Raw genomic sequence first — 72,089 nt, forward strand, 5'->3', positions numbered from 1 at the left:
TGGCTAGTTTCCCTGTGTAACTTGACTTGATTCAATTGATCCATTTGATCAGTTAATTGTCAGTGATGGCTTACTGATTAATACTGTGGCTAAGTGATTCAATTTCCTTGTGATGCTGATGCTCAAGCATCACTATGCTGTCGCTTACTCAAGCTACTGGACTTGCTCCAGTGGCTATGGTACAGTGATTAAACTGTGTTGCTTAATAGTATGCTACTATCAGTGCTAAGCATGGATCTGTGATAAATTCATGCTTGTATTAATTAAGTTATGATGAACTGCTTATGTAGTAATGATTTAAATGACTTGCTTGCAAATGATTTGGCTATTCATGAGTGTCTAGCAAGCAATTGGATCTGAATCCATTCCTGGATAATGATGTGCTATATTTGGCTTCCTTTTAATTGATGCTAAGTGTGATGTGACCTCAGTAGCTTTGCTACTGATTGGTTGCTCACCTATTTAGTTGGATCTTGTGGCTACTCAACCTTTGCTTGCATATTTGGGAATCATACTTGATATGAATGCCAATATGCTTGCCTGATGAAATTCTAGGGTTTACTGATGGTTCATAGCTTAGGATTTACTGTGTAGTCTTATTAGCTACTAATCCTTGCAACTCATCTACTGGTGCTATCTGTGCATGTGATCTGGCTAGTGTGTGCATCTGTGCATGTGTGCTAGTTTCTGTGTACAAGATCTGTACCTAGATGCTTTCTATTTTTAGTAGCTTTTTGACTGGCAGTAATCCTTGGTGAAAACCAAGTGATGATCTACCCACTTGAGCATCTGCTCATTCCCATGCTTATATCATGCATATATGATGGATCAGATCCATTGGATATGTCCAGGAACTTGGTATACCTTGTTCCAGCTCCTACTGTGAAATATTTGGTTGATGCAGACTTGAGGTTTTTGTGCACAGCCCTTCACCTCCAGTTTCTGGTTGATCTTCTCAGGTCACCATGATTCCTGGTGGCTAAGTGGTTGTGTTGGTTTCTGTTCTTGAGTATGAACTGGATGAACTGGTGCTTGTTCTTGCTTCACTCTTACCTGGTGATTTGCAAATATGGTCGACTGTCATGGTTCTAGGGTTTGTGTGCTATTTATATGGCCTCTACTTCTTCCCTGGCCATGACACACAAGCTTGGTTGCTTTATGACTCACCCCTTGCATTGCCTTGCTGTTGCTTGCCTAGCAACAACCTTCATATGGTGAAACTTGAGCCCACTGTGGCTTGCTCAGTGTTGGTCTGCCTATGTCTATCTTGTGTTGTCCAGGAATTTGGACAAGCACAAGTGTGCTGTGACAGTTTGCACTGTCCAAACTGATTTTCCTGTGATTTTTGCTAACTATCCAAACTGAACTTTGCTAATACTTACATTCTGTCTAGTATATGTTCTTTGTTTTGTTTTGCAGGTTTGAATTATGCTATGGCCAGAAGATCATCCTCAAGCCACTTAGTTTAGGTTTAGTTTAGAATTAAACTTGTAATTTTCCTTTTCTTTTTATTCTGATCATTATGTCTCAATTCTTGTATCAAGAATATTGTAAAGACTTTGTATTTGTGTTGTATATCAATAAAGCTCAAGTTTTGGTTTATGAGCTTTGTATTATGTAATGTTTATATTCTTGATTAAATATTGTATTTGATATTCACTTTGAAATTCAAAGTGAATTGAATTATATCTTGTGTTTGAATTTTAAATTCATTGTTTATATTGTGTGATGTTTAGATTTAAATGTTTAACACTTATCAAATGCAATCATTCCCCAAAGTAACAAGTTACAAAAGAGATCATGTTGAAATTTCCCTAACTCACATTGCCTAACCCTAAGTGCAAAATGAGAGAGAACCTCGATCCCTCTTAGGTTTAGTTGCAATAAGGCGCGAAAATTTCCCTCGTTTTGCGATGAAATGCACATCCCATTTCTAAATCTACCCTTCGTTGTTCCTATGTTCTGGGTTATTACATTCAGCGAAGAGATAGTAAGATGCAAGTGATATGGATAAAATAATTAGTAATTGCAATCTGAAATAAAAATGGCAGCAAGCAAACATGTAACAGAACTTATTGGAAACGGTGTTTCAATGCTTAAAAATAAGGCCTAGGGATCATACTTTCACTAGTGGACTCTCTCAACATTGATCACATAACTGAATAAATAAATGCTATTTTCTACACTCTCTTGTTGTATAACAAACACCATTTATTGTGTAGGGCTATAAAAGCACACATCAAGCCGGAGTAAACAAGCTCCACAACATCCGGAGTTCATATTAAAGTAACCTCTAGAGTGCATAATAGACCGTTGCAATTTAGACCGAGTACTAACATAACATACACACTGTCAACAATAGCTATGAAACGGGGAATAGATCGCATCAATACTATCATAGTAATAGTTAACTTCATAATCTACAAGAGATTACAATCATAACCTACGCCAAGTACTACATGATGCACACACTGTCAATATTACATCATGGAGGAGGAATAGACAACTTTAATAACATCACTAGAGTAGCACATAGATTAATAGTGATACAAAGCTCATGATCACATAAAGATCACACCATGGGAGAGAGAGATGAACCACATAGCTACCGGTAGAGCCCTCAGCCTCGGGGGAGAACTACTCCCTCCTCATCATGGGAGACAGCAACGACGATGAAGATGGCGGTGGTGTTGATGGAGATGACTCCGGGGCAATTCCCCGTCCCGGTGGCGTGCCGGAACAGAGACTTCTGTCCCCCGAAACTTGTCTTCGCGATGGCGGCGGCGTCCCTGGAGTCTTTCTGGAGTTTCGTCAATTGGTCTCGGGTTTTTAGGTCGCGAGGGATCTTATAGGCGAAGAGGCGGCGCAAGGGGGTGCCTGGGGGCCCACCCCATAGGGCGGCGCGCCCCCTCCAGGCCGCGCCAGCCTATGGTCTCGGAGCCCTGGGCCTCTCCTCCGGCTCTCTTTCGGTGTTCTGGTCCGTCTCGATGAAATATGATGTTTGGCCTTTGTTTCGTCGAATTCCGAGAATATTGCCCGAACAACCTTTCTGGAACCAAAAACAGCAGAAAACAGGAACTGACACTTCGGCATCTGGTTAATAGGTTAGTTCCGGAAAATGCATAAAATCATTATAAAGTGTATATAAAACATATGAGTATTGTCATAAACTAGTGGAACATCAGAAATTATAGATACGTTTGAGACGTATCAAGGAGGAGCTGCAACTGTAGGGAATGGCGGTAGCTATTCCGAAATTCGGCGGAGAGAATGGGGATATGCGGCACATTTTGGAGGGAGAACGAAAAAATGGAGGAAACTAGCCTTTCTTTGGCCGCCCCCATGGGCTTGCTCGACGTTTCGCGCGTATTTGTTTCGTCCGGACTCTCGAGTGCGTTTCGGGGAGGCCGGGAATGGCCTGGGCTCTCCGGATGGATTAAGGGACTTTTCCAAGAGAAAACACGCAACCAGGAGCGCCACTGGGCCGAATATCACCGTCCGGATGAAAAGAAGGGTGCTCGGGGCCTCGTCGGGGGGAGACGGCTGGAGGTGCTCTAACGTAGTACTACTGTTTTGGCGAAGCGACGACCTCCTTTGTATTACACCTGGGCAAAGTTCGGGCCAGGCTGGGATTCGGGCTGGGTTTAAAAAAGCCCGATGGTAAAAAGTCAGGCCCGAACCCGACCCAACTGTCAGGCCTATAATTTGAGCCCGAACCCAGCCCGAACGAGCAAAAAAGCCCGGCCCGGCCCGACCAGGCTAAAACACACAAAAATGAAGGCCCGAGCCTGGCCCGGGATTTTCGGGCGGTCCGGGCCAGGGTGCCCATGCCCAGCTGTACTCGCACCACCACGTCACTCGACCTACGTGTCACCGACACGTGGCCGCCCCCTCCCCTGCACGGCTCCACCTCCACCTCGAGGATCCACCGCCAAGGCGCCAACGAAGCGAGCGCCCAACGGACGCGCCGTCTCGCTCCATCAGATCTCCCATTTCCCCCACCCCTCGGAGCCCGGAGGACGACGACGACGAAGAAGAAGACGAAGCGGAGCAGCCGCCCCGGACCGAACCCTAGCAGCCACCTGCCTCGACCCAGCCACGCGCGGCGCCGGTGCGGGAGATCCCGGCGAGATCCAGGGCCATGGCGAGCCCCGGCAGCATCGCCTACCCGGACCGCTTCTACGCCGCCGCGGCCTACGCCGGCTTCGGCGCCGCCTCCCCCTCCGCGGCCGTCTCCCGCTTCCAGAACGACGTCGCCCTCCTCCTCTACGGCCTCCACCAGCAGGTCACCCACGCGCGCGCCCCGATCCAGGCCCTCCCTCCCCGTGGAGTCTCCCTTTGCGTGCGTTGTTGGCTACCGGAATCCTTGTTTAGTGATGCCGGGTTTTTTCATTTTCAGGCCACGGCGGGGCCCTGCAACGTGCCCAAGCCCAGGGCGTGGAGCCCCGTGGAGCAGAGCAAATGGACCAGGTTCGTAATTCCCCGCCTCCACCCGATCCCTATCGTTCCAACCTTCTAATCCCGCCCCGAGTTCTCCAGATTGTCAGTATTTTATCCTGTGTGCGAGCCTCGGTTTGATCAACATAGATAATATAGTGCTTCCTCCGAACATGAAATCTGAGTAGACAGACATAGGCAAAACACCGCAGCGTGGCTCTACTCTCCTCCGCAGTGTCAGTCCCTTGCTCGTGCCAGTACTAGAACGTAATGTCGCTGCAGAGTCACATTTTAGAAAGTGAACGAGTTAGAATGTGAATTTGCTGTCACAGATACCTTAACTCCTTGTTAGTGGGGATGTTTGGATCCGTTAGTCCTAGATACGTGCTGGAAGTCTGGAACGGGAAAAATACACAACAAACACCAGTTTAGCAATTACCGTGCATGTCATTTGAATCGGCGCCGTTCGCTTACACTGCTTGTGTTTTCAGCTGGCATGGGCTCGGAAACATGCCGTCCACGGAGGCAATGCGTCTCTTTGTCAAAATATTGGAGGTATAACTAATTATTACAGGTTGTTCTTTCAGTGTGTGTGGGTCTGCAGTAATGTTGTATTGACACATTGGTGTGGTGGCAGGAGGAAGATCCTGGATGGTACTCGAGGGTCCCTGAGTTCAACCCTCAGCCTGTTGTAGACATTGAAATGCATGTGAGTCACATTACAGTATTACACTATACCTGCCAAATTATATTGCTTCTCTGTTGTTTACCTGAGCATTCAGAATTCACTTTCCTTGAATAAATTGATTTATCAATTGATTTATCTCTATTTCATTGTAAAGAAACCGAAGGAAGAGACAAACACTGTACCAGCTTCGGCAAATGGAACATCATCAATTCCAGAGCCAAAAACCATTTCTGAAAACGGAAGTTCGATGGAGACACAGGACAAAGTTGTTATTCTGGAAGGTCTTAGTACCGTCAGTGCTCACGAAGAATGGACAGCATTATCTGTTAGCGGCCAGCGTCCGAAACCCCGTTATGAGGTGTGCCATATGTTTCCTTGCCTTTCCTGTTTCGTAACTTGTAGGTCTATAACCCGATTTTCCTTTCTGTTTACCTTATTTACCTTTGAAGCATTGATGTGAATTTTGATGCTGCAGCATGGAGCAACTATACTGCAAGACAAAATGTATATATTTGGTGGAAACCACAATGGGCGTTATCTTAGTGACCTTCAGGTTTGTGAAGCTAAATGTGATTGTGCAGCATGCTATATTTATGAGTCCTACTTTATTGTTGGCTTGAACATGGAGGCATATGAGGCCGCAAATGTTGTTCCACTATTTGTCACTAAATCATCCTTAACGAATTGTTTTTATCTGTACACACTACCCAGATTAAAAATTCATTTTTAAATTAATAATACCTAAGCCTGATTTTTTTTTTGTAATATTAGTGTGATGTTGAAGCATGTCCTGTAACAATTTCAGTCATGTATGTGCTTCTTAATGCAAAGATTGCAGCTAGGCTCTTAGATTGTTATTATGGCCGAATTGAGTATGTTGTCAAAATGCATAGGGATAAAGGCAATTTTTGCCTGAAATAGACTGCAAACTAAACATACCAAGTTCTTTGGTCATTCATGATGTTGGTAGTTCCTGCATTGGGACTTGCCAGTGTTGAATCAACTAGGTGACTTTGAGAGGTCCAAGTTATTTATGTAATAGTTGGAGTAGTTTAAGAGTGGTATGGAGGAGGAGCCAATTGCATCAATTCAAATAGTTCCCATTTGAGCCAACCACTGCATTAAGTAACACTGATGTAGTGCTTGTTTTTCTCTACCACAACTTGTTCCCACCGCAGGTTTTGGATCTGAAGAGTTTGACTTGGTCCAAGATTGATGCCAAATTGCAAGAAGGAATGTCCGATTCAGCTAAAACAGCACAAGTCTCTCCATGTGCTGGCCATTCTTTGGTAAATTTTACACAATTAGTTAAAAACTGTTGCTAATCATTATCTTTCATCAGATGGTAATCCTGCACTACCACTTTGTAGATATCATGCGGTAACAAATTCTTCTCTGTTGCTGGGCATACAAAAGATCCATCTGACAGCATTACAGGTTTGCTAAAACCCACTTTTCAGTCAGATTAGCGCTGTCTCTAATATCCGTGATTTTTTGTTGATGTTGTTATTGTGCTTCTGATGTTTTTATGCTAGTGAAGGAATTTGATCCACATACTTGTACCTGGTCAATTGTTAGGACTTACGGAAAACCACCGGTAATAATTTTCTTCAACACATAGCTCTCTTGTAGTATATGTGATCAATTGTTATGATAATGACCTCTTCGTTTATTTTTTTGCTCTTCTTTGATAAGTATCTGTCTTAATTGTTTCCTCTGTTAGCATGTACTACCTCTGGTCTGAATTAATCGACGCGCAGTGTGCCTAGCCATTGTTTACTTCTGGCGTGACCCCGCGTCAATTAATTAAGAACGGAGGGAGTACAACCTCTGTTCCCTAATATAAGACGTTTTGGCAAGCTAAATTAGCTTTGCGAAAGTGTCTTATATTAGGGAACGGAGGTAGCACTTTATATTATCTGAGAGTTTAATTTTAGTTTAGCACAGTATGCTATGCCTAAAATAAGGCCTTAAACTTATGCGCATGGAGTAGTTATCAGGAAAAAATTAAGGGTGACTAAGGCTGCGTTTGGTTCTGAAGCTAGCGCTCTCGTAACCATGCTAGTTGCTAGGCAAGGGCGGCTATTTGGTAACATCAGAGAAGCTTGCTTTGCTTGGCTAGATTGCTAGTAACCCCCAAAAAAAACTTGCCCTCAAAGGCAAGGCGAATTGGCTCTTTAGCATGGGCAGCTAGGGATTCAAACACACCCCATCAATAGCTTATGCAAAAGTTTTTTGTCAGTGTTATCTGTACTACGATCACACTTGAGGGCATCTTATCTCTTGCACCAAAATTCTAAGTGTAATACAAGTTCATGTCCATGTCTAACTTTATTCTTGAGATAATTCACTGGTGCATGCTGAGATGACACAGACACCATTTTTGAGTCACAAACACCCTTAAATGAACTAATGATGCAAAATCTTGCCAAATACTGAACTGAGTAATTATTAAAATGTAAGGTATATTTATTATGTAAATTCTATCCGCTGCAGGTTTCTCGTGGAGGTCAGTCAGTGACTCTTGTTGGAAGGACTCTAGTCGTGTTTGGTGGCGAAGATGCAAAACGAGGTCTTCTGAATGATTTGCACATTCTTGATCTTGAAACCATGACATGGGATGATGTTGATGCAATGTGAGTACTGGAATCTTTATATAGATCTCATGTGCAATTATTCTGATATGTACTGTTCATCTTGTGAAAAAACACTGTTAGCTTCGTTGCATCTGAATTACTGCTAAGAGCTACTAAATTTAATCGGCATGTGTATGTCCAAACATAGCTCGTGTGTGTGTGTGTTGCCTTTCACCAGTTATTATTGTGTTGGAAGCTCCTTTTCCTAGTGAGCTGCTCCACGAACTTAGCTTAAAAGCTTTTCAAGTACATAACTCTTCAGATTATATAGTTCTGAACTGATGTGCTTAGCTTATTTAGATTATTACTACTCCCTCTGTTCCATAATAAGTGTCGTTGCTTTAATACAACTTTGTACTAAATCAGCGACACGTATTATGGATCGGAGGGAGTACTTTGTTAAGTTTTTCTTAATTAGATGTGATCAGTGGAACTAAATTTATTGAAAGAGTGAAATGAAATGAGAAGTGAGAACAGGGATGAGATATTGAGTGCAATTTAAATCTTGTTTTTGATGCCGAACTTGACATTACCGTATTAATGGATTCAATCCATTCTGATATTTGCCTTTTGTTTTAGAGGCACCCCTCCTGCTCCTAGATCAGATCATGCTGCTGCTTGCCATGCTGGCCGCTATCTTTTAATTTTTGGTGGGGGATCTCATGCGACATGTTTTAATGACTTACATGTCCTTGATTTGGAAACAGTAAGAACAAATTTCTTGATGGAACTAAGTTTAATTAATTACCTGTGATTTTAAGTTCTAATGTTGGAATTATAGATGGAATGGTCAAGACCCAAGCAGCAGGGTCTGATTCCAAGCCCACGAGCAGGCCATGCAGGGGCAACTGTTGGGGAGAATTGGTACATTGTTGGTGGTGGCAATAACAAAAGCGGTAGGTTTTTAGGCGCCTGGTCTTAAGTACATTCTGACTCTTCTGACCTATGATATCAAGATGTATCTGTTTATGGCTTTCATTATATATTTGTATGTTCATATTACTTGTTGATTTCTACTCCCCGAGATAAATTGTCCAATTTAATTTGGTGAGTGCTAACTGGATGTGCTGTGAAGAGTTTGGAAAGGTGCAATTTCCTTAAACCTTCCCTGAATAACAGAATCAGGGAAATTTCTTATGCACCTGAACACTAACCCAGCAGCTGAATTTAGAATCTGGCTTGCATTTTGGTCCATGTGGAGTGATCACAATGCCACAATCTCAGAAAGTATCAATTTTATTGAAATCCACAAAAACAGTGGTTCAAGTACTTGTAATCTTCAAATGAGAATTGTATTATTTTACTCCCTCTGTTCACTAATGTAAGAATGTTTGAACATTTCAAAGTGGACTAGGTACGGACCAAAATGAGTGAATCTACACACTAAAAATACACTAGATACGGACCAAAATGAGTGAATCTACAAAAAGCTAAAAGGTCTTACATTAGTGAATGGAGGGAGTATTATTTTCTTTAAGAGAATTAAGATAAAACACACCTTTGCTAATACAAGTGACTTGTGATAAGTAGCTAATGTATCACTCATCTTTGTTTACATGAGGTTCTTGTTAAGTCAGTACTTCTGTTGCAGTTAGACAACATCTTACAGGCCATCAACTGAAAGTACACCTGCAGTTTATTTTGAGCTGTGTTAGCATTTAGTGAGCTCATATGCATTTTCTTTACAGGTGTCTCTGAAACACTTGTGCTTAACATGTCAACTCTGGCATGGTCAGTTGTTAGCACCGTAGAAGGACGTGTTCCTCTTGCCAGTGAGGTATTACTGTTGAGCAATATGTTAATGTTGAAATGATTTTCTTTTGGTTGGTAATGTTTCACACCCTATTATTTTTTAGGGCATGACATTATTGTACAGCAATTATAGTGGAGAAGATTATCTCATTTCTTTTGGAGGATACAACGGACGGTACAGCAATGAGGTAACTGGCTTTTTTTTGTGTCATCTCTTTACCTGCAAATTGCTTCCAAATTTTCAATTTTTTTCCTCTGCTGGACAGGTGTATGCTTTTAAACTTAGCGTAAAGTTAGATTTGCAGTCAAGCACTAAAGACCAGCCCATCTCAGATAGTACATCTAGGGTTCTGGAACCTGAGGTTGAAATTTCTCAAGATGGGAAGATCCGGGAGATTGCCGTGGATAATGCTGATTCGGTAATGTCTTGCTTTCAAATATAGAACTAACTGGAGCTGTTCTATGTTGACCTAATAACTTGAATGCAACAGAAAGTGTTCTTTGAATCTGGATTTATGTAGAAATGTGGTTTGTGCAATTTTTTTTTTAACTAGACGTACTCATACAACATTATTTGATACGAAGTTCCTTATGGCAGTGACATGTTGATAATGATGCATTCAATTAATTGGAATATATACTCAAAACTGACTTTCTATATTATTGCGTTGTGCCTGAGTTTCAGAAAAACAGAAGCGATGAAGCAAACGAACAACTTCTGGCAGCTCTTAAAGCTGAGAAAGAGGAACTAGAAGCAACACTTAACAGGGAAGGACTGCAAACTGTACAGCTTAAAGAAGAGATAACTGAAGCAGAGGCCAGAAATACCGAGCTGACAAAGGTGAGTCTTCTTTTCTATCTTCCAGTTGCTCTATTTCTCGTGTCCTTTTGTCCTGGGTAGTCTTTCAACCATCTAACAGACATTCTCTTGCAAATTAACGAGGTTATTGTATAATATTTATATTTTCAGTCGATTTATAAATGGCTTTACCACCCAGCGCCTGACTCCTGAGTGCTGTACTTATGAATAACATCGTATAATATGCTAAGCTTTTCATGTATAATAATGTGTCTGTGTGGTACCACATCACTATTTCGCAAGTAGGCACACGAAGAGACATTGTACTAGTTCACCAACCGAGAACTAAGATGGCGTCACAAATAGTGATGTGGCACTACATACTGAGTACAAACGTGCAATGAAAAGAAACCTAAATCACTTCTGTAGAAATTGTATTTTTTGTCAGACATATGGATCCTTATTTTTCTGAGTTAAACTGTGTAGGAACTTCAAGCAGTCCGTGGCCAACTTGCTGCTGAGCAGTCAAGATGCTTCAAACTTGAGGTACACTTTTATCTTACATCGTGCGACTTTACAGAATGGCTACCTTTATGCGACTACCAGCACTACCTACTGGAATTAGGATCCCAGACAAAAACAGATACTCTGTAAGTCTAAGCACTTGTTCAAGTAGAGGGCATGGGATATGATGACTTTACTCTCTCCGGACATGAGGTTTTGGGGTGTGCTTGTGTCCTAAATAAATATGCCATATATTATTTTGTGAACCATAGTGCTAGAACATGGGTATATTTCATGTGAACCAGAGTGCTAGAACATGTCTGCAGTACCCTTTGGTATATTTCCTGTTAAATAATACATTCTGATGCTACTTCGTATTATAAATGGCCCCCTAGGTGGATGTTGCGGAGCTACGACAAAAGCTCCAGAGCCTGGATGCATTGGAAAGGGAGGTGGAGCTGCTTCGAAGGCAGAAAGCCGCCTCTGAGCAGGCAGCATTGGACGCGAAGCAGAAGCAGGGCTCCGGAGGCGTGTGGGGCTGGCTTGTCGGAACCCCACCTGATGATTCCGACTCGTGATAGAGCCCCGGCTTCTTCCTCCCAATACCACATACAGGCAGCGATCTCATATACTTGTACCATTTACAAACGATGTGCTTTTTGATGATGTCCCATAGAGTTTTCTTTCTTCTTTATACCATTCCATTGGCTTCCCATGTTCATTTGACAACGAGACAATAAGGTGTTTCCTGGCTAGCGATATTTATTAATTTATCCAACCATCAGAGACCTTCTGTGGCAGGGTGTAATGTTAGGTCCTGCGACCATCCTCCATGCATGTTGCAAGTATTGATTATTTGAACTTTTGTTATGGATATCGGCCAGTTTTCGCCGCCATTTGTACTGTTTTTTTAGTTCTTCCTGCACTGCTTACACCTGCCAAGTGTTTCCATTGTGACTCTTGACTTGAGGAAGCTGGAATTAATTCACTTGCACAACTAGAATAAACTAGTTAGCATCATGTGAACCACTTGGCTGTAGTTGGCAGAAGAGGTACGTGGCTTGGGCCCTCTCGGCTGTGTTTCGCCGCCCTGTCCTGCCTATTTCTGAAATCCCATTGAACTCAGCCAACCTCTCTGCCCGTCTCCACTCAGGTCTGGTTTGGTATTAAACTTTTTTTTTGTGCGGTTTAAGAGTGGCGTGGTGGTGCTGTGTGTGCCATTGCTCGCCGGCCTGTGGCGGCATGGTCTTGTAGGCCCTGAGCTGTTGTGGCTCCTGCTCTACCTCAGAGCCTCCCCTGTACTCATCTTTGTTTCCTCTTAAACGTTTTATTGTATTTTTTTTTTTTTGGTACTGAGGTTTTGTGGGGATAATTTTTCTAGGGGGCTCGTGCAAGTCCGATGAAGCCATGGATAGTTCATGAGACCTTCACACGATGCCGAGCTTATTCTGAGGGGGTGGAGTTTCTTTTTCCGTGACGCCGTGTTTGGATGCACAAAACTGAGTCTAGAATTGAATTTGACTGGAAGTACCAAATCCAAGATGGAATGAAATGCCTTACAATTTGAATGCTATTGTTTGGGTGTGTTTGGAATTTTCTGTTGAAATCAAATTCCAATTACTGTTTGGATGTACAAGCCATAGAATTGAATGATTTGCTGAGTTTACACAAAATCAATATTTTTTTTGTGAAAACTCACACCCATTTATTCATATAATGTTTTGTATACAAACACCCTTAGGTGGAGTTTGAAACCACACATGCTTGCCGACCTCTAGATAGATTGAGGATCTAGCTAGGGAGTGTGCGTCGATGTTCGACGATCTTCCCTCATGGATGAACTGAACCATCTGGAAATCCGTCTTCCTTGCCTTGAGTTCTCGGACTATGTGGCCGTCCGGCCCCCTTCCTTCTCCTTCAATGCTCTGAATCACATTAATACAACCCGACACAACTCTAAAGCGATATAGCAGTAGGTCGGATGCCAAAGCCATCCCTTCCCTACATGCCATTGCCTCCATAGTTTCTGGATCATTCATACCCTTGATCACAACCTCCCTACATGCCATTGCCTCCATAGTTTCTGGATCATTCATACCCTTGATCACAACCGATGAGGCGCCCATGAAATCACCAGCTGAGCTTCTCACCACTGCTGTGATCGATGCTCTTGAAGAATTCTTTGATAACACTGCATTTATATTGACCTTAACCATCCCCTCCGGCGGTGGAATCCAACTCAGCCTTGGGATCAAATTCGTCGCCGCACTCTCCTTGGCAGGGATCAAGCAGCTGCAAATCTGATAAGAATCTCTCAATTAAACAATTTGTTGAAAGCGGGCTCTGATACAAATCTTCATGTATAATTTTCCTTCCAGCATGCCACGAAGCCCACAATGTCACAACGACCCTAGTCGCCTCTCCATGTGATAACTCCTTGATAATCGTTGCTAGCCAGGCACGCGCATGCGGATACTGGAGATTGAAGACGAAATCATTAACCTCCTCCGGTGCAAGGGCCCAAACACTTATGACATGATGGCACTCAACAAGCGAATGCCGCCATGAGTCTTGGCTACCACAGATCGCACAAACACTCCGTGTCGCCATATTCCGATGATGAAGCGCGTCACCCGTTGGTAGAGACTGTCGTGCAAGTCTCCGTAGAAAAACTCTCAACTTTGTCGGAACCTGAACTTCCAAGAGACATGTCCAACTGTTTTCGTGCTCTTTAACATTTGAAGCTGAACTCTCCTCTAACCATGCAGTCTGTCTCTCCTTTGTTTGAACTAACATGCGATAAGCTGAACGTACTGTGGAAATATCTTTATTGTCATAATGCCACGCCCAGAAGTCATTTTGTCTCCTCGTGCTCAATGGTATATTTCTAATGATATCAACATCCATTGGCAGAAAAGCCCCTTGGATCTTCTCCATATCCCATGTAGCCGTGCACGGATCGATAAGTTCACAGACCAACTGTGGTTGATCATCATTTGACAAACAAGCAATCAGTCGAAGAAGACCATCCCTCGGAAGCCAAATTGTGTTCCATATATCTGTCTCCTCTCCCGTCCCTATTCTTTTAATCAACCCTTGCTTGACCACATCCCTCCCATCAATTATAGCTCGCCATATCCGTGATGGTGAAGCACCCACATCCGCCTCCAGAAACTCACCATTCAGGAAGTACACAGCCTTGAGGATTCGTGCACTTAATGAAGATGGTTCATGTATGATCCTCCATGCTTACCTGGCTAGGGGTGCAAGGTTAAAGAGTTCGATGTCTCGAAACCCTAGACCTCCCATGTACTTTGGTTTTGTCATATCCTCCCAAGCCACCCAACACGTTTTCCGTTTCCCCTCTTTGCTCCCCCACTAAAAGCTCCTCAGCATGCCGTTTATATGTTGACACATCCCCATTGGTAATCTAAAGCAGGACATAGAGAAAGTAGGTATTGCTTGGACAACGGATTTAATAAGCACCTCCTTGCCTGCTGCTGATAACAAGAGTTCCAACCAGCCCTGTACTCTCTTCCAAACTCGGTCTCTTAGGTACTTAATCGCACCATTCACCGAGGACTCCACGTGTGACGGTATCCTCAAATATTTCTCACTCAAAGATAAATTATGCACATCAAGTACATCCATGGTGTCTTGCCGTACCCTCTCCTGGCAACCTTTAGCAAAATGGATTGATGACTTCTCCATATTGACTTGCTAACCAGACGCACTGCAGTAAAGTTGCAATACTTCATTCACCTCCTGTGCACTCTCCCTTTGGCTCTGAAAAACAGCAGGCTATCATCTACGAAGAGTAAATGGCTAACCATCAGAGAAGATGGTGCCACCTTAATTCCACTTAAGATTGATGACTGAATTCTTGAATTTAAAAAGCACGAAAGGCCCACTGCTGCCAACAGAAGCAAATAGGGGGAGATAGGATCACCTTGGCGAATACCTGTCGAAGGCGTGAAACTCTCGAGATGTCCACCATTAAACAAAACTGAGGAGGAGATAGTCGAAACCAACCGCATAACCATCTCCAACCATAAAAGATGAACGCCTAGCCGAATCACGATAGCGCGTAGGTAGTCCCACTCTACTCGGTCATAGGCTTTTTTCATGTCCAGTTTCAATGCACCACACCTCAGACTTTTTGCTCTCCTGCGCCTCATGAAGTGCAAACATTCAAAAGCTGAAATAATATTGTCTGCGATCAATCGTCCCGGTACAAAAGCCGAATGCTCGATCTTCTGAGATAATCTCTGGTAAGTAAACCTTAAGTCTGTTCGCTGCCACCTTAGATGCAATCTTGTATAAAACGTCACGTAGGCTTATAGGTCGGAACAGTCCCAATTCCTCTGGATTTGCAACTTTGGGGATTATAACACAATAAACGTGTTGTTAATATCTGTAGGGTCATCCTCCCCTCTCAACATCCGTAGTACCACCGATGTCACTTCACCCCCACAGTCCCACACACATCCCAATGCCGCTGAAAGAAATGTACAGGGTACCCATCTCGTCATGGAGCCTTACTTGGAAACATTTGAAGAAGAGCCTCTCTCACTTCTCTTTTTTGTTTGTTTAGGTTGCTCACCGCATATTCCATGTGGTCTCTCTCACTTCTCTTTCTTCAAAAGGCTTTAGGAGGCCATCATTCTTCTTAAATCAAATGGTGTTTCGTAGTGGAGTTGGGGTCGATCGGGCCGGCGGGTAGGTACGAGCCCAGCCCGCTTAACGCCACCGCCTCTCCCGCACGCGGGACTGCGGTATGTATGGGCTCATGGGCCTGCTTGGCCCTCCACGAAAACGTTAAACCCCTTGTCTCTCTCTCTCGCCGAAAAAGAAGCAAAAACCCTAGCCGCCGCTGGCCTCCCGCGAATCCTCCCCCTCCTGCTCTCCGACGTCGTACCGTCGGGGGCCGCCCCTCCCTCCATAGCCTCTCCCCGCACGCCGTCCTCTCGGCCGCCGGCGAGCCATGGCGAGTTCCCCCCTCATCCCCGTACCAGCACCGTCAATTTTTCGTGCAGAGCTCCGGGCAATCATCTAACTCGATCTCCCTCACCAGGACCTGGAGGCGACGTCGGTGGAGCTGGACTCCATCCTCTTCGGCTTCTACACCGAGGACGAGGTCAAGCGGCTCAGCGTCAGGAAGCTCACCAAGCCCGAACGCCTCGACGCCAAGGGCTGCCCCGTGCCCGGCGGCCTGCTCGACCCCGCCATGGGCCCCCTCAACGCCAACGACACGTACGTGCCCGCCGCCCCCGCCGCTGTTCACTACCTTCTTGCTGCTGCTGCTGCTGCTGCTGCTGCTAGGACATAGAGAGAACCAACCGTAGTAGCAGTAGATGTATGTGTTCCCCGTCCCCGAGCCTCCTCTGAAAACCTCGTGCGCCCGTGCAGCTGCAAGACCTGCGCCCAGCCCCCCGGCAACTGCCCGGGCCATTTCGGCCACATCGAGCTCGCCAAGCCGCTCTTCAACCCGCTGCTCTTCGACACGCTCCGGGACCTCCTCCGCTCGACCTGCTTCACCTGCCGCAGGTTCCGCCTCAGCAGCCAGCTGGTCGGTATCCCCTGCCACTGATTTTTTTCCTTCCATGGATGTACGCATCAATTTCAAATTTTCAATTCACCGTGCGATTCGGCCGCTTCGTATCAGGTTTTCAGGTACGCGCGGGAGCTCGAGCTGCTGGCCAAGGGCGACGTCGCCCAGGCCAAAAACTTGCAAGATTCAGCCGTTTTGAAGGAGGAGGAGGAAGACGATGAAACGGCCGAGGTCACTTCTCCCTCTGACCAAGAGGGTAGAACCTGGACATCCCTCCAACTGACAGAGGCCCTCGCTGTTTTCTCCAAGCTGATGAAGAAGCGAGTCAACAAGTGCGCAAACTGCGGCGCAAAGTCTCCACCCATCAAATGCCAGATATATGGCTGGCTTAAGATTCAGGTACCGTGTTCATCTGAAAAAGCGGACCCTACTTCGGTTCTCTTCTGATTAGAACACGTTGGGTTTCTTTTGTTTCTGAGCAGATTAGGGGGTATTTATCTACACTTTTTAGAACTCATAAATTTAGGAGATGGGAGGGGGATCATTGATGAATTCAGTCGCATTAGGATAGGATAAACAACAGAGCCAAAGTTTTGTATAAACTGCATTGTTCATGTTCACTGGATGAAACCCAACAAGAATCACTCCAACCAAAAGGATTAACAAATAAACTAGAAAATGATAGAAAAGTTAAATTTTGTCAATGAAAGGTAGACATAATTGCTGGCTGGCCTTTTCTCTTACTCCGGTGCTTCAGTTTAATTACTGGTTATTATGTATATCCTTGCTGGGGTTCTGTATATCCTTTCACGCGTTTTATCATCCTGTGCCTGTGCCTGACATTGTGGTCTTTAGATTTCACGGTGCCTTGATCAGCACTGTTACCAGGCTACGTTTATCTCATTTTTTTGCATGGTTGATTATCCTTGATGTCAGTATCTTACACCTTTTACGCGAATAGCATTTTCTTCCATCATAGTTCCTCAATCCTCGTATGTGATTTGCAGGATAAAAATGGTTCTTCTGTAAGAAGAAAAGCGATTACTGATTATAAACTCGAAGGAGATGGTCATAGTCACAACACAAGTGAAAATGCTGTTTCTGGTCTTTCGGATGATACTGTTAAGGGATCAAGGAATCAAACAAGACACATTTCTCATGATAGAATTAACGAAGTTCCTCTCTTGACTACAGAGGTTAGATATCCCTCTTCTCTTTGACTTCCAAAAAACGTTATACCTTCACCATTGAGATGCATTGTGCATGTTTTAAAGCACACACCTGAGTACTTTCTTTGTGAACTGTGTCAGGTTGAATCTATTCTGAGAGACTTGTGGGAGAAGGAACCCAGGTTCTGCATGTTACTATGCGACTTTCAGCAGAATTTAAGTGTATCAGAAAAGAGGAGGGGCTATGAGATGTTTTTCTTAAAGAGTCTGCTTGTTCCGCCAAACAGATTCCGTCCCTCGACTGTTTCTAGCCTTGGAGTAAGTAGATCCTAGTTATTCTAATTCATTGAAATCTTCTCCTAAACTAATCGTGTTAAGTATTTTTTGGTATAGATTATGGAACACCCACAAAATGTAATGCTAGGTAAAGTGCAAGAGGCTAATCTCGCGCTACAGCATGCCAATGCCCAGCCGAATCACCTGGACATTCTTACAAGATGGAGGGATCTGCAAACAAGTGTAAATTTATTTTACGATAGTAGTAAAGGCCTTGGTTAGTATACATTCTTTTCTTTGATGAATTAGATCACCCCATTTTCTTCTGATACTAGCTAATATTAAAGAACACGTAAAAATGTTATATCTCTGGGTTCTACTTAGATAACTCGTTGAATTTTTAGGACTATTATACATTGTTAGGTGTTACCTGTTCGTTCTCAGTTTAGACGCAATCATATATGGCAAAACATAATTGTATTGAGTGGATTGCTTTTTTTGCTTCAAACAGTTTCGACCCTAATCAGATTCTGCATTTATAAATGGTTGAGCTCTTTCTGCCCTGGAGTTGCTTGATTCTATTCTCAACTGGATCACCTCAGTTTCAGGGCTATATGTATTTGCTTAGAACGGGAAGTGGATAGCACATAGCACTAATACAATTGAATGATGTGCCCTTTATGTGGAGACTAATAGGAATGTATCTAGCTGTATTGATATAAGCTATCAACTTGGGAAATGCTTGAAGTTAGTCCGCCCTTGCAATGTAGAATGATTATGCATGTGCACATTTATTTCTTTTCATTGATGATGTCTATGATTGTTAGTAATAGAAGGCATATGTTACTGTAGCATTTTACCTTCACTTTTTTTTCTGAAATGTTTATGCTGACGACAGTAAAAAGCGGGAATGATGGTCAGGGCATACGACAGTTGCTGGATAAGAAAACCGGGATTCTTCGACAGAAGATGATGGGGAAGAGAGTTAATCATTCCTGCCGGACTGTTATATCTCCTGATCCATTTTTGGCTGTTAACGAAATTGGTATTCCTCCTGCTGCTGCGTTAAAGATGACTTATCCTGAGGTACCCTCGTAATGCATTTCTTTTGAATTGGCCATTTAATTGAAATTGACATGTTTATGTTTGTGGTCAGACTATACTAGAAATATCCACCAAGCTTTCTATTTTATTCTTGTATGCTATCTTAGTACACTACCACTATACAATAAAGCACTTGACTTCTTGGCAATGGAAATTTAGCACTGAATTATATTTGCCGGTGATGAATCCTTGAAACTTGAACTACATTGATTCATTGAAGGTGGATTGGTTGCTAGTTATCAAATAAGAGGACCATTTTATTGCTGAGTTAGCAGTTGTGTGATGCAGGAAAGAGAGACTGCGCCATTACACAGAACATGTTTCCTTTATGGAATCAGGAGCTAACTTTTGATTGTACATACGAGGTTGTCCTGAAGTTTTTGGCGATGCATGAAAGAGAGAAAACGTACCATTATACGGAACATGTTTCCCTTAAGGAATCAAAGGGTTAACTTTTGATTGGCTGTACCTACTTTGGATTTGTGATTTTGTGATTTTCCTGCCTTTCTCCAATTAGAGTTTTTCTAAGATGTTATGAGGTATGCATCTAGTGGCACAGTGAGGAAGTGCACTTCTGTACTACTCCCTCCGGTCGGAATTAATTGACGCTGGCTGTACCTACTTTGCATGCTAGCATTCGCGTGATCTTAACCGACCAGAGGTAGTACTAAGGTAGTTCCTATATATAGGTTAAGTTATAGACTTCATTTGTCTCTGGTTTCTTGAACTAATGGTTTCACCCCTTATAGTTCCGCTTCATGTCTTTTTTCACAGTCCGTAGCCTAGATGTCTATTTTATTTCCGATTTTACTAATACGCATGTTTTCATTGCAAATTTGCTGGTCATTGCAACTGAACTGCAACTGTATCCAAGTTGTTATTTATTTATTTATTTTGTATGCAGTTTATAGGATTCACCATGTTTTTTTTCCTGCACAGAAAGTGACGCACTGGAACACCAAAAAGCTACAAGAAGCTATAAATAATGGTGGTGAAATTCATCCTGGTGCGACGCATGTCAAGGTTAACAATCACATGTATAAACTATCGGTTGATCCCCCAAAACGTAGGGCCGTTGCTAAGCAGTTGCCTGCTTCTAGAGGATCAGTTTCTCATCCAGGGAAGGACCCTAAACGTGAATTTGAAAGCAAAGTTGTATATCGACATATTCAAGATGGTGACATTGTACTGGTCAACAGACAGGTATAAATATTTTGCTAGCAAGTATTCCGTTTCCTTTTCTTGAGCAATAATAATTGAAAACAATGGAAATATCTTCCTTCATTTTCATTTAGATGTTTTTTTAGCAAAGTGGGTTTCCAAATATTCTTATTACTTTTTATAGGCAACTTTTCTGTACAAATACGCATATTTGTTACTTACTTGCAGCAGGATGTATATGTAATTAATAGGGCGAGCCGGCATCGCACAGAACTTATTTTAGTCCTCAATTCCTTCATTTCTCTATGTACATAGAGCTTACAAACACAACTGTATTGGGTCTATGGAAGTAGGTGCAAAACAAGGCTTTTGCCTCATTGTTCTATTTTAATTTAAAATGACATCAAGTAGACCAGACCATGGTTTTTAAGGCGGTAAGGCGATCTAAAGCGCTCGGGGACCTTTTCACTTTTTAAGCGCTTAAACGTAAGGCGAGGCAACGCCTTAGAGTAGCATCCACTATTTTAATCGGTCTTATGTAGGTCTTCGGTGAAGTCATTGTCTACATCTCTAATCCCTCTCTTGTGGTTTGAAGCCTACTCTTCACAAGCCCAGCATGATGGCCCATGTTGTCCGTGTCTTGCCTGGAGAGAAGACAATTCGAATGCACTATGCCAATTGCAGGTATTTTGACTTGTTCCTGTTAATTTCTTTTGCTTGCATAAAATTATCATTTTTTATCTTTTTAGCACATACTACCTCCGTTTCAATGAATAAGGTGCACACGCATTTCAAGATTAACTTCGACTGAAAAAGTTGAGCAACAAAATTTTGATTGTATTGTACATAATTAGTATCGTTGGATTCGTATTGAAAAGAACTTACCAATGATACTAATTGTATACCAACAATCTTCATATATTTAGATTAATTTTGAGTCAAAGAAAAACACGCAAAATGAGGGCGCCTTATTCATTGAAATGGAGGGAGTACAATGCCTACCCGAACTAGCTTGGGACAAAGGCTCTGATGTTTTTTTTGTTGTTTAGCACATACAATGCTGATTTTGATGGAGATGAAATGAATGTGCACTTCCCACAAGATGAAATATCTCGCGCTGAGGCCATCAACATTGTTGATGCAAATAAGCAGTACATTGGTCCAAGGAGTGGGGAGGCTGTCAGAGGTCTCATTCAGGTATGTATATGTGGTTGTGATATTTTGTTTTTCTGTATACTTATAGCATGGAGCACTTAGTATTCACATGTCAATAGCCATAGTAACTTTTGTGTAATTAGTTGCCACATGCATCTATTAACTAGCGAACTTGTCGTGCCTGTGATATTGACAAGCAATAACAGTTATTTATTTATTTATTTTTGTAGGACCACATTGTTGGTGCTGTTCTTCTGACAAAGCCAGACACGTTCTTAAGCCGTGAGGAATATAGTCAGCTTGTCTATGGGTCTTGTGTGTCCTCATCTTGTAGCCCTTGTCAATCTGGTAAAAGGGTATCTGTTATGAATGATGATGACACATTGGAACTTCTCCCTCCAGCTATTTTTAAGCCAAAGCATCTGTGGACGGGAAAACAGGTTAGGTTTTAATAGAAAGAAACTTGTGTCACTGTTGGTCTCAATCCTGACATTGCTTGGAATTCAGTCATGTAATTTTTTTTTGTTTACAGGTCATAACAACCATCTTGAACCATTTAACAAATGGTCACCCACCATTCACTGTGAAGAAGGAAGGGAAAATTCCAGTAAAATATTTATTACCTAAAAAACGCCATGATGAAGAACGAGAAACTAGGGATCCTGAACTTGTTAAAAAAGAAAAAGAAGAACAAGAAGTACTTGTTAGAAAACAAGAAGATGAACAAGAACTATATGTTCTTGATAATGAGCTTATAAAGGGCATGATAGATAAGAAGCAGTTCGGAAATTACGGGATAGTTCATACAGTTCAGGAGCTCTATGGCGCAGATACAGCTGGAAGATTGCTCTCAATATTCAGCCGCTTGTTTACATTGTTCTTGCAGGTGACATCTAAAACATAATTCTTTTCCATCTTTTCATCATAGGTGGGGTGTCTAACTGGTAGGCTAGTTGCACTAGACAGTCTATTCTTTCTGCAATTTGGTGCTACTAAAACGGCTGTACCAATTAACATCATTAGTAGCAACAAATTGTATTCCTAGACCTATACATGCGGCTTAAATGTTTTTGCAGATAAAGCATGTTTGACATTAGATGAGGTGATTAGTCTTTAGTTACTCTTTTTTAGTTGAAGACCGTTCCTTAAATACTCGTGACCAGCATGCAGCACATATTGGCGATGTACCTAGATAACCTGCCTTGGAAATTCATTTAGATGGGATATGTGGAGCAAATAAAGAAATGAAAAGGAAATCTGATCTGGATCTGTACATCAGACTACTTTGAATGGGCCAATCCACTGTTGAGTTGTCTCTTTGAGCCATATAGTGCTGTCAAGAGGCAGACTGAACACTTTCAGCCCTGCGGTGGATCATATCATTATCCTGCAATGGATCATAAAATTGCCCAGCTGCCACAACAGCTCAGTGCAACCTACTTTTTGTTGTTGCAGAAGCAATAGAGAATAGTTACTTTATTGAAATATAGTTGCCTAATTCAACTTAATTCTTTCTTTTTGCATATTTAAGCTTGTACACTATACTGTCGAAGTACCCCCTATTTGTAATATTACCAAACTCTGCTGTATTTCCTTAAAAAACATAATATTAAATCACTTAATGCTCAATTCATCTTCAGTGTTTTTACGACAGAAGATCGGTCTCCCTTGAAGCAACCTTGATCGATCCAGTATATCTTTGAGTAACTGTCGATCATCAGATTTCTTTTGCTCGCTATTCAGGCCGATGTTATAATGCTAGTGTTTGGATTTGTTTCCAATGCTTTGCTGGCTTGCTGCTCACTCATTACTTTGTTTTAGAAAATATGTTGACATCATCCTCTGACCTTTGGCCTCTGGATTACTTAACCCCCCAAATGTTATAATGCTAGTCTTCGGATTTGTTTCAAATGATTTGCTGGATCACTTAACACCGCAAATGTTATAATGCTAGTCTTCGGATTTGTTTCAAATGATTTTGCTCGCTTGCTGCTCACCAATCACTGTGGTTTAGAAAATATGTTGACATCACCCCCTGATCTTTGGCCTCTGGATTACTTAACCCCTCAAACCTTTGAAACTGGCTATTGCACCACCTGAACTTTGCGAAACCCTTCGGATAACCCCCAAGCAGTTTTGGGTAGCTATATTGCACATGTGAGCTGTGGCATGTGGCATGGCGCAACAAATGGCCGCGACCCAACTTTATAAGATAAACCAAACAGGCCCACATGCCTCACTGTATTTGTGCACCCCCCATCCCGCTTCCCAGTTCAGGACCATATGCATTCTCTCGTGTGTGCGCAACCCTGTTCCCTGCCTTCTCTCTTCCATGGAGCTCCAAATCTTGCTGTCATTGGGCAGTTCCCCAGTCTTGCTTGATTCGACATACCTTTAGGCACATTCCTGTTCTTGCTTGATTAAATTCGATTTATCTGGAGCCTCAGTTTATGTATGAAATAATTTTTGTGCTTTCAATGGTGAGATGCTGTCCTTGAACTGTGAAATATTGGTGAGTTACTTGTTGTCACCTTTGTTGTAAGCTGTTCTATGGTTATGAATTTAGCTTCCCAATTCCTTCTTTACACTGTCATTAGGTTTTGTCATGTTTCTTCAGTGTATTTGTTCAGTTGTGATTATGTAACTGTTGGTCTAAGGTAAATTAATTCTTGTAGTTTCATGGATTTACATGTGGAGTAGATGATCTGTTACTATCCCAAGACGAAGATCAGCTGAGGGAGAAAATTCTCTTGGAAAGCGAGCAACGCAGTGATGATGTCCACTGGGAATTTGCAGGTTTGTTCAACATTATCCTCACAGCAAATACTTTTATCTTGAGTCGGAAGTTCATAACAATTTCTTGAGGACAGTTAGTATATCTCATTGAGGAAAATTAGACCCTCAATCCAATTTTTCATTGAGGAAAATTATATTTGGTATTTTTTGAGATCTGATAACATGATTTTACTTTGCAGGGCATGGCTATCCGGTTCGTGTTAAAAGTTTGGATTCCGGTTTAACTGTTGAAATGGTTGAGGAAGAGTTTACGAAAATTGGTGCAATCAAACCAGGTGGCGTCCAAGTTAGGAACAAGAAGGTTGGTAACAGTTGGTTTTGGTACCAGCTGTGCTATTTTTTTCTGACATTCTTATTTTTTTTGCTGCAGTTTGTTGTTGAATTTGAATCCCGGCAATCATTCGAAGCAATTAAGGTTCACTTTTCTTAAGGTTATCTTCCTTTGTTATCGATAGAAAAGATGTAATCATATGTCTGATTGTGATGTAGGCAAAACCTCCAAGTGTTATTGCTGGGAAAAAGATAACCATTAAGCAGAAACTAAAACGAGGTAACCATCCTGATTTTTCTAATTTGTTGCTGTGCTATTATTCTGCTATGGTACTATTCTACTAGGCATCTTCGATTTCCTAACAGTCTACTCACCTAGTCGTCCTATGTTCCGTTGATGTAGAAGAAAACTTATTTAACTAACAAATGAGTAATTCCTCTGAAAATTATTGTTCTTTTCTTGAGATGTTCCTACTACTGAAACAGAAACCTTGTCCACCTGTTAACGGTGTTTCAGACTGCTGTGATACCTCGCTGGGTTGCACAATACTGTAAGGAAGGCCAGTCTGAGGCTGCGCCTGCCAAGTAGAAGCAGTGGCCCAATCATAATTTTCATGGATTTACCTGCAAATCGAAGCAGAGTACCTGGCCAGGGCCGCTCACCCGAAACAAGGACTTGAGAACATCTTTGAATTGTATCAGCCACCTTATTTATTGGTAAATGGCGGAGCCGTAGATCGTCTATACTCTTTCACTGTCACTGGATAGCTTAAGTTAAATAATGGCCCTTGGTGCTGCCGCCCGATTGACGACCTACTCCACATGTTGTTGGCCGTCGCCTCTGGCCCATGTTGCATGCCAGCTACCGCTCTGCTGGCTCTGCTCGAAGCTCCGGGTTTCCGCCACACGCCCACACCACCTTCCAACTCAGTCGCCACTCAGCACGCCGACGCTCACCACCGCCCGGGAGGGGAAGTTGATCAAGGGCTATACTTCGTAAATGTTAGCTGGTGTGCTTTACAGTAAAAATTCTTTAGAACATTATTATGTTTAGGCGCATCTCCCTTCATAGTCCTCATACTACATCCATCAAGTAGAGGCACAAGCCAGTTTATATATAAAACTTCTTTGATCTGTGCAAACCACATCTAATCTGTGCAGGCCATTTTTGCGAGTAGTAACTGGTTTAGACCGCGCTAATAACATTTATATGATTTTCCTCAAAAGAAAAATATTTATTCAATGTTTCCATAATCCTAATAAGCCTGCTTTGCATCTATATTATTCATGGGCTCGGCTACCTCTTTAGTCGATAATATCGTCCTTTATGTTTGTACGATATAATTGGAGTACATTCTGTATTTTTGTGTAGATCCAGCGGACTTGCAAATGGATGTCGAAAAGGTTGTACGCAGGATGGGAGAATCTGGGAATGTCACATTGGATAAAATGATGCTAAGTGCTCTAAATAAGTTAACATCTGAGGTCAATCAAAGCATGTTTCCCTATGGTCTACAGAAGCCTTTCCCTAAAAATTGTCTCACTCTTATGACTGCAACTGGTGCGAAAGGTTCAGATGTAAGTTTGTTTTTTCAGCAAGGGCAGAACAATGTAATATTCTGTGTTGAACTAGAATTATCATCAGATGACCTGGGGAAGTGAACTGTTCCATGCAAATACAATTGCAAACTCGAAGCGCAACTTACTTTACCTACTGGGACTAACATCCTGCCACTTCATTTGTCTTGCTAGGTTAACATGACACAAATCTCGTCATTATTAGGCTCGCAAGATTTAGAAGGTGCGCGCGTTCCACGAATGGTATCTGGGAAGGCATTACCTTGCTTTCGACCATGGGATACTTCTTCTAGAGCTGGTGGTTACGTGAGTGACAGATTTTTAACTGGTCTCCGCCCTCAAGAGTACTATTTCCATTGTATGGCTGGCAGAAATGGGTAAAGCTTTCTTTACTCTTTCTTAATACATAAGAAACTACCTTTTATTCTGAAGTGCATCTTTGATTCTGTACTAACCCTCTTAGGAGGCTTGTACTCTTCTTCTATGCAATGAAAAGAAACACAATGTCATTGCGTTTTCTCGAAAAATTCTGAAGTGCATAAATTTTACCAGCCATGTTTGTCTTTTATATCTTGTTTCTAAGCAGGTGTTTAGTATTAAATGTACATAGATTTATAACAGGCATACTTGGCTGTTGGTATTTGTTACAAATGGAGATAAATGAGTTGCACAAATGTCTAATTTGTTCCCACTAAGAACATTCTCTTGTATTCGTTTATTTGAGAATTGAGATAGTTGCATCCACACAACATTTCATACTCTCTCGTGCACGGTGCACCAGTAACTTCACAAACAGTTATGCTTATATCGCAAGATCATACTGAAGTTCTTGTCCACATCTGTGGGTTGAGCTTTTGAACTTGTTGCGTGGGCAATAATCTTCTTGATGGACCAAGGCAGTTTGGATTTGGACAGGTTGATAAACTTGATAATATGCTGATGTGAAGTTTGTTGGAACTTAGATTTAATCTACATCCATCAGTATCCCTGTTTGTTTACAAACAGGAATAGTGATAGTTTCATACCCTTAATTGCCCATATCACCATTATAATTATGTATATTTATATTTATATTCTTGTTAGAGTCATTCATTGTTACAACTACGTTGGCTTTTATTTTGATATATAGTTTTTGCATGTTCATCGCAGGTTGATTGACACAGCAGTCAAAACATCTCGTAGTGGATATCTTCAACGTTGTCTTGTCAAAAGTCTTGAATCATTGTTTGTTTCATACGATCATACTGTCCGTAATGTTGATGGATCAATCATACAATTCTGCTATGGAGAAGATGGAGTTGATGTCCATAAAAGTAACTTCCTCAATAAGTTTGAAGAACTTGCTGCTGTAAGACATTGAAGTTCATAACTATACCAAGTCAGATTTGTAGTATGCCTTGCCCTATGCATTTGTTTGATCTGACTGATAATTGTTTGCAATTTATTCCATATTACAGAATAGAAAAGCTGTCCTTGACAGGTTTGGCAGCTACAGTGGCGATAGCCTGTTATTACAGTCCAATTACATCACTAACCTGCCCAAAACACTCACGGACAATGCAAAGAAGTTTGTCAGTTCACAAAAGAAGGAGAAGTTACGAAAGGAAGAGGAGAGAAAGTTACAAAAGGAGGAGGAGGGGAAGTTATCTAAGAAGGAGAAGTTACAAAGAGAGAAGTTTCTCAGGTTAATGAGGAAGCCGGGCCGTTATGACATCGAAATTGAGGAACTAACGAAATTACTGAATGTAAAGTACCGGGCTAGTCTTATAGAACCTGGTGAAGCTGTTGGTGTGATCCTTGCCCAGTCCTTAGGAGAACCTTCAACACAGATGACGTAAGAGCATTTTTTATTTGATAAACTATGTTTTGTCTATAACTTCTGGCTGTCGACTCCATATAATATTAGTTTCGGGGTATATTGTATTTCTTATCTGGGGACTTGTTAAAATTCATGCGTACATTTTTCTCATGCCTTGCAGGCTCAACACTTTTCATCTTGCTGGAAGAGGTGACATGAATGTCACACTTGGGATGCCTCGTATACAAGAAATTCTAATGAAAGCATCCGCTAACATTTCTACGCCCTATATGGAGTGCCCTCTGCATGAGAATATCACTAAGTGAGATTTATTTGCTTTATTTTGAAGATTCTTAATACTTTTTAGTTTAATTTCTGCAGTCTACATGATATATCAAACTTTCTTGTATAAGATGTAAATGAAAAATCCTAACCACACTGTACTCATTTTTTTCACCGTACTGGCAAGGTACATGCATTAATTCTACTTTTCTGTATAATAAGTAAATATAAATCTTTGTCAAAATCTATACTCAATTTTTCAAGTACACTAGCTAGATACTTGCACTAACTCTTTCTTCATGGACATTTAGGGGTGATGCTGAGCGGCTGGCTGCAAAGTTGAGGGGTGTTAGGTTGGCTGATGTTGTGGCTGGAACTGAAGTATGCACAGTTCATTTTCACAACAGTAACGGGCATGTTTCGAATCTCTATAAGTTACAGCTAAAACTACACTCACCAGAGGATTACCCTGATCAGTCAGAACTTACAGCAGACGAGTGTCAAACTGCCTTGAGAACAGTGTTTATTGATGCAATGGAATATGCAATCGAAAAACACCTAAATTTGCTACACAAAGTTAGTGGAATCCAGGAAACTAGGGTACAGGACACTGACAGCTCACTACCAGAGGGTCCTGAAGAACCTGAAAGCAGATCTATTGACAGGGAAGAGCTTGTTGCAAGTGATGGCGATGATGAAAATGAGGATGACATGGGAGCCGATGCAGAAAAGTGGAAACAACAACAGAATGATGAGTTGGAGTATGATGATTCTGGAAACACAGATGTTATGGACAGTGACCCTGAAGAAGAGACAAAATACAAACCTGATAATGAGGATGATCCAGCTGAGTCAGGCGGAGAATCAGAAGTGGAAGACGAAGGACATATGTCAGATTCGGGTAACAAGTCAGGGAAATTAGAAGATGGTCCTGCAGCTGGTAAACTCAAGAAGGAAAAAAGTGAAACCGTGGAAAATTTGGAGCAGAAGCAGGAACAAACAACCCAGAAACGCAGCAAGAAGGTGAAGCGAGCTGTTCATGTTGAAAGCACAGATTTGAAGTTTGAGGTTCACTATCTATTGCACAAGGAACCAACTATTTTACTAGCCCAGGTACCACAGCATAAACAGAACAATATGATATTTTACTGTTCTTCCAGAGGCGTAACTGAACATGTCATAACTAAAAACTGTTGCACTTTATTATTGAAATGCTAGGGCTTGTTTAATTTTCTGTCATCGTATTATACTATTTTGAACAAAAATCTGATAGAAATGTTTTGATTTGCTTTTCCAGATAGCCCAGAAGACATTGAAGTCCCTATTTGTCAGTGGATCCCATAACAGAAACATTGGTGGATGCAAAGCTGTTTGGGTAGAAAAGGAAGGCGATCCATCTCCAAAAATGCTAGCACTGCGAACTGCAGGAGTGGACTTTGAGGTATTCTGGGCTCTGCAGGACATCCTGAAAATCCAAGATGTTAAATCTAACGACATACATGCTATCCTGAAGACATATGGGGTGGAGGCCGCAAGGGCGACTATCATCCATGAAGTGAATGCTGTGTTTCAACCCTTCGGTATAGATGTGAACAAGAGGCACCTGAGCCTGGTTGCTGACTTCATGACCTCAGGAGGCTCCTACCGGCCGATGAGCATCCTAGGGATGGCCCAGTTCTGCACGTCGCCATTCGGCAAGATGAGCTTCGAGCAGGCCACGAGGTTCATCTCGGAAGCTGCCTTCTACGGAGAGGTGGACACCCTCGATGGCCCCTCAGCGAGCGTGTCCCTGGGGAAGCCGGCCAAGATGGGAACCGGCTGCTTTGGCTTGCTGCAGAACATGTGCTTTGTTGAGCCCCCTAAGATGTGACACAAGCACCTGCGTTCCTTCACCGTGGCTGGTGTTCTTACTCAGATGTAACTAAAGTTTTGTTTTTGTCCGAGTACTAGTTAAGTGCGTGAGAAATGTGCAAGGACCTTACAGTATGGCGGTTACTTGCCCTTGGTGTCGTGCGTGTTTTGACGCGAACAGTTGCGTGGGCAACATTTTTTGTGTATCTTAGCTAGTGAAATGGGATGAATCTGTATGCGCGCATTTGTATTGACTTTGAACTGCAAAGGTTTTTGGTACGCTAGATGAGTCTTATGTTAGTGTTATCTTGTCAGCTGGCTGGATCGCATTGCAATTTGCTGCTAGAATGAATCTGTAGCTTCGCTGAATATGCTGGTGCATGCTCATGTTATTTACTCCCACAATTCTGGCAAAACTCCTGGATTCCTGTCTGTGTGCTCACTGTCTAGTTATTTACCCCCCATATAACCTGGAAACAGGGTTAAGCTAAGACAACTAAGCACCAGGCAGCTAGGGCCTCCATATGTAGGAAGCATTGCAAGTCACCGAAAGGATAACTCCAGAAGAGAAGGGTCTATAGGTACCTATTTCTTGCTCTGTCTTCTTTGGCAAAATCGAAACATTGTAGTACGAGTACAACAGTACTCCGTACAAGAAATCGAGCCGTCTGGTGATGGTGATGGGCAGCGAACCGTTTTTTACCTAGCGCTCTCGCGATCGCGGGCGACTAGGGTTTTGCTCCTTCGCTGGTCCTCCGGCCCGAAGTCCTCCTGCCCCGGCCACGGGTGATTTTGAGTCGGCTTCCGGACGGAGTGCGCATCTGTCCCCTGCTGTTAGGTACGTCCGTCAGATCCCGTTCAGGTTAGGGTTCTCGGCGGCCTGGCGATCTATTGCTCTCAATGGCGTCGCCGACGAATAGTTCTACAAACAATGCTAGTGGATCGGGATCAAAGGAGAAAGAGACAATTGATGATATGCTAAATCGCTTGGGAATAGAGGAGGAAGAATTCGATGATCTAGTTTTCGAGGAAGAAGAGGCTCCAAAAGAGGGGCTGAAGTGGATGGCTCTAGCAAAAGTTCACACATCAAATCCTTTTAGTCCACAAACCTTTGAACAACATATGAGGGTTGCATGGAGTCCAACGAAGCTGGTTTCGTTTCACCATCTGGAGGATAACCTTTTCACCGTGCAATGCAACTGCATGGGGGATTGGCTCAACGTGTCTGAAGGAGGACCGTGGCTTTTCAGGCAAAGCGTGGTGTCTATAGGACCATACGATGGATTGGTACTTCCTGAAACTATTGATCTGAACTTCTTCTTTACTACTTGGATTCAACTACATAAAATACAGTGGGCTATAGGAAGGAATCTCTGATTAAAAACTTGACCGAGAAGAAGGATGCTAAAGTGGTGAAAGTTGAATTGAATGTGTTGGGTGATGGTAACTTTGTCAGAGCTAAAGTCCGTTTGGATGTTAGGAAACCACTTGCGAGGTTTGTCTCTATGTCTCGAGGTGGAGCTTGTGAAGTCTACCCAATTAAATTTGAGAAAATGCCAAGGTTTTGTGGTGCTTTCGGCTACATAGGACACTCATATCTGGAATGTGGTACTGGTGAGCATGATGAAGAAAAGCTAAAGTGGGGAGAGTTCTTGAAGGCGGACTGGGGGACTTGGCATGGCCGTAGTTTCAACGGTGGCAGAGGCGGTGCTCGAACCGGCCGTGGAGCTTGGGAACCGAGGGGAGAGCGTGACCGTGCGCCTGGGAGAGGTGGAGAAGGTACAATGGAGGGACGTTTTGGGCCTCATGCATGGCGTCACAACGCCCTGGCGTTTATTGATGGGATAGCCCAACCTCCAGCGAAAGGAAATAACACGGATATGCGCACGGAGGAGATAGATGATGATGATCTAAAGGATACTGGAACCAGCCCGATTAAAACTAACAAGATGGAAGTTGATAATCCTTCTAGGAGTGGTGACTCGGGAGCAAAAAGAAACCTTACACTAGCGCTACAAGGTCAAGAGAATGCTAATGATACATTGGAGGAGGGAGACGTTTTGCAGCAGACAGGGACTGTCAGTTTGGCTGACCAGGAAGTGTTGGACGCAAAATTATTAGCTGAAAATGACCGTAAACGGTCGAAGAAGGATGGAGCTATCTCCCCTTCAACAGGATCGGCGGGCTCGCGAGACGGGCCTGTCCGGACGTAATGAGAATTCTGTCTTTGAACTGTCAGGGGGCAGGGAACGACCCGACAGTTCGATCGCTTTTGGATGTCCAAAGGCGCTATGTTCCCGATGTGATGTTTTTGTCGGAGACTCACTTAGACAACTATCCGGCAGATTGCTTGAGAAGGAGATTGAAGATGGATTTTCATATTTTCAACCCTAGTACTAATAGAAGTGGAGGGGTTTTGCTGCTATGGAGGAGAGAAATTTCGATCCAACAGATTTTCTCACATCCAAAATATATTGACATCAAGGTTATTGAGGGTCCAAATAAAATTTTGCGTTTGACAGGAATTTATGGAGAACCTCGGTGGGAGGATAGACATTTGACTTGGGATAGAATCAAAACCATGCATACCCAACATAATATTCCATGGGCTATAATTGGTGATTTTAATGAGATTCTTTATTCTCATGAAAAAGAGGGCGGTAACCAGCGACCGCAAAATATTATGCAAGCTTTTCGAGATGTCCTATCAGATTGTGATCTTGAGGATTTGGGATTCTGTGGAGATGAGTTTACCTGGCGGAGAGGGAGGATACACGAGCGCCTTGATCTGGCAGTTGTTAACAGCTCATGGCGGGCAATTCTCCAAAATCTTGATTATGCACGATCCGATCACCGTCCAATCTTGTTAGATACCGAGGCTCAGCAAAATCAGATTCCAAATTCGCCAGTTCCAAAAGATTCAAAGCAAAATGGTTACAGAACCTGGGTTCCGTGAGGTGGTCCAGACTGCTTGGGATAGAGTGAAGAGCTTTGATCCAGGGGATGGCGTGCTGACCAAGCTTCGTGCCATGCACGTCGATCTGCATGCATGGGATAGCTCTTACCTAAATAAATCGAAGAAACGTTTACGTCAGGCTCAACGCGATTTTGAGAAGGCAATATCTGGTCGTATGAATGATGAGAATGAGACTATAGCTAAGGAGAAGGCCGTTGATCGAACTCATCTTGGAGCAAGAGGAGACGCACTGGCACAACGCTCGAGAGCCAATTGGCTAATGCAAGGAGATAGAAATTCAGCATTCTTCCATCAATTTGCGACGGCTAGAAGGAAAAAGAACCATATCTGTAAATTAAAGGATGATAAAAATAATTGGCTAGAAGGGACGGACGCACTCAAACATTTTGTTCTCCAATATTTTTCTAATCTGTTTTCATCGGAAGTGCAGGCTACTAATCCGGAGCTGTTGGAGAAAATTATTCCAGAAGTTGATCAAGCTATGAATGATAGTCTCTTGGCTCCCTTTTGTCACATTGATATCAAGAAGGCGGTCTTCAGCATTGGGGACCTAAAAGCTCCTGATGGATGCATGCAATATTTTATAAGAGATTTTGGGATCTTTTTGGTGATGATATATCTCAAGAAATTCTCCAGGCTTTGAAGACATGGATTATACCGGAAGGTTGGAACGATACAACTATTGTGTTAATTCCAAAGGTTGATGTGTTGGGATTCGTAGCATAGAAAACAAAATATTTCCTACCGCAAGAACGAATAACAAGCCAAGATCCAAACTAGAAGATGGTAGCAACGAGAAGATCATGAGACTAACCCTCGAAGATTTCCAAAGCCTGTGAGATTAGATCTCGTTGTTGCTGAAGATGATCACTTGCCGCTTTCAAAAGCGCGTAGAAGATCTTGATGGTGACACAGTCGGGCAACACCTCCGTACTCGGTCACACGTTCGGTGTTGATGACGACGTCCTTCTCCCCGTTCCAGCGGGCAGCGGAAGTAGTAGATCCTCCTCGGAATCCCGACAGCACGACAGCGTGGTGTTAGTGGTGGTGGAGATCTCCGGCAGGGCTTCACCTAAGCGCTACGAGAGAAGTATGAGGAGGGGGCGGCTAGGGTTTGGGGAGAGGGGGCAGCTAGGGCGCCAGCCTTGGTGCCTCTTGGTGGTGCGGCCAATGTGGTGGACGCCCCCTCCCTCTCTCCCTCATTATATAGGTGGAACCCCAAGGGTTAGCCCTTGAATCCGAATAAGAGTCCAACTCCTAAACCTTCCAAAGGGCCAAACCAAGGGGGAGTGGGACTCCCCCCTTTCCTTCTCACTTGGCCGGCCAAGGAGGTGGAGTCCACCATGGACTCCACCCTCCCACTTGGTTGGCAAGTTAGGGTTGGTGGAGTACAACCGGGACTCCACCTTCCATGGTGATTTCTTTCGGAAGGTTCTAGAACATTCTAGCGCCTTCCATAAATGCACCGGATCATTTCCAAACTTGGAAAGTGACTTCCTATATATGAATCTTATTATCCGGACCATTCCGGACCTCCTCGTGATATCCTGGATCCCATCCAAGATTCTGAACAAAATTCGAACTCCATTGCATATTCCATATCTACTTAAAACGACATCAAACCGTAAGTGTGTCACCCTACGGTTCGTGAACTATGTAGACATGGTCGAGACTCCTCTCCGACCAATAACCAATAGCGGGATCTGGAGACCCATAATGGCTCCCACATATTCAACGATAACTTAGTGATCGATTGAACCATTTACATACAATACTGATTCCCTTTGTCACACGATATTTTACTTGTCCGAGGTTTGATCATCGATATCTTCATACCTTGTTCAACCTCGTCACCGACAAGTACTCTTTACTCGTACCGTGGTATATCATCTCTTGTGAACTATTCACATGCTTGCAAGCTAATCAGATGACATTCCACCGAGAGGGCCCAGAGTATATCTATCTGTCATCGGGATGGACAAATCCCACTCTTGATCCATATGCCTCAACTCATACTTTCCGAATACTTAATCCCATCTTTATAACCACCCATTTACGCAGTGGCGTTTGACATAATCAAAGTACCCTTCCGGTATAAGTGATTTACATGATCTCATGGTCGAAGGACTAGGTAACTATGTATCAGAAGCTAATAGCAAATTGAACTTAATGACGTGATCTTATGCTACGCTTATTTGGGTGTGTGTCCATTATATCATTCATCCAATGACATAACCTTGTTATTAATAACATCCAATGTTCATGATCACGAAACCATGATCATCTATTAATCAACAAGCTAGTTATACAAGAGGCTTACTAGGGACTCCTTGTTGTTTACATAACACACATGTATCAATGTTTCGGTTAATACAATTATAGCATGGTATGCAAAAATTTATCATAAACACAAAGATATATAATAACCACTTTATTATTGCCTCTTGGGCATATCTCCAACAGTTTCCCACTTGCAATAGAGTCAAATAATCTAGATTACATTGTAAGGTACCTAACACCCATGGCATTCTGTTGTTGGTCATGCTTTGTACTAGGGAGAGCTTTAGTCAACGGATCTGCCACATTCAGATCTGTGTGTACTTTGCAAATCCTTACTTCACCATCTTCGATATACTCGCGAATTGAATGAAAACGCAGCTTGATATGCTTCAGCTTCTTGTGTGATCTTGGTTCTTGTGCATTGGCGATGGCACCCATGTTGTCACAATAGATGACTAATGGGTCCAATGCACTAGGAACCACACCAAGCTCAACAATGAACCTCTTCATCCATACCGCTTCCGATGAAGCCTCCGAAGCCACTATGTATTCCGATTCAGTTGAAGACTTCGCCACCATGCACTGATTGGAACTCATCCAGCTAACTGCAGCACCATTCAATATAAACACGTACCCACACTGAGACTTAGAGTCATCAGGATCAGTGTTCCAACTTGCATCAGTGTAACTGGTTACCGCGAGCTCTTGGTCACCACCATAACAAAGAAACATATCCTTAGTCCTTTTCAAGTACTTCAGGATATTCTTGACCGTTGTCCAGTGTTCCATTCCTGGATCACTTTGATATCTGCTGGTCAAACTAACAACATGTGCGATATCCGGTCTAGTACACAACATGGCATACATGATAGAGCCTACTGCCGAGGCGTAGGGGATCTTGTTCATCCTCTCTCTTTCTTCAGCCGTAGCCGGACCTTGAGTTTTACTCAAGACCTTACCTGGCAATATAGGCAAGAACCCTTTCTTGCTTTCATCCATTCTGAACTTCTTTAGAATCTTGTCCAGGTATGTACTCTGTGAAAGCCCTATTAGGCGTCTTGATCTATCTCTATAAATCTTGATGCCTAAAATGTACGCTGCTTCACCAAGGTCTTTCATTGAAAAACACTTATTCAAATAACCTTTTACACTGCTTAATAGTTCTATATCATTCCCAATCAATAATATGTCATCTATATATAATATAAGGAATGCTACAGAGCTCCCACTCACTTTCTTGTAAATACAGGCCTCACCATGAGTCTGTATAAACCCGAAGTCTTTGATCACCTTATCAAAGCGTCGGTTCCAACTCCGGGATGCTTGCTTCAGTCCATAAATGGAACGCTGAAGTTTGCATACCTTGTCGGCATTTTTAGGATCGAAAAAACCTTTGGGTTGTACCATATACAACTCTTCCTCAATGTCACCATTAAGGAACGCCGTTTTGACACCCATCTGCCAAATCTCATAATCTAAAAATGCAGCTATTGCTAACAAAATCTTCACAGACTTTAGCTTCGCTACAGGTGAGAAAGTCTCATTGTAGTCAACTCCTTGAATTTGTCGAAACCCCTTTGCGACAAGTCGAGCTTTATAGACAGTAATATTACCATCAACATATGTTTTTCTCTTGAAGATCCATTTATTCTCGACAGCCTTGTGACTATCAGGTAAGTCTACCAAAGTCCATACTTGGTTATCATACATGGATCCCATTTCGGATTTCATGACTTTTGCCATTTGTTGGAATCTGGGCTCATCATTGCTTCCTCATACGTTGCAGGGTCTTCATCATTGTTATCCACAATCATGACATTTAGATAGGGATCATACCAATCAGGAGTGGTACGCTCCCTCGTCGATCTGCGAGGTTCAGTAGCTTCCTAGTTCGAAGTTTCATGATCATTATCATTTGCTTCCTCTCCTATCGGTGCAGGCTGCACAGGAACATTTTCCGTTACTGCGCTACTCTGATCTACAAGAGAAGGTTCATTAACCTCGTTGAGTTCTACTTTCCTTCCAGTCACTTCTTTAGTGAGAAACTCCTTCTCAAGAAAGGATCCGTTCTTGGCAACAAAGATTTTGCCTTCGGATCTGTGATAGAAAGTGTACCCAATTGTTTCTTTAGGGTATCCTATGAAGATGCATTTCTCCGCTTTGGGTTCTAGCTTGTTAGGTTGTAACTTCTTTACATAAGCTTCGCAACCCCAAACTTTAAGGAACGACAACTTAGGTTTCTTCCCAAACCATAATTCATACGGTGTCGTTTCAACAGATTTAGATGGTGCCCTATTTAAAGTGTATGCAGCTTTCTCTAATTCATAACCCCAAAACGATAATGGCAAATCAGTAAGAGACATCATAGACCGAACCATATCCAAGAGAGTTCGATTACGACGTTCGGACACACCATTGCGCTGTGGTGTTCCCGGTGGTATCAACTGTGAAAGTATTCCGCATTTCTTTAAATGCATGCCAAACTCATAACTCAACGCAGAAACTTAATCTTCTTGTTACGTTGATTTTCTACTTCACTTTGGAATTCCTTAAACTTCTCGAAAGTTTCAGACTTATGTTTCATGAAGTAAATATACCCATATCTACTCAGATCATCCGTGAAGGTTAGAACATAACGATAACCACCGCGCGATGCTACACTCATTGGTCCGCACACATCGGTATGTATGATTTCCAATAAGTCTATAGCTCGCTCCATTGTACCAGAGAATGGAGTCCTAGTCATTTTTCCCATTAGACATGCTTCGCATCTATCAAGTGACTCAAAGTCAAGTGACTCAAGAAGTCCATCGGAATGGAGTTTCTTCATGCGCTTCACTCGAATATGACCAAGACGACAATGCCACATATAAGTAGAATTATCATTCAATTTAATTCGCTTAGCATCAATGTTATGAAGATGTGTATCACTACTATCGAGATTTAACAAGAATAAACCATTCATCTCAGGCGCATGACCATAAAAAATATTATTCATATAAATAGAACAACCATTATTCTCTGACTTAAATGAATAACCTTATTGCATTAAACAAGATCCAGATATAATGTTCATGCTCAACGCAGGAACCAAATAACGATTATTAAGGTTTAAAACTGATCCCGAAGGTAGATGTAGAGGGAGCGTGCCGACGGCGATCACATCTACCTTGGATCCATTTTCAACGCGCATCGTCACCTCGTCCCTCGCTAGGCTTCATTTATTCCGTAGTTCCTGTTTCGAGTTACAAATGTGAGCAACCGAACCAGTATCAAATACCCATGCACTACTATGAGAACCAGTAAGATATACATCTATAACATGTATATCAAATAGGGATTTCTATTTTCGTCCCCTTGCTTCCTTAGTTGTGCTCAGTTTTCCCCAGCTCCTTAGTTTTTCCTCAGTTTTTCCCAAGTCCTTGTTTGAAACCCGCAGAAGCAGCTCTGACGGCAGGAATCCGTTAAGTTGACCATTCCGTGCTGACGAGTGGGGTCGTGTTGTTTGTGGGGTCGCGTCGTGTGGGGCTAGTAGGAAGGAACCGCGTGGGACAGGACGAGACCATGTTTGTGTGGCCGTAGCGTGTGGGGCCGTAGCGTGTGGAGCCGTGTGGGTCCGGGACGTGGGCACGAGTGGTTTCTGTCTCTTTCGCCCAGATTAGCACTTTTCAATGTACCTTTTTCCTCTCTCTCGCTCGATCTCATTCCTATTTGATAGCCCAAATTGGTAGCAAATCTAGAGCAGCTTCTCCTTCTGTTTTTTAACGCCATTCATTTCTTTATGCCTTCGTTTTTACCCAATCAGGTAGGAAATCTAGGGCACAAATCCAGAGAAAATATAGGAAAAGCTTGCATAGAGCAGCCAACATAGCATAGATATATTCACGACAGATCCAACAGTAGTACCGATAGAACCCTACAACATAAGCTACATTTTACATGAATTTAAGCTGCTCTACAGATAGAGCAGTCACATACAGAGAGTGCAGTAGGCATGTTCAACGCCTCCAGGTTGCGCCTGTGACTTGCCTGGAGGTTGCGCAGTGAATCCCAAGTGCTTTGTGTTTGGCCATGAACGCATGCACGTTCACCGTCGTTCCAACTCTAGCGCCGCATCTCGCCAATGGATTCAGCATGGTTCACCAGCAGCTTGAAGTCGGTGGCGCGGAGCTTCTCTGTTGCGAAGGGGCACTTGTAAATGCCTCGAGCAAAGGGGCCATCGTAATGGCCGGCGCAGCCTCCCGAGGACGTGACGAGTCTTGGTGTGGAAGGACTCGTCGTCGCCGTCGACGCCGCTGCTCGCACCCGTCACGTAGCACCAAAGATCGTGCAAAAAACATGGAGTCGCTTGCAACGATGATGGAGCACAAGAGAGTGAACAAAGATCATGCATGATAATATGGGCTCGAAAAAAGAGGTAGCCTCAGTTACATTGGACACACTTATATCCAGGATTTGAGTCAGTAAACCAAAGATCATGCACAACAAATTTGAACACACCAATTGTTTACTGACCAAACCCTGAATCAATTTGTGCCCAAATATTCATCATCATCGGCACAAATCTTAAACAAAAGCAAATCACGAGCCCTAATAACGCAAGATCTAACACAAAAGGATTGAACTAGGAACAGACGCACCCTAATAACGCTAGATCTAACACAAATGGATTGAACTAGGAACAGACGAACCCTAATAACGCTAGATCTAACACAAAAGGATTGAAATGGGATAAGAACAAGGGAGCAAAGGGTTACCTCTGGCTCGTCGTCGACGATGCTGGTGTCGTATGGGTTCTCCGGCGCGACGTACGGCACTGGTTCGTACGGGTCCCAAGCGACGGGGGCCTGGACGGGGGCCTGGACGGTGGCGGCGGCCGATGCGCCGGCGGCTGATGCGCCGACTGCTACGTTGGAAGCAGCGACAGGGGCCTGGACGGGGGCAGCGGCCGATGCGCCGGCGGCTAATGCACCGACAATGGGCATCTCATTCTTCTCCATCGCCGGCGGTTTTCTTCGGGGTTTTTTCTTCGGTTGTGGAGAAGATGATGGGACAGGAGAGGCGGTTGCAGTGAGAACGTGCGTCGAGGGAGAGGAAAAGGGCTCTATAAAGACGAAGGTGGCGTGTACCGCAACACGCGTCCGCTATGCACGGCTGCAGCGTGCACCGCGACACGAGTCTAACCCTGGGTCGTTTAGTGTACTCAGTTATAACCTCGGTTCTTATACAGAAATTTTATCTGTACTCAGTTTTCCCCTTGAGTACTTAGACTGGCAAGTGCAATATACTCAGTTTTACCCTCAAGTAGCTAGTCAACAGAGAGTCAACAAATGAGATTAACATATCTAATTGAGGCATTTCATGCGCAAAAAAATTCAAAAAAATAAAAACATAGTGGCACCTACTCATGGAGTCTTCCTACGCAACCTGCCACCAAGAAAACCTTAACAAACATATATAAATCAAGTTTTACCACAAATTGCCACTTCTCAGAATCACTAGTGTAGCTATGAAGATGCATGGTTTTCCACTCAAACCCCTTTGCAAAACATCTTCCCCAAAAACATAATTTGTCTAAATGATGCCATAATTGTCACACTCATGTATATTTGAATTGCAAATAATTTGATGTAGCCCAATATGAATTATATTGTACAAAACACGCATTTTTCATTTTGTAATTCTTTTTGTTTGAATCCCTTAGTCTATTTACTATTTATGTGCCCTTGGATTGTTAGTACTACTCAGTTTTGCCCTCAAGTTCTGTCACAAATGCTCTCAGAAGCCCAAACTTATCCTGATTGGTTGAGCCGTTGTCACACGGATCGACTCCACGAACCGTTGATCAACTGATCTAACGGGCAGTATACCCCTCCCCGTCTCTTCGTGGCCACCCCTCTCTCTCTCTCTCTCTCTCTCTCTCTCTCTCTCTCTTCGTGGCCACCCCTCTCTCTCTGTCGGTGGATGCATTATTGTCACCCCTCTAACAATTATCAACTATCTTTCGCTTTCCTTTTTCTTTTAGGGGATATATTTTTGGCATATAGTTTTAGTAATTTGAAACGGCCCAAAAGTGGTATAATTTTGGTATAAACATGAGGCATACATATTTGTGGATTTTGGTGAATGCATTATTGTCACCCCCCTAACAATTATCAACTATCTTTCGCTTTCCTTTTTCTTTTAGGGGATATAGTTTTGGCATATAGTTTTAGTAATTTGAAACGGCCCAAAAGTGGTATAATTTTGGTATAAACATGAGGCATACATATTTGCGGATTTCGGTGAATGCATTATTGTCACCCCTAACAATTATCAACTATCTTTCGCTTTCCTTTTTCTTTTAGGGGATATAGTTTTGGCATATAGTTTTAGTAATTTGAAACGGCCCAAAAGTGGTATAATTTTGGTATAAACATGAGGCATACATATTTGCGGATTTCGGTGAATGCATTATTGTCACCCCCTAACAATTATCAACTATCTTTCACTTTCCTTTTTCTTTTAGGGGATATAGTTTTGGTATATAGTTTCGGTAATTTGAAACGGCACACACTAATATAGTTCGGTGAGCAATGATAAGAATCCCTTGTATAAACATGAGGCATACATAAAGCATTTCAATATAGTTGGTAATTTCGGTGAATGCACACACTAACCATGAAAACAACTACAAGTACATGTAACTGAATAATGAATTTGTAACAAGGTATCCATTGTAACAACTTCTAGCGCCTGGTGAGCAATGATAAGAATCCGATCGCAATTATACAACAGAAAAAACAACCAGCCATCAGATTAGCTTGCTTCTTCAACTCGATCAGCTGCCTTAACTTCTTGTTCATTTTCTTCAGTTCTCCCTTCACTTCCACCAGTCCTACATTGGGAGCATTAGGCATAATCGGAACGGCTCCTCTCTCCGCCGCATTCTCTACAGCAAGTCCCCCCTCCCAAATTGCGCTCCCCAATAGTGCCAATTGATTCCTGCAATTGAAGCCTCTGAACGTACACATCGATCCACTCGAAATGCCTGCATTTCTTCAGGATCTGAAAACAACAACAGGAACCCTAAATCCCAAATTCGAGGGAATAGCAAGAAAATCGAGAGAAAACAGAGAAATTGGAGCGAGATCTAACCTTATCCCCCTCTCTATATGGCAAGCTCTCGCATGCAAGGAACTCACGTCCACGGTTGCCGTTCTCGTCCGTCTTACAGATCGACCACTTCAGAGGCTCCTGGTGTAGGGATTCGTTGCATAGAAAACAAAAAATTTCCTACCGCGAACACGCAATCCAAGCCAAGATGCAATCTAGAAAACGGTAGCAACGAGGGGATGATCGAGACTCACCCTTGAAGAGTTCCAAAGCCTACAAGATGAGGCTCTTGTTGCTGCGGTAGATGTTCACTTGCCGCTTGCAAAAGCGCGTAGAAGATCTTGATCACGGCGGCACGAACGGGCAGCACCTCCGTACTCGGTCACACGTTCGGTGTTGATGAAGTAGACGTCCACCTCCCCGTTCCAGCGGGCAGCGGAAGTAGTAGCTCCTCTTGAATCCGGCAACACGACGGCGTGGTGTCGGTGGTGGTGGAGAATCCCGGCGGAGCTTCGCTAAGCGTGCGGGGAAGAAGGAGGAGTGGGGCGGCTAGGGTTTGGGGAGAGGGGGGCGCCGGCCACTTGAGGGGTGCGGCCACCTTGTGTTGTTGGGGTTGGCCGGTCCCCTCCCCTTGGCCCTCATTATATAGGTGGAACACCCAAGAGTTGGTCTACAAGTCTTCGAATAAGACCCCAAACCAAAACCTTCCATATCACATGAAACCTACCCAAGCTAGGACTCCCACTAGAGGTGGGATTCCCACCTTCCCTTGGGAGGGGGTGGCCGGCCACCTTGGTGGAGCCCAAGGTGGACTCCCCCCTCCTAGGGTTGGCCGGCCATGGGAGGTGGAGTCCCTCCGGGACTCCGCCTTCCTTAGTGATTTCTTCCGGACTTTTCTAGAACCTTCTAGAACCTTCCGTAGAACCTTCCGGATCATTTTAAATCTTATAAAATGACTTCCTATATATGAATCTTATTCTCCGGACCATTCCGGAACTCCTCGTGATGTCCGGGATCTCATCCGGGACTTCGAACAAATCTTCGAACTCCATTCCATATTCAAGTTCTACCATTTCAACATCAAACATTAAGTGTGTCACCCTACGGTTCGCGAACTATGCTGACATGGTTGAGTACTCTCTCCGACCAATAACCAATAGCGGGATCTGGAGATCCATAATGGCTCCCACATATTCAACGATGACTTTAGTGATCGAATGAACCATTCACATAAGATACCAATTCCCTTTGTCACGCGATATTTTACTTGTCCGAGGTTTGATCATCGGTATCACTCTATACCTTGTTCAACCTCGTCTCCTGACAAGTACTCTTTACTCGTACCGTGGTATGTGGTCTCTTATGAACTTATTCATATGCTTGCAAGACATTAGACGACATTCCACCGAGAGGGCCCAGAGTATATCTATCCGTCATCGGGATGGACAAATCCCACTGTTGATCCATATGCCTCAACTCATACTTTCCGGATACTTAATCCCACCTTTATAACCACCCATTTACGCAGTGGCATTTGATGTAATCAAAGTACCTTTCCGGTATAAGTGATTTATATAATCTCATGGTCATAAGGACTAGGTAACTATGTATCGAAAGCTTATAGCAAATAACTTAATGACGTGATCTTATGCTATGCTTAATTGGGTGTGTCCATTACATCATTCATACAATGATATAACCTTGTTATTAATAACATCCAATGTTCATGATTATGAAACTAATCATCCATTAATCAACAAGCTAGTTAAGAGGCATACTAGGGACTCTTTGTTGTTTACATATCACACATGTATCAATGTTTCGGTTAATACAATTATAGCATGGTATATAAACATTTACCATAAACATAAAGATATATAATAACCACTTTTATTATTGCCTCTTGGGCATATCTCCTTCAGTCTCCCACTTGCACTAGAGTCAATAATCTAGATTACATTGTAATATACCTAACACCCATGACATTCTGGTGTTGGTCATGCTTTGCCCTAGGGAGAGCTTTAGTCAACGGATCTGCTACATTCAGATCAGTGTGTACTTTGCAAATCTTTACTTCTCCATCTTCGATGTACTCGCGAATCGAGTGGTAACGCAGCTTGATATGCTTCAGCCTCTTGTGTGACCTTGGTTCTTGTGCATTGGCGATGGCACCCATGTTGTCACAGTAGATGACTAGTGGGTCCAATGCACTAGGAACCACACCGAGCTCTACAATGAACCTCTTCATCCATGCCGCTTCTGATGAAGCCTCTGAAGCCGCTATGTACTCTGATTCTGTTGATGACTTCGCCACCGTGCACTGCTTCGAGCTTGCCCAGCTTACTGCAGCACCATTCAATATAAACACGTACCCAGACTGTGACTTAGAGTCATTAGGATCAGTGTTCCAACTTGCATCAGTGTAACCGCTTACAACGAGCTCTTGGTCACCTCCATAACAAAGAAACATATCCTTAGTTCTTTTCAAGTACTTCAGGTTATTCTTGACCGCTGTCCAGTGTTCCATTCCTGGATCACTTTGATATCTGCTAGTCAAACTATGCATGTGCTATATCCGGTCTAGTACATAGCATGGCATACATGATAGATCCTACTGCCGAGGCATAGGGGATATTACTCATCCTTTCTCTTTCTTCTGCCGTAGCCGGTCCTTGAGTCTTACTCAAGACCTTGCCTGGTAACATAGGTAAGAACCCTTTCTTACTTTCGTCCATTCTAAACTTCTTTAGAATCTTGTCCAGGTATGTACTCTGTGATAGCCCTATTAGGCATCTTGATCTATCTCTATAAATCTTGATGCCTAATATATACGATGCTTCACCAAGGTCTTTGTAATGTCCCAGGTTTAGAGACGATCGAGGGGTAGATTTTAGAAAGGGATGTGCATTGCATTGTAATTTACGGGGAAATTTCGCGCTTTTAAAACAAAACTGCATCGAAGGGGGACAGGTTTCTCTCTCGACACCTTACAGGATTAGGGTTTCGAGAGTGCGATGAACTTGTTCCTACTTATCTAAATTAGGGTTTTGAGAAGACAGAAGTGATATTACATTGAAATCTTAAGTTGCATGATTGAATTATAAGTTAAGTTGTTTGAATGAATTCAAACCAAATTTGAATTTGAATTTCAAATTCAAACATCAAATGATTATCAAATAATTCAAATTTGAGATAATTTGACACACAATTATCATTAAGCAAGAATATAAGTAATACAACAATTGCATTAAGCTCATTAAGGAAAACTTGAGCTTTATTGATAATCACACACATGATACATTGTCTTTACAATATTTAGAATATAATTATGAATTACAACATATTACAAGAATTGGACAAAATAGAAAAAGAAAAGGAAAGGAAATTACAATTCAATGATCTATCCTAACACTACAAGCTAATCTTCATTTAGCCTTGTACTTGATGATCTCCATGATTCTTGGAGCATCAGGTTGATCCCTGCAAACAAACACAACATAGAGCACATTATGCCAAGTGGCATTGCCACTTGCGTATTAGCAAACAATTGAAATGAAGAGGATATGATCAAGTCTATGCCGAGCAGATCCATGCCACGAGATAGGACCAAGTCCAAGTGCACAAGACTTGCACACACACACAACCAGCAAAGACACAAGGCAGTGTGCATGTGTAACACACACACAGTGAGTCACCATGGTAAGTTGTGGTGCTGTCGACCAAAGAAGCCATGGCTGGCCATATAAAAGCTTTTCACAGCCAAACCCTAGTCACTTGATTCATCCATCGGCAGGATTGCTCTGGTAAGCCACCAAGAACACCAAGAACAGAAGAACAGCCACTGCTGTTCAACCATTCCACAAACACCAGAAACAAATCAGGAATCAAGGTTTGCAAGGAGGAGCAGGGCAAGCACATCAATCCATCCAGAAGCAAACCCTCTACACCAACCCTATTTCTAGGAGCTGGAGTGAGGTATACATATCATCATGAACAAACCAGATGGTTTTGTTCATAAACCCATGTGCATGATCACAAGCACACAAAGGGTGGGGTAACCCCTGTTTTGATCATCATTTGGTCAGAGACCAAGTGAAACCTGGAAGAAGTGGAAAGGACCAGGGATCAATCAAGCCTATACCCATGGTTATGCCAACCAGAATAGTGGTAGCATCATCCAAATGGAAACAGGAAAGTAAATAATCCCAGAGACTATCCAAGTACAACCAGACCACACTAGCCCTTTTAAGACCATCCGAATATAGACATTTCTATGTCTATTTTCATTTCAACATCAATTATACTGGAAGCCATATGACTACCAGTAATATTGCACAGTAGCATACAGAAGAGGTAGGAGCAACCTTTACTAGCACATCAAGCAGTGCTAGGGTCACAACAACTACCTAGCCACACAGAAAAGCCAACAGAGAAGCATATCATCACTCCAAGGCATCACAGGAGGTGCCAACACATGTTGGTTTCCATCCAGATAGGGCATAGAATGCACCAGTCTACTACAGTATCAAGTAGATCAGGTCTATTGTCAGAAATAGGAAGCCAAGCTTCACTGACAAGCATAGATAAGTAAAAAACAACCACACATTAAGCCAAGCAATTGTATCATTACTCAGATTGAGTTCAAAGAGGAGCTAGGGTCCCCAACCACTGTTGGCATCCCTCTAGCTCAATACAACTCATTATAAGAATCATCACTGCAAGCAGTTCATCTCAATTATCCACTTAGTCAAGCCAGACAACATAGATAAATGAATATCCAAGAAATCCACATACCAGAGCCTTGCAGTGGATCCAAGTGATCACAACAAGCAACATCAAATACCTGAGCCAATCACAGCACACACCAGCACAGGGCATGGTGACGCACATGCACCAGAATAAGTCCAGACAGGCATAGGCAGTAAGTAAAGCAAGCAATAATCAAGCAGCTGATGATCACTGGATCACCAGAGCTTGCTAAAGCATGCTAGCACCCAATTCTAGCATCACACTGACCATAGATAATTAAATAGCCATACATAATCAACAGTTGCTTCACAGATAATCAAATAGATGACATATTATTGTATCCAGAAGCACATCAAGAGCTTGATGAACCCCTGGATCTTGCTAAACAACTAAAGCACATACCAGTAATCACTGAATCATGCAGTTAAGCCAATAGCAATGCTCAGATGAGCCTGCTCATGAATTTGAGCACAAGAACTAGCCACAAGAGCTCTGGCACTTGCAAATTTGCAAGAATTGCACACTGCAATTAAGCCATTGAAGCATCTATGAATACACATGAGTGCCAGACAAGCATAGAAACAAGAACAGAGGCACAGGGAAGAAATTCTAGCAAGTAAAGCAAGCTTGCACAAGCACATCAGTATTAGCAGCACACGCAGCACAGCAGCAAGCCAGCCATCGAGCAGCATAGGCACCAGGAACAGCAAGCCATGGCTAGAGCTACTGGAGAGAGGAAGAAGAACAAGCACATGAGAGAGGAGAAGAAGTGGCGAACGTACCAGGGTCGAGCGGGCAGACCACCATGGCGGCCACGACGGCACACGCCAGGGCGCGGCGGCGCCAGGCCAAGCCAGGCCATGGCGGCGCCACAACACCACCCCACCATGGCAGCACAGCCACGGCGGCGCCACCACGCCAGGAGCTCTGGGAGCCGCGGGATCAAGCGGATCCCGAACCCTAGCCATGGCGGAGAGGGTCGATGACGAGCGGAGGACGGCGTCTGCTCCAGATCGACGCGGATGGAACAAACCGCCGTCGCCTGGCAGTTCGATTGCGCCCCATGGCGTGGACCATGGCGGCCGGAGACCGCCGGAATCGGCCGGCGACGGTGAGGGCGACGCAGGTCGCCAGAGCGAGTAAGGGGATTAGGGTTAGGTCGAGCGGCGCGAGGTGGAGAGTGAGCGAGCGACCGCTCGGGTCGGTTGGACCCGAGCTGGTCTAGCCCAACCCACTGGGCTCCACTGACAGGTGGGCCCAGGGGCAATTGTGCCTTTTCACAATTCAATAAAAAACCAGAAACTTTGAAATTCAATAGAAAATTGAAAAGATCTCTAAAAAAATAATTAAAAATATGAAAATAAATCAGCATAAAATTCTCTACCCAAATAAAATATCAAAGAGAATTTTTGAAGATAATTAAGAATAAGTCTTAATTTGATGATTTAAATAATGAATTAAATCACACATATTATTTTTCAATAAAGAAAATAGTCCATTAATGCATTTGAACTTTAAAAACACCTTGACAACATTTCAAGGATTGTATTTACCCTAAATTAAGTATCTCCAAATTGTTCCTAGTATTAACCTCTCACATGAAATAACAACGACATCGGAAGGGGGGAACAAACCCTAAAACTGGAATCATGCATAACTGCTTCTTTAACCATTGCCCTTATCGGACAATGATGCTATTTTTCAGAGACAAAGGACAAGGGTCAGTCCACACCTTCCAACTGCAAAACTTTGCAGTGTTCAGGCAAGTTCATCACTTGCTCATGTCATTTGAGTATTTCTATCAAATTACTTGCAAAGTACTATGATTATCACTATTGCATAAAAACCAAAACCACTACTTTCATAACTATGAATATTACTATGTGGTGGGCAATGGAACCATGGATTGTGTTGATATGGTGGAGGTTCCATTGCAAGGGTTTATATCCATCTAGGATTAAACAACAAATGTCGCCAGTGATTCTTGTGCCGTAATAATCGTGTTAACCATAAGATCTGAAATGGGACGGACTAGTCAATCGTATTTCCACCTCTTGTACATCAACAGATGCGCTTACCGTAGCAGTTGTATCTTGCGGAGCAACTTGTGGGTGGGGAACCCATTCTAAGTCCCCACGGTTATGCTGTGCATACCGTAGCGGTTGCGGCTTGCGGAACAACTTGAGGGTGGGGATCCCACTCTAATTCCCCACGGTAATGTGGTCTATGATGGGTTGCAGCTACCGGCGAAGGAGTTTGGTTCGATCCCAGACTATTGTCGTGGTCGGGGTCCGTCCTTAAATGGTGTAAGTGGACCGGCGAGGACCCAGGGTCGGGGTTTGCAACAAAGGGTGGGTGTGCGAGGTAGTGGAGGAATATGATTGGCTATGACCTTATACCGGGCCTCACACCGAAGGAAGTGTGGACGGGAAAGCTGCCCGGTTGGCACCAAGGATAAGATCTCTTATGGGTAAAGCAACACACCTCTGCAGAGTGTAAAGAACTGTGACCTGTCACTCCCTGTTCCGGGATAAGGAACTGCGAACGCGGCCGGAACGGAGCTCCATGAAGTTCTAGTAAACCGGTGAAGGCTGACGGACATAGCTCTTTGGAATAAAAGCAATCTCTTGAAGAAATGTTTATCAAAACCTGCATTGGTATTAGACTTTCTGGTCTAATATCGTAGCTAGTGCATTAAACACCTCTTATCTATAATGAACTTGTTGAGTACGCTCGTACTCATACCACTCTTAAATCCCTTGCTTAGATTGTCTGAATCGTCTGGAGGAGGACTACGACAACAATGAAGGAGCCGAGATCATCGGCTATGAAGAACCAGACCTCTCTGGAGGTATCGAAGGCGTAGACTACCTCATTGTCTACGGAACCGGGGAGGCTTCTGGAGGAGATCAAGCCTAGAGACATCCAGTAATAGTAGTAACCGAGCAGCCCGAACTCTTAGTATTTAGCTGCTCGAGGAAATAAATGTATAACTTAATGAGACTCTTATATTGTAAGCTAAGTTGGGTTCGCCTAGAACCCAGGAGAATCCCTCTTAGGACCCAAGAGGAGCTCCGAGACGATATGTGTATGTTATTTGTAATAATAAATGAATGAGTTATGGACCTGCTATGTTCTGTTGTACTACTCTGAGGGATGTAATATTTGCGGAATGGTACTTCGTGAATGTTATATCAACGACTGGCATACTACAACATGCAGTGGTATGCAGGGTCACCACAGTTGGTATCAGAGCAAAAGCCTTGACCTTAGGTTGGAACCTAGTAAATGGGACCAAACGTTAGGAGTCAAATAGGATTAGTAAAGAATTCTCTAAAAATATGGTGTATATTCAATTGAGAATAAAACAATCATATCTTTTAGTGCGATAATTCTTTATTATCTCTATTATGATGCATTATTACTAATCTTATAATCTTTCTATTTCTACAGCCAACATGGCAAGTTCACGTCCCGGACGAAACGTGAAAGTGATGGATTCCACACTGAGTGAATATGAAGGAGGACTTGCAGATATTCTACGAGCCATGTTACTTGAATTTGGCTGTGATCCCCAGATCCAAGTAAAGAAATACATGTACTATGATGGTACTGTATTGGCCAAGTGTAGGGTAGGACTGCGACTTCCCGAATCTTTGGGAATGAGCGTAGTAATGCCAGCAGGTGAAGCCAGAACTATCAATACAGCCTACCATATAGCCGTTATGAGAGCCATCACAGATATTCGGGAGCATAAGACGAAAGAGCTTATGGGTTCCGAATTCACCCACATTCCTCATAATCAGGAGGAAGAGGATCCCATGCTTAACCACTACAAATATGCAAAACGCAAACCAATAGCAGCTGCAAAATACATGGATAATAGCCGCAACTTTATATCATTGCTCTTTTAGTTGAACCATCACCTGACAGGAGCAATTGATACGATGCTTGAGGAGTTTACTGAACCCAAGGAGGAGACAAGGGGGAAAGAACCCATGGAGAATGTGGTGCACACACCAGTTTACTCAGCTGGTGACTACATTAGTATTGATCCTCTTGAGCGTGAAACTACACCCGTTACACCCGGGAACTTTCTGGGTAGTTCCTATGGGGGATATGAGGGTGGAGAGGAATCCGGAAACAATCAGCGTTCCGAGACTCCTATAGAAAATTCCACGGGTTGGCGTTGGGGATCTGATACGGGAACTCATAGTACTTCAGTGTATTATGATGGAGAGATGAATGATGACGCCACAACCCAGAACCAGAATTATCCTAGTAATGAAGGAGTTGATGGAGGGTATCCGACACAGGTTGAGTCGGGTACGAGTGTTGGTAACACCTATGGTGGAGCTACATGGGAGTACACCCGATGGGTGGACTATGATGCACTTAACGACCAGTTTGTGAACACTGATTTCTCCCTAGGATCATCATCTGATTCTGATTACCAGCCGACGGGGAGACCTTATGTTCCAGGGTCTATCAGGAGGACGACACGTTCGACCGGATGGAAGCCTGGGATGTACCAGGAGTGAAGATCGACTAGAGTCCACCAAGGGAGGCGAGGCTATAATACACAAGTACCACGTGTATTATAGTATGTAATATTTGTAGAAATTTGTACATATACTTTAATAAGTGAGTTTGCATACTCACATCGACTTGAGTATTGTAATAAGACCACTTAAGTATGTATATACATGGTATATGTTTTGTATGATTTGGATTTGCTTCTTGATTTCCATTGCGTGACTAGTTCTGTGCACAAAGTTGAGCTCAGAAAACTTGCGCATGGAGTAATTATGAGTATCATCTTGTGTTGCAGAACTAGGGGGTTATGTCGGGAGCGTTAGGAGAGGAGACCGAAGCGCAGCGCATGGAGCGCGAAGCAAAGCAAAAGGAAGAGGCTGATGAAGCAGCCAGGAATCAGTTTCCACCACCACCACCACCCATGACGCAGCAAAATTTCGTCCAGTATATGCAGCTGGTGGAGGAAAGACAACGAGTAACGTTGGAGCAGCAGAACAAATTCTTTCAGGAGCTGCTGCAACAGAACCGAGTAGAGAGACCTGATACGTCTCCAACGTATCTATAATTTCCGATGTTCCATGCTTGTTTTATGACAATACCAACATGTTTTGTTCACACTTTATATCATTTTTATGCGTTTTCCGGAACTAACCTATTAACAAGATGCCGAAGTGCCAGTTCCTGTTTTCTGCTGTTTTTGGTTTCAGAATTCCTAGTAACGAAATATTCTCGGAATCGGACGAAATCAACGCCCAAGTTCCTATTTTCACCGGAAGCATCCAGAACACCCGGGAAGGACCGTAGGGGGCACTGGCCCCCAGACCATAGGCCGGCGCGGCCCAGGCCCTGGCCGCGCCGCCCTATGGTGTCGTCGCCCCTTCGACCCTCCTGCGCCGCCTCTTCGCCTATATAAAGCCCCTGGATCGAAAACCCTGATACGATTGATGAAAACCACAGAAACCTTCCAGAGCCGCCGCCATCGCGAGGCCAAGATCTGGGGGACAGGAGTCTCTGTTCCGGCACGCTGCCGGAGCGGGGAAGTGCCCCCGGAAGGCTTCTCCATCGACACCGCTGCCATCTCCACCGCCATCTTCATCACCGCTGCTGCTCCCATGAGGAGGGAGTAGTTCTCCATCGAGGCTCGGGGCTGTACCGGTAGCTATGTGGTTAATCTCTCTCCTATGTACCTCAATACAATAATCTCATGAGCTGCTTTACATGATTGAGATTCATATGAGTTTTGTATCACTACTATCTATGTGCTACTCTAGCAAAGTTATTAAAGTAGTTCTATTCCTCCTGCACGTGTGTAAAGGTGACAGTGTGTGCACCGTGTTAGTACTTGGTTTATGCTATGATCATGATCTCTTGTAGATTGCGAAGTTAACTATTGCTATGATAATATTGATGTGATCTATTCCTCCTACATATGCATGAAGGTGACAAAGGTGCATGCTATGCTAGTACTTGGTTTAGTCTTTTGATCTATCTTACACTAAAGGTTACTAAAATATGAGCATTATTGTGGAGCTTGTTAACTCCGGCATTGAGGGTTCGTGTAATCCTACGCAATGTGTTCATCATCCAACAAGAGTGTAGAGTATGCATTTATCTATTCTGCTATGTGATCAATGTTGAGAGTGTCCACTAGTGAAAGTGTAATCCCTAGGCCTTGCTCCTAAATACTGCTATCGCTACTTGTTTACTACTGCTACGTTACTACTGCTGCGTTACTACTGCTTGTTTACTGTTTTATCACAAGCATTATCACGCAATACTACCACCATCAACTACACGCCAAAGCAAGCTATTTTTACGGCACCGTTGCTACTGCTCATACTTATTCATACCACCTGTATTTCACTATCTCTTCGCCAAACTAGTGCACCTATTAGGTGTGTTGGGGACACAAGAGACTTCTTGCTTTGTGGTTGCAGGGTTGCATGAGAGGGATATCTTTGACCTCTTCCTCCCTGAGTTCGATAAACCTTGGGTGATCCACTTAAGGGAAAACTTGCTGCTGTTCTACAAACCTCTCGCTCTTGGAGGCCCAACACCGTCTCAAGGAAAGGAGGGGGAACGTAGACATCAAGCTATTTTCTGGCGCCGTTGCCGGGGAGGAAAGGTAAAAGGTACTCACACTCCGGATCTCGGCTACTAAGCTATTTCCCGGCGCCGTAAGTACTCAAAGCTATTTCCTTTAGATCCTGCAATTGCAACTTTTTGTTTCTTGTTTACACTAGTAAGGCATAATGGACAACAATGAGCTTTTTACTCTATTTCCTGATTTAAGACATGGATGGTTTGATCCGAAAATTAAAAAACCCATGGAACATATTAATATGAACACTTTGAACACCATTGTTGCTAATGATATGGAAAATTCTAAGCTTGGGGAAGCTGGTTTTGATGAGCATGATCTTTTTAGTCCACCAAGCATTGAGGAGAAAATTTTCTTTGATGATACTTTGCCTCCCATATATGATGATTATAATGATAGTAGTCTTTTGTTACCACCTGTTATGGAGGATAAATTTGATTATGAATACAATATGCCTCCTATATTTGATGATGAGAATAATAATGATAGCTACTTTGTTGAATTTGCTCCCACTATTACTAATAAAATTGATTATGCCTATGTGGAGAGTAATAATTTTATGCATGAGACTCATGATAAGAATGCTTTATGTGATAGTTATATGGTTGAGTTTTCTCATGATGCTACTGAAAGTTATTATGAGAGAGGAAAATATGGTTGTAGAAATTTTTATGTTACTAAAACACCTCTCTATGTGCTGAAATTTTTGAAGCTACACTTGTTTTATCTTTCTATGCTTGTTGCATTATGCTTCTTGAACTTGTTTATTTACAAGATTCCTCTTCATAGGAAGCATGTTAGACTTAAATGTGTTTTGTATTTGCCTCTTGATGCTCTCTTTTGCTTCAAATACTATTTCTTGCGAGTGCATCATTAAAACTGCTGAGCCCATCTTAATGGCTATAAAGAAAAGAACTTCTTGGGAGATAACCCATGTGTTATTTTGCTACAGTACTTTGTTTTTATTTTGTGTCTTGGAAGTTGTTTACTACTGTAGCAACCTCTCCTTATCTTAGTTTTGTGTTTTGTTGTGCCAAGTAAAGCCGTTGATAGAAAAGTAAGTACTAGATTTGGATTACTGCGCAGTTCCAGATTTCTTTGCTGTCACGAATCTGGGTCCACCTCACTGTAGGTAACTCAGAAAATTAAGCCAATTTACGTGCATGATCCTCAGATATGTACGCAACTTTCATTCAATTTGAGCATTTTCATTTGAGCAAGTCTGGTGCCATTTTAAAATTCGTCAATACGAACTGTTCTGTTTTGACAGATTCTGCCTTTTATTTCGCATTGGCTCTTTTGCTATGTTGGATTAATTTCTTTGATCCACTAATGTCCAGTAGCATTATGCAATGTCCAGAAGTGTTAAGAATGATTGTGTCACCTCTGAATATGTTAATTTTTATTGTGCACTAACCCTCTAATGAGTTGTTTCGAGTTTGGTGTGGAGGAAGTTTTCAAGGATCAAGAGAGGAGTATGATGCAACATGATCAAGAAGAGTGAAAGCTCTAAGCTTGGGGATGCCCCGGTGGTTCACCCCTGCATATATCAAGAAGACTCAAGCGTCTAAGCTTGGGGATGCCCAAGGCATCCCCTTCTTCATCGACAAATTATCAGGTTCCTTCTCTTGAAACTATATTTTTATTCGGTCACATCTTATGTACTTTACTTGGAGCGTCTGTGTGCTCTTGTTTTTGTTTTTGTTTGAATAAATGCTTGTGTGGGAGAGAGACACACTCCGCTGGTTCGTATGAACACATGTGTTCTTAGCTCATAATATTCATGGCGAAGGTTGAAACTGCTTCGTTAATTATTATATGGTTGGAATTGGAAAATGCTACATGTAGTAATTGGTATGATGTCTTGAATAACTTGATACTTGGCAATTGTTGTGCTCTTGTTTAAGCTCTTGCATCATATACTTTGCACCTATTAGTGAAGAAATACATAGAGCTTGTTAAAATTTGGTTTGCATGAGTGGTTTCTCTAGAGTCTAGATATTTTCTAGTGAGGTGTTTGAACAACAAGGAAGACGATGTATAGTCTTATAATGCTTGTAATATGTCTTTTATGTGAGTTTTGCTGTACTAGTTCGTGCTTGTGTTTGCTTCAAACAACCTTGCTAGCCTAAACCTTGTATCGAGAGGGAATACTTCTCATGCATCCAAATCCTTGAGCCAAACAACACTATGCCATTTGTGTCCACCATACCTACCTACTACATGGTATTTCCTGCCATTCCAAAGTAAATTGCTTGAGTGCTACCTTTAAAATTCCATCATTCACCTTTGCAATATATAGCTCATGGGACAAATAGCTTAAAAACTATTGTGGTATTGAATATGTAATTATGCACTTTATCTCTTATTAAGTTGCTTGTTGTGCGATAACCATGTTTACTGGGGACGCCATCAACTATTCTTTGTTGAATTTCATGTGAGTTGCTATGCATGTTCGTCTTGTCTGAAGTAAGAGCGATCTACCACCTTATGGTTGGAGCATGCATATTGTTAGAGAAGAACATTGGGCCGCTAACTAAAGCCATGATCCATGGTGGAAGTTTCAGTTTTGGACACATATCCTCAATCTCATATGAGAAAATTAATTGTTGCTACATGCTTATGCATAAAAGAGGAGTCCATTATCTGTTGTCTATGTTGTCCCGGTATGGATGTCTAAGTTGAGAATAATCAATAGCGAGAAATCCAATGCGAGCTTTCTCCTTAGACCTTTGTACAAAGTGCATAGAGGTACCCCATTGTGACACTTGGTTAAAACATGTGCATTGCGATGATCCGGTAGTCCAAGCTAATTAGGACAAGGTGCGGGCACTATTAGTATACTATGCATGAGGCTTGCAACTTGTAAGATATAATTTACATGATACATATGCTTTATTACTACCGTTGACAAAATTGTTTCTTGTTTTCAAAATCAAAGCTCTAGCACAAATATAGCAATCGATGCTTTCCTCTTTGAAGGGTCATTCTTTTACTTTTATGTTGAGTCAGTTCACCTATCTCTCTCTACCTCAAGAAGCAAACATTTGTGTGAACTGTGCATTGATTCTTGCATACTTGCTTATTGCATTTGTTATATTGCTTTGCATTGACAACTATCCATGAGATATACTTGTTACAAGTTGAAAGCAACCGCTGAAACTTAATCTTCCATTGTGTTGCTTCAATGTCTCTACTATGAATTTATTGCTTTATGAGTTAACCCTTATGCAAGACTTATTGATGCTTGTCTTGAAAGTACTATTCATGAAAAGTCTTTGCTATATGATTCAATTGTTTACTCATTGCATTTACGTTGTTTCTAATCGCTGCATTCATCTCATATGCTTTACAATAGTATGATTAAGATTATGTTGGTAGCATGTCACCTCAGAAATTATCTTTTATCGTTTACCTACTCGAGGACGAGTAGGAACTAAGCTTGGGGATGCTGATACGTCTCCAACGTATCTATAATTTCCGATGTTCCATGCTTGTTTTATGACAATACCAACATGTTTTGTTCACACTTCATATCATTTTTATGCGTTTTCCGGAACTAACCTATTAACAAGATGCCGAAGTGCCGCCTCGTTTTTCTCGCTGTTTTTGGTTTCAGAAATCCTAGTAACGAAATATTCTCGGAATCGGACGAAATCAACGCCCAAGTTCCTATTTTCACCGGAAGCATCCGTAACACCCGGAAGGACCCGTAGGGGGCATCGGGCCCTGCACCATAGGCCGGCGCGGCCCAGGCCCCGGCCGCGCCGCCCTATGGTGTCGTCGCCCTTCGACCCTCCCGCGCCGCCTCTTCGCCTATATAAAGCCCCCGGATCGAAACCCCGATACGATTGACGAAAACCACGTAAACCTTCCGCAGCCGCCGCCATCGCGAGGCCAAGATCTGGGGGACAGGAGTCTCTGTTCCGGCACGCTGCCGGAGCGGGGAAGTGCCCCCGGAAGGCTTCTCCATCGACACCGCTGCCATCTCCACCGCCATCTTCATCACCGCTGCTGCTCCCATGAGGAGGGAGTAGTTCTCCATCGAGGCTCGGGGCTGTACCGGTAGCTATGTGGTTAATCTCTCTCCTATGTACCTCAATACAATAATCTCATGAGCTGCTTTACATGATTGAGATTCATCATGAGTTTTGTATCACTACTATCTATGTGCTACTCTAGCAAAGTTATTAAAGTAGTTCTATTCCTCCTGCACGTGTGTAAAGGTGACAGTGTGTGCACCGTGTTAGTACTTGGTTTATGCTATGATCATGATCTCTTGTAGATTGCGAAGTTAACTATTGCTATGATAATATTGATGTGATCTATTCCTCCTACATATGCATGAAGGTGACAGTGTGCATGCTATGCTAGTACTTGGTTTAGTCTTTTGATCTATCTTACACTAAAGGTTACTAAAATATGAGCATTATTGTGGAGCTTGTTAACTCCGGCATTGAGGGTTCGTGTAATCCTACGCAATGTGTTCATCATACAACAAGAGTGTAGAGTATGCATTTATCTATTCTGCTATGTGATCAATGTTGAGAGTGTCCACTAGTGAAAGTGTAATCCCTAGGCCTTGCTCCTAAATACTGCTATCGCTACTTGTTTACTACTGCTACGTTACTACTGCTGCGTTACTACTGCTTGTTTACTGTTTTTCATCGTTAAGCATTACCGCTGCAATACTACCACCATCAACTACACGCCAGCAAGCTATTTTCTGGCACCGTTGCTACTGCTCATACTTATTCATACCACCTGTATTTCACTATCTCTTCGCCAAACTAGTGCACCTATTAGGTGTGTTGGGGACACAAGAGACTTCTTGCTTTGTGGTTGCAGGGTTGCATGAGAGGGATATCTTTGACCTCTTCCTCCCTGAGTTCGATAAACCTTGGGTGATCCACTTAAGGGAAAACTTGCTGCTGTTCTACAAACCTCTGCTCTTGGAGGCCCAACACTGTCTACAGGAAAGGAGGGGGAACGTAGACATCAAGACCCGAGAATCCGGGAGTCACCTTAGCAGACTTCCAGAACACCAAGCCTATATCTTTCGCATACGCGCCCGAGCCAATGGATGCGGAAGATTGGCTTATGGACACTGAGCGAAAGCTCAACACGGTTGGTTGCAATGACCAGGAGAAGGTCCGTTATGCGACACACCTGCTGTGTGGACCTGCCGCATCATGGTGGGACAACATAGTAGCCGTTTACCTGGCTGGAAAAGTATTCACATGGGAAGAGTTTGCGAGGAAGTTCAGGGAATCCAATGTCCCTGAAAGCATTGTGGAATTGAAGCGTCGAGAATTTGAAAGTCTCGAGCAGAAGGACAAGGCCATCCTGACTTATGTCAGGGAATTCTCAAAGCTGTCCCGGTATGCCGTTGAAGAAGTCAACACCGAGGACAAGAAAAAGAAGAGGTTTTTGAGGGGGTTAAGTCCCCAGTTCAAGGTACAGCTCCGGATGATGAGAGCGACGGAGTTTCAAGAGTTGGTGGATGCCGCCATCACTCTGGAAGATGATTTCAAACAACTGCAGGAGGAAAAGAGGAAGAAGGCCAAGTTTGAGGCTAAAAGATTTTCCAGTAACAAGCCCAACACTAGCTTGAATTTCAAGCCAAGATACAACAACAACAACAGCAACTACTACGGTAGTAGGAAGAACCAAGCGTTTCAAACTGCAAATCAAATAGTTTGTCGCATCTGCGGGTTTAAAGGACATGCTTCAAAGGATTGTCGTAAACCCAGAATCATTTGCTTCGGGTGTCGTCAGGAGGGGCACATGATGAAGGATTGCCCCAATAAGAAGAATGGAGGAGGTCAATTTGGAGGAGGAGGAAACCGAGGAGGAAATAATGGAGGGAACTGGAAGAATAAGAAGCCCTTCGGCAAGCTGAACTGCACTAGTCTGGAGGAGGTGGTCAACTCCGATCAGGCTGTGATAGGTACGCTCCAGATACTCACTCACCCTGGCAAAGTACTTTTTGATACTGGTGCAACTACATCATTCATTTCCCAGCAATTCATCATCAAACATGGGATTAGCTGCACTAAGTTAGATACACCCATAACTATACTTTCCGCAGGGGGAACGATAGTAGTAACCCATACCAAACAAAAACAAGTCATCATGATCAATAAGTGCGCGTTTGACGCGGACCTGTTCATTTTACCGATGAAGGACATTGATGTCATTCTTGGTATGAACTGGTTAGAAGTTAATGGAGCATTGATCGACTGTGTGAACAAGGCAGTATCCTTGAAAAGCCCCGATGGAAGTAGAATGATCTACCAAGGCGACAAACATACACAGATTGAAGTTGAGCTACAGTTGAACAACATGAAGGAGGTGAAGTTAGAAGATATACCTGTAGTGAACGAATTCCAGGATGTGTTTCCTACGAAATTACCTGGCATGCCACCAGATAGGGAGATAGAATTCACTATCGACCTAATTCCAGGAACAGCTCCGATTGCTAAAGCACCATATAAGATGGGGCCTAAGGAATTGAAAGAACTCAAGGAGCAATTGGATGACTTGGAACAGAAAGGATTTATACAAGAAAGTGTTTCACCATGGGGATCACCTGTGATCTTCGTGGATAAAAGAGATGGAGGAAGAAGGATGTGTGGAGACTACAGAAATCTGAACAACATCACAATCAAGAACAAGTATCCACTTCCAAGAATACAAGATCTATTCGATCAAGTTAGAGGCACGGGAGTCTTTTCCAAAATTGATCTAAGATCCGGTTATCTCCAGATAAAGATCAAGAAGGAAGACATTCCGAAAACTGCCTTTGTCTCAAGGTATGGACATCATGAATACCTTGTAGTGCCTTTTGGATTAACTAATGCCCCAACAATATTCATGAATCTCATGAATAAGATTTTCATGCCATATCTAGACAAGTTTGTCATCGTATTCATCGATGATATCTTGATCTATTCCAAGAACAAGGCCGAACATGCTGAACATTTGAGATTAGTGTTGCAAACACTAAGAGAACATCAACTTTATGCCAAGTTTAGCAAGTGTGAATTTTGGCTAGATCAAGTAGAATTTCTTGGTCATGTCATCAGCAAAGATGGAATCGCTGTTAACCCGAGCAAGGTAGCAGCAGTTCTAGAATGGGAAGCACCCAAGACTGTCAAGGAAATCCGAGGATTCCTAGGAATGGCAGGATATTATCGGAGATTCATTGAAGGATTCTCCAAGATAGCAGGACCCATGACGAAGCTATTAAGAAAGAACACACCATTTGTGTGGTCAGAGGAGTGTGAGAAGAGTTTTCAAACTCTGAAGGAGAAACTCACCACGGCACCGGTGTTAGCAGTCCCGGAAGTTGGCAAGGACTACACCGTGTACTGTGACGCATCCAAGCATGGATTGGGTTGCGTACTCATGCAAGATCGGAAAGTGATATCTTATGGATCGAGGCAACTCAGACCTCATGAAGTGAACTATCCAACACATGATTTAGAATTAGCAGCAGTTGTGTTTGCACTCAAAACATGGATACATTTTCTTTATGGAGCCAAGTGTGAGCTCTATACAGATCATAAGAGTCTCAAATATTTCTTCACTCAGAAGGAACTCAACATGAGACAGAAAAGATGGCTTGAAATGATCAAGGATTATGATTTGACAATCAATTATACTCCAGGAAAGGCCAATGTTGTAGCAGATGCCTTAAGCAGGAAGAGCATTGGCGGAGTAGAACAAGAAATATCACCGGAGTTGAGGAAGGAAATAAGTCAAGCCCAAATACAACTTTGGGAGAAGGAAGCTCATGAAGGACTATCGGCTTTGCAAGTAGCCGATGAGCTAAATGTCAACCTGAAGAATGAGATAATGATGGGTGTTATCACCAGATTTTGGTCAAATCAGGAGGTGGGCCGTAAGGGAGATGGGCTTAGAAGATTACGCGTGGAAGATCTCTGAAGCGGCCTTGCACGAAGAGTTTGGGCTAGATTGCCCGTGTATCTTTAATTATAGCAGATTATATCTTAGATTGAAAACAGAGTTTGTATCGTGCACGGTGGGGATTGTTCCCACGTTAGAAAGTCCCCTGGACTATAAATATGTATCTAGGGTTTATGGAATAAACAACAACCAACGTTCAACCAAACAAATCAATCTCGGCGCATCGCCAACTCCTTCGTCTCGAGGGTTTCTACCGGTAAGCAACATGCTGCCTAGATCGCATCTTGCGATCTAGGCAGCACAAGCTCCACGTTGTTCATGCGTTGCTCGTACTGAAGCCTTGTTGATGGCGAGCAACGTAGTTATCATAGATGTGTTAGGGTTAGCATAGTTCTTCGCGTAACATGCTATCGTAGTGCAACCCTTGCATGTCTAGCCGCCCTTACACCTATCTTAGGTGTAGGGGCGGCACCCCGCTTGATCATTATTTAGTAGATCTGATCCGTTACGATTGCTCCTTGTTCTACAAGGATTAGTTTAATATCTGCAATAGTTAGGCCTTACAAAGGGGTGGAGGATCCAGCGGCACGTAGGGTGTCGTTCGCTAGCCCTAAACAGGATGTTCCGGGGATCAACCTCGTGTTGGTTTTTAGGCCTTGTTTAGGATCGGCTTACGATCACCGTGCGTGGCCGCGAGGCCCAACCGTGAGTAGGATGATCCGATTATGCGGTGAAAACCCTAAATCGTCGTAGATCTCAGTAGCTTTATCTTGATCAAGCAGGACCACCATATATTCGTGCACCTCGTACGAATCATGGGTGGATTGGCTCCTTGAGCCGATTCACAGGATAACCTGAGAGCCGATCGAGGCTCGTATTTAATGTTTACGTGTATGCCATGCAGGAAACTAAGCGAGGCATCTCCATCACCTTCCTGACCAGGTATAGGTCAGGTGGCACGCCCTTGCAATCAGCATCGGACGTGTGACCAGAAGGCTTTGTGGGCCGTCGCTCGGAGGGACCTCAGCCAGCCGCAGCTCTAGGTTGTTCCCGGCTCTACGGTGTTGCCCGTCGCTGCCCGCCGGTGGGTTTCGGACGTCAACACATTCTGGCACGCCCGGTGGGACAAGCTTCTACATCCACCACATCGCCATCTACATCTGAGATGGCGGACGGCACGCCAGTAACATACGAGGATCTGACCGACGAGCTCAAGAAGAAGTATGACGAGATCAAAGTCATCCTCGAAGCCGACCTCATCGGCTCTTTCCACAGAACCCGTTCACATGGCATCAGGTGGAAGGGGTTCTCGCCTAATGGTGCACTCGATGGGATAGACCTCTCTGCCCCGTCGGAGGAACGCACCAGGTCCCTGCGGCAGGAGATCAACTACTTAGTGGCCCACTCGCTACACCGCCACTCTGAGAACCTGGTAAACACGTTGGAGCGTGTCGCTCTTCGCGTGATCCAGGAGATCATGAGGCACCAGTACTCGCCGTCAGGACCAGCTCTCGGGACACATCAAGGAGAGTTGCCACTCCAGTCCCGTCCACCGCTGCCATTTGCGTTGGCAGCACCAGAGGTGCCGGCTTCACCGGCATTCGTCGTCTACAAGATCGGTGGTGACCCTAGTGACTACCAGTTCTTGCCTGAGGCGCCTAAGGAGATCCCTCACGGGTACATCGTGCACGTATGTGCCGATTGTGGTAATCGGGCACTCACAAACCAGGCCACAACATCGGGGACTTCGGGAAAACAGGAGGGACGTCGCCGACGTAGCTTGAGAAGCGAGACGTGGCTAACTAAGTACGCCACCCCGACGAACCTCCAGAGCTCAGCTCCTGCAGCTTGGCTCGTAGCTGGAAAAGCAAACATGGCTGGCTAAGTACGCCACCCCGGCGAATCTTCGTAGTTCAACTCCTGCAGCCAAAGACAGCGGATCAGATCAGTACCATACTGAGAGATCAGTTCGGCATGGTGCCGAAAAGGAGGGCAATCGGCTATTCCAAGCCGTACCCCGACGACTACGAGATGATCCCGCTACCACCCAAATATCGGCTCCCTGATTTCTCCAAATTCAGTGGATCAGATGGTTCCAGCTCCATCGAGCACGTAGGCCGATATTTGGCACAACTAGGACCGGCTTCAGTGTCGGATCAACTACGCGTGAGGCTCTTCTCACAGTCCCTCACGGGATCGGCTTTCGGGTGGTACACCTCGCTACCACCAGACTCCATCCGGACTTGGAAGCAGTTGGAAGAGCAGTTCCATATGCGTACCATTCGTGAGGCTTCCGAGTCTGGCATTGCCGATCTAGCACAATTACGTCAGAAGCGTGGAGAAACGGTGACAGAATACATCCAGCGCTTCAGGAATCTTAGGAACCGATGTTATTCGGTTCGTATAACTGAAAAGGAAGCAGTCGAGTTGGCAGTAGCAGGCCTCGCAACACCGCTCAAGGACATGGCCTCCCAAGCAGACTACCCCTCACTGGCACACATGGTTCAGAAACTGTCGGCATATGAACAGCGCCACCCGGACCTGTACCAGGACAAATTCAAACGTGCAGTAGTCCTGGTCGATGCAGAGGAAGACGAAGTTTCTGCGGGAGATCAAGAGGTAGCAGTGGCTGAATGGACTCGGGGAGGAACCCCCGTGTCCTGCAAATGGGTAAAGCCACCAGGCCCGCCCAGGGGATTTGATTTTGACGTGACCAAGACTGAGCAAATCTTCGACCTCCTGCTCAAGGAGAAGCAGTTGACGATTCCTGAAGGTCTCAAATTCCCCACGGTGCAAGAGTTGAACGGAAAGCCATACTGCAAATGGCATAACTCGCTCTCCCATGCCACCAATGACTGCAGGGTATGGCGTCAGCACATCCAAGCGGCGATAGAAAAAAGGGCGTCTAATTTTCAACCAGTACGCCATGAAGGTCGACACCCAGCCCTTCCCCGCCGTTAACATGGTGGAGTGCACTTACCCTGAAGGTTGCCAGCCAGGATCCTCGTTCAGCATCAACATGGTAGGACCTGGGAACCACTCTGGCAAAGATGGAGACGAGGGCAGCTGCTCTCGTAGCAAGGACACAGAGGAGGCCGCTCCACGCGATCGGCTCCATCATGATGGCAAGCGCTACGTCACAGAGGGAGAAGTGAAGAACATAAGATATCAGCGACCCCTCTCTGATCACCTCCTCAACAAGTATGTAAGTCAGTATGACCAACGCCGACGGTCCAGCTATGATGATGAAGGAGATCGTCTGGCTAGAGAAGCCAGAAGATATCGTCGGCATGATCGCGATGAGGAGGAGCACGAGCGCCGTGCCATAGGAAAATCAAGGGAGCAAGACGACAACGACAGGCACTGGGACTGCCCCTTCTTCAGACACTGCTGGGATTCAGGAATGAGCCGATTGCCCACGATCGGCAATTGCCCAGAATGCAACCAGAAGAAGAAGGAGGCAGCCAACGTGTCTGTGTTCAGGCGCTTAGGGCCTCTCCCGCCACAAAGCAAACATGCTGAGTCCCCTCGGTGGGCAGATCTCGAGGATTCCGAAGACGAGGGACAAGTAGAGGAAGAAGACAGGTACCACCGTCCAAGGTGGTGCCCTGATGGACTCAGCCGTTCACAAAAGCGCAGGGTTCAGCGATTGCGCGGCCTGGAAGAAGCCGAAAGGTTATACTTGCATACGCTAAAGAAGGCACGACCTGATCTGGCTGCGAAAGTTCAGCGAACCCTGGACGAAGAGGGTCGTCCACGGAAAATGGAGTGGCGTCCCAAGCAAAGGAAAGCCGATGATGAAACATCGGCTGGTACAAACATGGTGCTCGTCCTTCCGACGGAGCTTAGTGCTCCACGATTCTACGATGCACTCAAGGTGGACGACAGCAGGTGCATTAAGTCAGAGGTTGGGCTGGTCTTATCCACCAAATTTCGACCGAGTAGCAAGAACAAACCGATGAGCAAACGGGGCGAGGCTGATCCTTGTGATCGGCCCCAAAAATTATGAAGGAGCATTGCAGAACCTTCAGTCAGCGCTTCAATTGATATGGAGGCCGATTCCAGCAATCGGCCAAAATTATCTTCACCACATGTTCTGCTTATGTTCAGCATCGACCTACTGGGCAGCGGCCACATCGGCGGATGAAAGTCAGCACGAATCCTTGCGGAGCCGACGTGCAAGTGCAGTGCCCTGGCTAACCATAAAAGCCGATATCTGCAGTCATCTGGCAGATTCGGCTCGGGGGGCATATAGTCAGATGAACATGTGCAGATAAACATGTGTAAATATGCGTGCAGTGAAACATTAGGGGCCGATTAGGAAAAATCGGCCAGTAAATTTTTTTTTACATAACAGACAGCCGATGCAAGGGGCATCGACTTTAGAATTGAGAAGCAGCCGATGCGCGGACATCGACTCTAGTACAGTTACACAAAGACCAAGACCTACTGGTTATGTGCTCAGGGCTCACATTGCCGCCAAGATGGTTTCCGGCTTGGGGTTTCATTTACAACATCGTCGTTCAGCGGAAGAAAGCTGATCAATGACCTGTGCATCCTCGCCGGTATTCTCGCCTTGATTAAGGCTCGGGGGGCAGTTAACTTGGTAGATGCTCTGATTTGGGAGCCGATTGGAGTCGCATCGACTGGCCCTACATTGTGATCTTCTCTGAAGTAGTAAGGTGTTGCAAAAGAAGACTGCTGAAGCTATGGAGAGGAATCGGAAAAGGAGGCCGTCGGCTTTTACAGGTTTTGGACCGTCCTGTTGCTGCAAGAAAAAGACTGAGTTCTCAGAATAACCGATGAATAGTCATCGGCTAAGGATTGCAAAATTATGGTCAGATATCAAATCGCAGCCCGAATTTGAGAAGTACTTGATGACGGTCTAATCGGCATTTGAGTCCGGCTTCGCGGGCGTCCAAAGGAAAAGGAATCCGATACGTTGCTATCGGTCTTGGTATGACAAGCGGAAGGGGTGAAACTGGATTAATTGAAAGAACAATTTTCATTAATTCAAAGGAGCAGCTTTACAGGAAAGAGCCGATGGCTCTCAAAAGAGGGATCTGGTGCCTAGTGCACTGCTACTACTAGTCCTATTCTACTAGTCGTCGCTGTCCTCGTCATCACCGCCGTCGATGTCGTCGGCGCTGCTCCCAGGAAGCTCCTCGTCGCTGCTGCCCCAGCCCTTGGCCGGAGCCTCGTCCTCCTCGTCATCATCATCATCCTCGCTGTCCGCCCAGGAGCGGAAGCGCTTGGTCGGCGGATACCCGATGGAGGAGGAGGATTCATCCTCCTCCTCTTCCTCCTCATCATCATCATCGTCTTCGCTGTCCGCCCAAGCGCGGAATCGCTTGGCCGGCAGAAGCTTAGCGTGGGAAGAGGGGCCGCCCTCCTCTTTTTCTTCTTCTTCCTCTACTTCTTCCCCCTTCCCGTCGGGGGAGGTGGGTTTCGCCCAAGGATGGAGGTCGTCTTCACTTTCGCCCATCAGCTCCCCATCGATGAGGAACTTGAGGTCCTCTTCCCCGTCGGTCAGAGGCAGGTCGCTCTCTGGCGCGTGATCGGAGTTCCACTCCGGCTCGCTTGAAGAGAAGGATTGGAGAGAGACGAAAGAGGAGGAAGAAGAAGACATGGCTGAGGGAGAAGAGGGTTTTTTGGTGCCGATGGCTGGAACAGAGGGAGGGGATGAAGAGAGCTAATCAATCGGCACAGTTAAATAATGAGAAGCCTGGTGGAAATTTAATGCCATCGCAGTTTCCGAGGAAGTGATGCCAAAGCTATCGAATTTTGCAGAGAAGCTGAAAGACAGGGCATCATGATGAGGAATACTGCGACAGGTCTGCTCTGCCATGACATGACACTTCGAAGGAAAAACAGAGTGGTTTTGAAATTATCATTGCCAAAACCAGGGGGGCATGTGTTATCACCAGATTTTGGTCAAATCAGGAGGTGGGCCGTAAGGGAGATGGGCTTAGAAGATTACGCGTGGAAGATCTCTGAAGCGGCCTTGCACGAAGAGTTTGGGCTAGATTGCCCGTGTATCTTTAATTATAGCAGATTATATCTTAGATTGAAAACAGAGTTTGTATCGTGCATGGTGGGGATTGTTCCCACGTTAGAAAGTCCCCTGGACTATAAATATGTATCTAGGGTTTATGGAATAAACAACAACCAACATTCAACCAAACAAATCAATCTCGGCGCATCGCCAACTCTTTCGTCTCGAGGGTTTCTACCGGTAAGCAACATGCTGCCTAGATCGCATCTTGCGATCTAGGCAGCACAAGCTCCACGTTGTTCATGCGTTGCTCGTACTGAAGCCTTGTTGATGGCGAGCAACGTAGTTATCATAGATGTGTTAGGGTTAGCATAGTTCTTCGCGTAACATGCTATCGTAGTGCAACCCTTGCATGTCTAGCCGCCCTTACACCTATCTTAGGTGTAGGGGCGGCACCCCGCTTGATCATTATTTAGTAGATCTGATCCGTTACGATTGCTCCTTGTTCTACAAGGATTAGTTTAATATCTGCAATAGTTAGGCCTTACAAAGGGGTGGAGGATCCAGCGGCACGTAGGGTGTCGTTCGCTAGCCCTAAACAGGATGTTCCGGGGATCAACCTCGTGTTGGTTTTTAGGCCTTGTTTAGGATCGGCTTACGATCACCGTGCGTGGCCGCGAGGCCCAACCGTGAGTAGGATGATCCGATTATGCGGTGAAAACCCTAAATCGTCGTAGATCTCATTAGCTTTATCTTGATCAAGCAGGACCACCATATATTCATGCACCTCGTACGAATCATGGGTGGATCGGCTCCTTGAGCCGATTCACAGGATAACCTGAGAGCCGATCGAGGCTCGTATTTAATGTTTACGTGTATGCCATGCAGGAAACTAAGCGAGGCATCTCCATCACCTTCCTGACCAGGTATAGGTCAGGTGGCACGCCCTTGCAATCAGCATCGGACGTGTGACCAGAAGGCTTTGCGGGCCGTCGCTCGGAGGGACCTCAGCCAGCCGCAACTCTAGGTTGTTCCCGGCTCTACGGTGTTGCCCGTCGCTGCCCGCCGGTGGGTTTCGGACGTCAACAATGGGTCAGCTGGACGATCCATTCATCATGGAGGAGATGAGAAGAATAGATGAAGGTAGACCATCAGAATTTCATCGTGGAGAATCTGGATCATTATGGTTCCAGAAGAGAATTTGTGTTCCGGATATTGCTGAAATCAAGGAAGTAATACTCCGGGAAGCCCATCAAACACCATACTCCATTCATCCGGGAAGTACAAAGATGTACATGGACCTAAAGGAGCTATTCTGGTGGAATAACATGAAGAGAGAGATAGCACAATATGTGGCGGAATGTCATACCTGCCAAAGGGTGAAGGCTGAACACCAGAGTCCGGCAGGGAAGTTACAACCTTTACCTATTCCAGAATGGAAATGGGAGGAGATAGGAATGGATTTCATCACCGGACTACCCATGACCAATAAAAAGAAGGACATGATATGGGTAATCGTGGACCGGTTGACTAAGAGTGCACACTTCTTAGCGGTAAATCAGCAGGACAAAGGAGAGAAACTCATCGATCTTTACATCAAAGAGATCGTGAGTAAACATGGAGTGCCCAAGAAGATCGTGTCGGATCGAGGATCCGTGTTCACATCAGCATTTTGGAAGCAACTACACGAAGCTTTAGGATCTAAGTTAGACTATAGTACCGCCTATCATCCCCAGACAGGTGGACAAACCGAGAGAACCAACCAGATCTTAGAGGATATGCTTAGGGCTTGTGCCCTAGACTTCGGAGGATCATGGGAGGAGCACTTGCCACTAGCAGAGTTTTCATACAATAATAGCTATCAAAGCAGCATCAAGATGGCACCGTTTGAAGCTCTGTATGGAAGAAAGTGTAGATCACCGATATGTTGGTATGAAGCCGGAGCAAGCAAAAAGTTCAACCCTGATTATGTCAAGGAAAAGCAACAAATCATTGACATTATCAGGGATAGGCTCAAGATAGCCCAGAGCCGATAGAAGAGTTATGCCGATCAAAAGAGGAGAACATGGGAGCCACGAGTTGGAGACATGGTATACCTTAAGGTGAGCCCGTTGAAAGGACTTCAGAGGTTTGGAGTCAAAGGAAAGCTAAGCCCTAGGTGCATCAGACCTTTCAAGATTTTGAGTCAAAACCGAGGGTTAGCCTTCGAATTGGAACTACCGGGAAGGTTATCTCAGGTTCACAATATATTCCATGTGTCGCAACTCAGAAAATGTTTGAAGACCCCAGATGAGCCGGTATCACATGAAGAGCTTGAGTTACAACCAGATTTGACATACATCGAGAAGCCAGCAAGGATTCTCGAGGAAAACTGGAAACAACTCAGGAATCGAGCGATAAAGTACTGCAAGATACAATGGAAGCATCATCCCGAGAGGGAAGCCACCTGGGAAAAGGAGGAAGACCTGAGGAAAACATACCCCGAACTTTTCAGGCATTACAACCACAACTTCGGGACGAAGTTTTCTTTAAGGGGGAAAGGCTGTAATGTCCCAGGTTTAGAGACGATCGAGGGGTAGATTTTAGAAAGGGATGTGCATTGCATTGTAATTTACGGGGAAATTTCGCGCTTTTAAAACAAAACTGCATCGAAGGGGGACAGGTTTCTCTCTCGACACCTTACAGGGTTAGGGTTTCGAGAGTGCGATGAACTTGTTCCTACTTATCTAAATTAGGGTTTTGAGAAGAGAGAAGTGATATTACATTGAAATCTTAAGTTGCATGATTGAATTATAAGTTAAGTTGTTTGAATGAATTCAAACCAAATTTGCATTTGAATTTCAAATTCAAACATCAAATGATTACCAAATAATTCAAATTTGAGATAATTTGACACACAATTATCATTAAGCAAGAATATAAGTAATACAACAATTGCATTAAGCTCATTAAGGAAAACTTGAGCTTTATTGATAATCACACACATGATACATTGTCTTTACAATATTTAGAATAGAATTATGAATTACAACATATTACAAGAATTGGACAAAATAGAAAAAGAAAAGAAAAGGAAATTATAATTCAATGATCTATCCTAACACTACAAGCTAATCTTCATTTAGCCTTGTACTTGATGATCTCCATGATTCTTGGAGCATCAGGTTGATCCCTGCAAACAAACACAACATAGAGCACATTATGCCAAGTGGCATTGCCACTTGGCAGATTAGCAAACAATTGAAATGAAGAGGATATGATCAAGTCTCTGCCGAGCAGATCCATGCCACAGATAGGACCAAGTCCAAGTGCACAGCACTTGCACACACACACAACCAGGCAGCACACAAGGCAGTGTGCATGTGTAACACACACACAGTGAGTCACCATGGTAAGTTGTGGTGCTGTCGACCAAAGAAGCCATGGCTGGCCATATAAAAGCTTTTCACAGCCAAACCCTAGCCACTTGATTCATCCATCGGCAGGATTTCTCTGGTAAGCCACCAAGAACACCAAGAACAGAAGAACAGCCACTGCTGTTCAACCATTCCACAAACACCAGAAACAAATCAGGAATCAAGGTTTGCAAGGAGGAGCAGGGCAAGCACATCAATCCATCCAGAAGCAAACTCTCTACACCAACCCTATTTCTAGGAGCTGGAGTGAGGTATACATATCATCATGAACAAACCAGATGGTTTTGTTCATAAACTGCACAGGCATGATCACAAGCACACAAAGGGTGGGGTAACCCCTGTTTTGATCATCATTTGGTCAGAGACCAAGTGAAACCTGGAAGAAGTGGAAAGGACCAGGGATCAATCAAGCCTATACCCATGGTTATGCCAACCAGAATAGTGGTAGCATCATCCAAATGGAAACAGGAAAGTAAATAATCCCAGAGACTATCCAAGTACAACCAGACCACACTAGCCCTTTTAAGACCATCAGAATATAGACATTTCTATGTCTATTTTCATTTCAACATCAATTATATTGGAAGCCATATGACTACCAGTAATATTGCACAGTAGCATACAGAAGAGGTAGGAGCAACCTTTACTAGCACATCAAGCAGTGCTAGGGTCACAACAACTACCTAGCCACACAGAAAAGCCAACAGAGAAGCATATCATCACTCCAAGGAGTTCATGCATCACAGGAGGTGCCAACACATGTTGGTTTCCATCCAGATAGGGCATAGAATGCACCAGTCTACTACAGTATCAAGTAGATCAGGTCTATTGTCAGAAATAGGAAGCCAAGCTTCACTGACAAGCATAGATAAGTAAAAAACAATCACACATTAAGCCAAGCAATTGTATCATTACTTAGATTGAGTTCAAAGAGGAGCTAGGGTCCCCAACCACTGTTGGCATCCCTCTAGCTCAATACAACTCATTATAAGAATCATCACTGCAAGCAGTTCATCTCAATTATCCACTTAGTCAAGCCAGACAACACAGATAAATGAATATCCAAGAAATCCACATACCAGAGCCTTGCAGTGGATCCAAGTGATCACAGCAAGCAACAGCAAATACCTGAGCCAATCACAACACACACCAGCACAGGGCATGGTGATGCACAGGCACCATAATAAGTCCAGACAGGCAT

General features: G+C 43.8%; 2 protein-coding genes across 2 annotated transcripts; both read left to right on the forward strand.

The window, feature by feature from the left end:
- The first annotated feature begins 3,934 nt into the window (after nt 1–3,934).
- Nucleotides 3,935–11,712, forward strand: LOC127291917 (acyl-CoA-binding domain-containing protein 6). The gene is made up of 18 exons (XM_051321233.2): nt 3,935–4,285; nt 4,400–4,470; nt 4,929–4,992; nt 5,075–5,146; nt 5,280–5,483; nt 5,601–5,678; nt 6,304–6,414; nt 6,496–6,562; nt 6,661–6,722; nt 7,622–7,761; nt 8,341–8,467; nt 8,543–8,657; nt 9,450–9,538; nt 9,618–9,701; nt 9,780–9,932; nt 10,199–10,354; nt 10,799–10,858; nt 11,212–11,712. Exons 1-18 carry the CDS (start codon nt 4,142–4,144, stop codon nt 11,392–11,394), a joined length of 1,980 nt encoding a protein of 659 aa, XP_051177193.1. The 5' UTR covers nt 3,935–4,141; the 3' UTR covers nt 11,395–11,712.
- A 3,934-nt stretch (nt 11,713–15,646) lies between these two features.
- Nucleotides 15,647–30,091, forward strand: LOC127291918 (DNA-directed RNA polymerase I subunit 1). Its single transcript, XM_051321234.2, has 24 exons — nt 15,647–15,803; nt 15,891–16,069; nt 16,226–16,385; nt 16,482–16,766; nt 17,375–17,563; nt 17,678–17,854; nt 17,930–18,089; nt 18,711–18,898; nt 19,856–20,119; nt 20,673–20,761; nt 21,127–21,274; nt 21,463–21,672; nt 21,765–22,118; nt 23,908–24,028; nt 24,208–24,329; nt 24,399–24,443; nt 24,518–24,578; nt 25,671–25,876; nt 26,051–26,253; nt 27,026–27,224; nt 27,334–27,710; nt 27,856–27,996; nt 28,268–29,069; nt 29,254–30,091. Exons 1-24 carry the CDS (start codon nt 15,801–15,803, stop codon nt 29,824–29,826), a joined length of 5,256 nt encoding a protein of 1,751 aa, XP_051177194.1. The 5' UTR covers nt 15,647–15,800; the 3' UTR covers nt 29,827–30,091.
- The last annotated feature ends 41,998 nt before the right edge of the window (nt 30,092–72,089 follow it).

The sequence above is a fragment of the Lolium perenne genome, chromosome 4 (assembly GCF_019359855.2).
Source record: "Lolium perenne isolate Kyuss_39 chromosome 4, Kyuss_2.0, whole genome shotgun sequence".
Lineage (NCBI taxonomy): Eukaryota > Viridiplantae > Streptophyta > Magnoliopsida > Poales > Poaceae > Lolium > Lolium perenne.

Coding starts and splice junctions, on each gene's coding strand:
- LOC127291918 (XM_051321234.2), top strand. Junction 21,275..21,462: donor CTGTCAGAGGTCTCATTCAG/GTATGTATATGT, acceptor TTATTTTTGTAG/GACCACATTGTTGGTGCTGT. Junction 24,029..24,207: donor TGTCCACTGGGAATTTGCAG/GTTTGTTCAACA, acceptor TTTACTTTGCAG/GGCATGGCTATCCGGTTCGT.
- LOC127291917 (XM_051321233.2), top strand. CDS start 4,142: ATGGCGAGCCCCGGCAGCATCGCCTACCCGGACCGCTTCTACGCCGCC. Junction 6,563..6,660: donor TCCATCTGACAGCATTACAG/GTTTGCTAAAAC, acceptor TTTTTATGCTAG/TGAAGGAATTTGATCCACAT. Junction 8,468..8,542: donor ATGTCCTTGATTTGGAAACA/GTAAGAACAAAT, acceptor TTGGAATTATAG/ATGGAATGGTCAAGACCCAA.